General features: G+C 36.9%; 3 protein-coding genes and 1 pseudogene across 3 annotated transcripts; 2 read left to right on the top strand and 2 right to left on the bottom strand.

Moving 5' to 3' along the window:
* Positions 1 to 8,001: 8,001 nt before the first annotated feature.
* Positions 8,002 to 10,823, top strand: LOC140976580 (uncharacterized). Its single transcript, XM_073440815.1, has 3 exons — positions 8,002 to 8,240; positions 8,642 to 10,137; positions 10,306 to 10,823. The coding sequence occupies exons 2-3, from the start codon at positions 8,885 to 8,887 to the stop codon at positions 10,550 to 10,552; spliced, it is 1,500 nt and encodes a 499-aa protein (XP_073296916.1). The 5' UTR covers positions 8,002 to 8,240; positions 8,642 to 8,884; the 3' UTR covers positions 10,553 to 10,823.
* Positions 10,824 to 17,241: 6,418 nt separating this feature from the next.
* Positions 17,242 to 17,838, bottom strand: LOC140977599 (uncharacterized). Its single transcript, XM_073442356.1, has one exon. It carries the CDS (start codon positions 17,836 to 17,838, stop codon positions 17,242 to 17,244), a length of 597 nt encoding a protein of 198 aa, XP_073298457.1.
* A 5,008-nt stretch (positions 17,839 to 22,846) lies between these two features.
* Positions 22,847 to 30,726, top strand: LOC140976579 (uncharacterized; annotated as a pseudogene).
* Positions 30,601 to 37,789, bottom strand: LOC140976578 (cytochrome P450 714A1-like). The gene is made up of 5 exons (XM_073440813.1): positions 37,402 to 37,789; positions 33,424 to 33,653; positions 32,826 to 33,076; positions 31,735 to 32,110; positions 30,601 to 31,014 (listed from the first exon to the last, which is right to left on the bottom strand). Exons 1-5 carry the CDS (start codon positions 37,739 to 37,741, stop codon positions 30,607 to 30,609), a joined length of 1,605 nt encoding a protein of 534 aa, XP_073296914.1. The 5' UTR covers positions 37,742 to 37,789; the 3' UTR covers positions 30,601 to 30,606.
* Between the last annotated feature and the right edge of the window lie 21,578 nt (positions 37,790 to 59,367).

Raw genomic sequence — 59,367 nt, 5'->3', positions numbered from 1 at the left:
GTGTGGAGGTAGTGGTTTTAGCTCAAGTGTTGGTGGGTCCTCGATGCTTGACTTTGGCGGTGTCAAATCCCTTCGCTCTCCTAAATCCTCTAGTCGCATCTTCATTGGTTTTCTCCATGGATGGTTTGCATTAAAGTATGCCACTATTTCAGCTTTTTCTTCATCCAATTCATCTTCGCCCATTTCAGTAGTGAGAGTGGCCTCCAAGGGGTCCCTAAGAGCGTCCTGCACATAGTTAGACACAAGAGAATCAATAGCATCAATTCTATAACAACTATCAGCATGCAATGTGTGCTTAAGTGTATTAAAAACGTAAAAAGTAATCTCCTCTTCCCCCACTCTCAATCTTAACTTCCCTTCCTGTACATCAATCAGAGCCTTGCCAGTTGCAAGGAACGGTCTCCCCAAAATTAGAGGCATCTCCATGTCCTCCTCCATGTCGAGCACCACAAAATCTGCAGGAAAGATAAATTTGTCCACATTAACTAACACATCCTCAATAACTCCTCTTGGATACTTGACGGATCTGTCAGCCAGTTGTAACGACATCCTTGTCAGCTTAGGTTCTCCCAATCCAAGTTTCCTGAACACAGAAAAAGGCATGAGGTTGATACTTGCACCAAGATCACATAACGCTTTATGAAAAACGACATCACCAATCATGCAATGAATAGAAAAACTCCCTGGATCTTTGAGTTTCGGTGGGATCTTGTTTTGCACCAAAGCAGAGCAGTTTTCAGTTAGACTTACCGTCATGTGATCCTCCAATTTTCTCTTGTTCGCTAAGATGTCCTTCAAAAATTTAGCATAACTAGGCATTTGCATCAAAGCATCGGCAAAAGGAATATTGATATGCAACTTTTTAAATACCTCTAGAAACTTACCGAATTGTGCATCTAGTTTTGCTTTTTTCAATGCTGCAGGGAAGGGTGGAGGGATAACAATCTTAGACTGTGCAGTGGGTGCTGGTGTAGAGTTAGAAGACTTACCTTTAGATGTTGCAGTCTGCTCATCCTTCGTTTGACTTTTTTCTTTTTCCCTTGACTCTAGAATCTTTCCACTCTTCAACTCAATGGCCTTCACTTGCTCTTTTGGATTAGTCTCCGTGTTACTAGGCAAGGTGCCCGGCTCTCTACTTGCTATCATTTTGGCTAACTGCCCAATTTGATTCTCGAGTCCTTTTATCGATGCATCTTGGTTTTGGAGTCTAGTTTCAGTGGATGAAATGAACTTCGACATCATTTGCTCCAAGTTTGATTTTTCATCTCGAGTTTCCTGTCGATACATCGGTTGCTTACTATACTGCTGTCCTCCTTGTGGTCGCGTCTGATTGCCTTGGCCACCCCATGAGAAGTTGGGGTGTTGTCTCCATCCAGGATTATATGTATTTGAATAAGGATCATTCCTCGGACGGTTTTGAATCCCCACTTGATTCACTGGTGCCTCCTCATTTACATAGAACGGACCACTGTCTTGACAGTCTTTAACATAGTGTTCCCCTCCGCATTTTTCACAAAATATCTCTTGTAGGCGCATCGCTGTCCCGTTTACGCTCATGCTGTCTATTTTCCTGTTGAGTGCTTCTAATTGTGCAGTGACAGCTGAAAAGTCAGTTACCTGGTGTATTCCTGCAGTTCTTCGCTGAGTGTTCCTTTCTGATTGAGGATGATAGCTGCTAGCAGCCATCTCCTCTAGTAACTCATACCCCTCCTCGGCCGTTTTCCTCAACAGATTTCCGCAGGCCGCAGCATCTATCATGGTTCGGTTAGATGAAATTAAACCATAGTAAAAAGTTTGGACCACTAACCCAAGAGGTAACTCATGATGTGGGCATCTTCGCAATAAGTCTTTGTAGCGCTCCCACGCCTCGTAGAGTGACTCCTGCTCAAATTGAGAGAAGGTGGTTATGTCCGCTCGCAGCTTCATGGTTTTTGATGGGGGAAAGTACTTTAAGAGGAATGCCTTGGCCATATCATCCCAAGTTGTGATTGAACCTGCAGGTAAACAATTCAACCAAGATTTAGCTTTATCACGCAAAGAGAATGGAAATAAACGTAGTCTAACAGCATCATCTGAAACTCCATTAAATTTAAAAGTATCGCAAATTTCTAAGAAGTCGGCGATGTGAGTGTTCGGATCATCCAGCGCATTCCCCCCGAATTGGACAGTGTTCTGGATCATTTGAATTATTGTTGGCTTGATCTCAAACTGGTTTGCCCTGACTGTTGGGCGCACTATGCTTGGACGTGCCCCGTCAAGCGACGGTTGTGCATACTCAAGCATGGGTATGCGCCTTGGCTCTTCGATCCTTAGATCTTCGTGATGCTCCTCCTCACGTTCGTTCCTATTCATTATGTCTCTAAGTCTCTGCTGTTGTCATCGTCTGTGTAAGGTTCTTTCAATCTCGGGATCGAATATCTCTAGTTCAGACTCGAGAGACCTTGGCATGCACTGGACAAGAGATCTGGAATAGAATACGGAGCGTTAGTTCAAAAAGAAAAATAAAAATAAAAAAAATTGCTAAAGAAAATAGCTAAAAATAAAATTGTAGATTAACAGTCCCCGGCAGAGGCGCCAAAAACTTGATCGAGCAAAACTTACACTGTGAAATCCTTAATAAAAATATGGTTTTGTATGCTCAAATTTAATCGCAAGTGCACGATGTCAAGTAATAGTATAATGTACGTGAGTACGAGTATCGTTCCACTGAAGACTGTATTTAACAATTATTATTTTCAGTTATTGAACATTTAGCAACGGAAATTGATTTGATTGATTTACAGTACTGTTCTTAAACAAGAAATGCAAATAAAAAGATTCAATAAATGCTAAACGAAGATAATATCTAAAATGGTTGATTAAGATTCAATGACAAGACGGATTTGTTGGGAATATCGGTTTACCTACCCCTCATTAATTAGTTAATTCGTTCGATATTGGTTTACGCTTCCGACAGGATTTCCTATTCAATTGAACACACTCTCTCGAGCTATGCCAAACTAATTCGACTCAATGAAGTAATTAAATATCTTTAATTATTTATCAAGAGTGAATCGCATTTCGATCTATGAAATCCCCTAGTTTTCGACCCTTTGGACTATGACTATCGACGCGTATCCAATTTCATATATCTATGTAAATTGTAGATCCACGGATTATACTACTCGTTCCTATCACAAGTTATTCTCTCGAACTCACTCGCAATATGAAAACGTTTTTAAAATTAGCTATGTACTAACAACACGAAGAAAACAATAGTATAATCAAGAATAAACCAGAAATCGAAACTGAATTCAATTAATTCAACGTTTTGGGGTAGGATCCCCTCAAATCCCAACAACTATGAAAGTTAGCTACTAGAAATCAAGATTGAAATCAACAAAACAAAGTTTAGAAAATAAAAACCAAGTTAGAAATACTAGAATCGACAAAAAACGCAAAGAACGGTGCCCGAAAAGTGTCGAATATTCAATCCAAGCGCTCAATCCTCTCCAAAGCTTGTCTTGAATCTTCAACAATGTCTGAATAATCCTCAAATCTCGACCCTCTCCTTGCCATATCAGCCACCATCCCAAAATAAGGAAAAAAAATCGGCTGCCAAATCTTGCCAAAATTAAGTGGCGCTCGGACGGTAGAGAATTACCGATCGAGCGCCACACATTCTGTAAAACAAGTGCGGAGTTCATCTTACGGCGCTCGGGCGGTAGAGAATTACCGCTCGAGCGCCACATATTCTGTAGTTTTTGTCTTTTGAGTCGCTTCTCGCGCTCGGGCGGTAGAATTTCACCGCCCGAGCGCCGTCTCTTCTGTCCCGAAACTTCTTGTTGGCACACTTTGCTCCGATTTCCGATTTCCAGCAAGTTTACCTGCCAATTCGATACGCCAAGGTGAGACATGATCAAATGAAAATGTTTACTCTACAATGCACAAAATGTAAACAAAAAGTACGCATGCACAATGTAAACACACACAAACTAATGCCACAAAACACGTAAAAACTACTACTATCACGCGCATATGCGCGAAAGAATGGCGCGCATATGCGCGACACCAACCGGAGCATATGCGCGAGACGTGCAGACCAAAGAATAAGCCATGTGTCCTTGCCATGCATATATAATGTGTTATCTTCATTCCCAGCTTGATATGGACGAGAGAGAAACAAGTAAAGCTTCAGAATTTCCTTCAAGTTGCATCCTAGCTTAGATTGATGGTTTCGCAAGAACCGGCCAACCGAATTTGAATCCGAGTCTATATTTGTGCTCCTCTTATTATTAGATTCAAAAGGATGTAAGTATTAATACATGCAGCATGTTTTGAAGTTGAGATGATTGGGGAATAAGAGTTTGATTGTTATTATTTGTTCTTGTGATTATTGGGAACGTTTATTCGCAACCGGATCGAAGAACGATTATGATATGCGATTTTTGTATAAATTTCAGCATGTCTTGAGTTGAGTTATGTAGATTTTGAGATGATGGAATATAATTGGGATGATTATGAGTTATTGATATTGATTATTGATAATTGAGTTGACCGGTATCGCGAGATTACGCCGTTACGCCGTCGAACTATACCGAGATTGAATATTGATCCATATGTGTGTTCCTTTGAGTTAGAGGTTGATATGGTACATTTACTCATGTCGTTGCAGATCTGTGTTGACATATTTGATATCGAGATTTCAAGACTTCGACTTATTCAACCGAAACTACGACAAAAAAGGTATAATTCATGTTGATTCGGGAAGATACAACTCGAGTTAGATTTGATTCGAGTTTCTCAAAATCACATACTAGATTTCCATACCTTGCTATTCTTGTGCTTTATTTTGATTTATGTACAAGCATTGAGATAGGAGAGTCATTGGCAGAATTGCCAAGCTCTAGACGTTCGGTGGTATCGAAGCACAGGAGAAGATCGACTTCGATTGTAGATATTTGATACAGACAGGGCCGAAGTCTAGGAATAATACGTACCGTCACCACGATTGGGAGGGTAGGTGGGAGACTTGTTACGTCTTATTCACACCGGGATCCCTAGATTTAGATATGAATCGAGTCAAGAATAAGAGTCGAAGATTTGTTATCTGTAGTCATTAATGTGTTACGATTACTGATTCATGTATCATGATTTTGTATTTCCTTGCATAACATGCATGTATACATGTTTTATACTGGGATTTGTTCTTACCGGAGTATCCGGCTGTTGTTGTGTCTGTATGTGTGCATGACAACAGGTGAGACAGGATCAGGGTCACGCAGAGGATGAGAGATCGAGGTTAGAGTGGTGATTACGGGCATAGCAGAGGAACTAGTAGTGTTTACATTTGATATGTAATGTGTAATAAACTTTAGTTGTACGATTTGAATGGAACAAGACGTGTATCTACTTTTGTTAAAATAAAATAAAGATGTCATTTGTGTATGATTTATATACAATCGTTTTTGATATTAAAAGCAAAATTTTGACCCACATTTTCTAGCAAAGATCCTATTAATCCCAAAGAAAATTGAGTCAGAGCCCGGGTCCCCACAGCTGCGGCCCTGCCAGCGCCGCAGCGCGGCAAAGCCCAGTGCCTATGTGCTTGAACATGATTTTTAAACCACTATTTTAGTCTCATGTCTTCTATGTTTTTAGAAATGTTCACACATCATTTTAGGAGTTGTTTCGGGAGTTGATGTCATGATTTAGTACGATGATTAAACGAGGTCAAGTCCCAAGTGATTTAGAACGTCGTAAGTAATTTGTTACCTCGGGTGGTGAGCACAACTTTTACGTCTAAGTTATGAAAATTAAGTGCTTTATAATGCATTAGTATGTACAACAGTAGCCCAGACGAGATCCAACGAATCCCTCAACGCCTTGTAAGTATTTTCGACGTGCAAAAGAAAAATGTTTATGTTTTTGAGGTATGCCAAATGTCTTGTGACCAAATATGAACGGGTTTGGAAGTCAGTGAACGTGGCCGAGGACCTCTCCACCTCGATAAAGTATGACCGAGTTTAGATCAGGATTGGAAAACGGTAAAGTATGACCAGGGACCACTCCACCCGGTAAAGTATGATCAGGGATCTCATGTATGCGGTAGTAGACATCTCTACCAGCCCAGTACTGTGGTTTAGTCTGATCAGGCGCATTTATGTAGGGGTCACTTGTTTTGCACAATGATGAAGTTTTAGCATGTTCAAGTATGTTTATGAAAAGTTTTACGTTATGATGACACGTCTATGTTTATGCAAGTACGTTAAAGTTTCAAATATGTATGCTCCACTTTAAAAATACATGTGGTTTTATTATGTATTACTTGTTATATCCAGTTTATACATGTTAAGTCTTTAGACTCACTAGACTTGATCGATGCAGGTGAGGACGAGTATGAGGAGACGAGGGGTGGGGACCAATGAGCTGGCTCGGTCTGCGCAGGAGGCTAAACCCGAGGACCGCCTACGTTTTAAGAAACTTTTTATGCACGTATCAAATACTCTGATTTTTACAGGAATACTTTACGATGTTTAAACGATTACTTTTCGCAAACTTTGTTTGTAATTGTTTTTATTTCAAACGTTTTTAGACGAGCTGATTATTTTTATCGCAAATTTGAAAGTTAATTATTAATTTAAGAAAATTTTTATTTTTTCGCAAATTTTTAATAGTTCAAAAGTACGGTACGTTATACCTGGTTGGTACAGAGGGTTTGTCACGCTGTACAATTGATTAACATGTTGTTTTGAGCTCCTTACTCTATCAGCATGTGGATATGGATGGACTCTTCCCCTAAGGTCTCTTCTCTCGTGTGATGGTGTATACCTCTCATCTCTAGTTGGTTCGGGAGTGCGAACTCTAGGCGGCGAGGATCGTTAGCCCTTGAATTCCCTATTCTCTGGTCAAATTTATTTAAGTGGTTGCTTCCCTGGTTCTCTTCCTTTTCAATTGTGTTTTGCTCTTCACGAGTTGAATGATTTGTTTTACCCAAGACTGTTTCAAGAATTCAGACATAGCTTTAGACTGGTTGTGAGCATATGCCTTTAGATTATGACATGGATGCAAATCCAACTCTCTAATTAGTTGTTCAATAAAAGATTGTTCTGTTGGTGGAACTTGAATTTTTTTTTGGTTTGGTAAAAACTCCCCCATACTCTTGATTGATGTTTCTTTTCTTCATGACGACATATTTGTGTTTCACCAGGCGTGTCAAAAATTGTTTGCATAATATTTTTGTGATTTTGGCTATATTTTTGAAAAAAATATAGTTTTAACACTTTAAAGTGTATGTTTGAAAAAAAATATACTTAAATTTTTGTTTTCAAAACTCATCTTAAACATTAAAAAAAATGGGATTTTGACCACCATCTTAAGGGTCTCTTACGGATAAACATGGATTTCTTCGTATTTTATTATTATTATTATTATTATTATTATTATTATTATTATTTTAATAAAGTCACATTTGGCCTAAATCAATCATGTGTAAATTTGGTCTTACAAATTACCCAAATTTTAATTATTCAAATTTTAATATTAGTGTAATAATTGTTTTTTTTATTACAATTTTAAACATTTTTCTAAAGTACAAACTAGTCAAGTTAAGTGTGAGTAATTTGAGAGTGGTTCGATTAAAATTCGACTCGAGTTATATCACTCTATCTACTCGGTTACACGTCATATTACAACCAAACTAAGTATATGGACAGAAATCAAATTACTTAGAAAGCCTATGTCTAACAATCACAAGATCCAAATTCTTGATATATAAATCGAAATTCTCTCTTGTTCCTTTGTCAAGCTCGTCGCTCTTCCAGTTCCTGACACAATTTCATACCTGTCTCTTTAAAAACTCAACATAAAAAGCACGTGTCTGTGCGCCGGTCCCATGAAACAGCCACATATTTCCTTGCTAAATGATTTTTTTACTGTTAAATCCCTCCAAAGATAAGGATAAATTCCTCAAATTTATTTGTGAATAAATAACATCCCTTGTGACGTTGGTCTGATCTTCGACTCAGCAGCCCCACCGATCTTAAAAGTGTACTGTTTGTTGGTTTTTGGTGCCTACTAAATATCGTCTTCTCCTTCTATCCTTCTATCCGTTCTTCTCTCACTCCCTTTTTCCTCAAATTATCCCGTTTCTTGTATTAATAAACAGATATTAGAAAAGGTATCATATCCAAGAAACTACACTTGCCTTCATTTTCCTTGCACTTTCAGAGCTTTCCCTTTATGGCAATTGATTAATGTTGGTGAGTTTCTAAAACCCTTTTCCCAAATATTGATTTTCCTATGTTTCTATTTAGAAAGATCTTTTCTTTCTTGCTTCTCGATGAGCCAAGTGTTTCTTGCTTGAGAGTTCGTCGAAGCCTTGTGTTTTGATGTTAACAAGTTGATGGGCTTCTTACACGAGACATGACTTTGGTTAAAATAATGCAATATATAAAATTCGAAATGATGGAAGAATGCGCTCTTTTTTACTTTTCTATGCTAAATATTTTTTAAGGTGTTGGGTTCTTAAAAGTGTGAATTGTGGGAGTAGAGATAATGAATGAAGTGTGAATTTTGCAAGAAAGTAGCAAGATTTTTGCTCTCCTTATGTTTGACCATTCTTGGTTTAATTTATTGTTTTGGTTTCATCTGTATTTCACAGGTTTGATTAGTAAGCAACATGAAAAGAGTAATCTAGACTCAACTCTTCCTATCCGAGATCCAATACTGATTCATAGAAGAGGCCCTTTTACACGGGCTTTCTGTTATGTTGATTTTGACAATTTCTTGTCCATTTTTCTCTATTTTTAGTCATCTCCTTGATTTTAGCTCAGCCTTTGGCCTCTCCTATCCCTTTTTCCTTTGTGATTAATTTACTCACTTGATATTCTGTGATCATCAAGCCATGAAGCTCGAATTGGTTGCATCAAGTGTAGATTTTGCTTCTTTAGTGCCATCGTCTCTTTTCAACTCTTATTGTTCGAAGAAGTACCCCAGCACGGAAAGTGCTGTCTCCCTTGTCGTTCTTTCCACCTCCTTTGTATCCAAGAATTTTGGTAAGTCACAAAGTTTCAAAAGTTCAAGATCTCGACCGGTTCAGCGATCTTGTAGTTTAAATTTGGGTGAAATATATCATGAGGAATCACCCCTGCATGTGCAAGGATTGGGTAAGAACTATGGGCAGACTGGTAGCCAGGAGAATGAAGGAGGTATGAACAAGAATGTGCATTACACGATATCTAAGAGAGACCCGGTTGTTGGGAGCGATAAAGATTCGTTCTCGGGTTCACGGTTTGATTTCTTGGAGCCAATGATGCTTGGCATTAGGCTTGAGTTCACCGATCGGCCAGATCAAGAAACAGCTGTGTGGGCCACTATTGAGCAGAAAGCTAAGAGTTTGGAGATTCCCTTGTCTTTGAGGATTATAAAGAAGAAACTACAACGTGAAGAAGGGTTCACAGAGCCTAAAGAGTCGGACTATTGCTCGATCAAGGCCGTGTTTGCCTCGATGGTTTTCATCATAGTTGAACTTCAGAGCTATGCTCTGCAGATGAGGGAAGCCTTGTGCAATGAAGATTTAGAAGTCATCATATCCAAAGTGCAGAAAGAAATGAATTCTTCATTTGTTTGGCTTTTTCAACAAGTATTTTCAAGGACACCGGCTTTGATGCTTCATGTGATGATTCTTTTGGCAGATTTTGGCGTGTTCTCTGCTTCCCATGATGTTGCTGCCGCCAAAGCCTCTCGGTCGACCAAGGCCTATCAATCGAGGGTGGCCATCTGTGAATCCACAACAGATGCACTGTGGACCGAGGAAAAACAAGTGGTCTTGGCCTCAGGAAATGGCAGAGAAACCCTTGTTGGAAAGGCACCAATCACTGATCATGAGTTGGGGAGTGTAACTGAAATGAATCTATGGAACTCGATGTTGGATGAGGCGACTAAGATGCGAGAAGGGATCGAGGATGAGACGATCGATCAAGAAACAAAGCATAGTTTCATATTACCCTTGTCGGTTGATCTTGAACCTGATGGTTACGAAGAGTACCTAAGGACTGATCTTCTATATCAGATGAACTTGTCTTATGAACCTGACAATGCACTCTTGCTTTGCAACTATGCACAGTTCTTGCACCTTGTTGCTCGTGATTATGACAGGTATAATACTGCTAAATATATTGCCCTGGTATCTATTTAGGTAATTGTAGTACAAAATATGTTTTCCAACTCGTAATATGTAAGAACATCTTAGAGTGGTGACACCTATATTCATATAGATTGGACTTAAAGTTCTTGAGCTCGACGCTAATGCACGATGCTTAACAGAGCCGAGGAATGCTTCAAACGAGCAGTACAGATACCCCCACCAGATGCAGAATGTTTGAGCTTATACGCCAACTTCTTGTGGACGGTCCGTAGGGACATCTGGGGAGCCGAGGAGATATTCTTGCAGGCTTTGGCGGCGGAGCCAGAGAACTCTTACTACGCTTCGAGATATGCCAATTTCTTGTGGAACACCGGTGGCGAAGAAACTTGTTTCCCTTCCAACAGGCCCCATAATCCAAACTTGTAGTGTGTCAATCTCTTGTTATTTAAGAGGAGAATTTTACATTGAACAGTCGATGTGCTCCAAGAATGGGCAAAGTATACATATTTTGTCTAATCAAAACATGATGAAATAGTCTATGTATTTTAAGTAATCATGAATTATGGCCTACAGATTGGAAGCCAAGGGGATAAAAGAACCTAACTCATCTTCTATCTTAAATGATGCATGTTTCCTTAATAAACTTGGAACTTGGTTATTGCACATATATAATTTGCTAAAGTTTATGAAATATAAATCGAATTTCATCAGAAGAATCCGTGTTGGAAAAATTTCCAAAACTCTCGCTCATATTGAAATTTAAAGGATTCTGGCCTTCTAATAAATCAAAATTTGGTATATGTTGAAAATTAATATTTAAAATATGTGTATTGAATATTTGAATGTAGAATATTTAAATGTTGAAAATAAGAGTTGTAAAAATTAGAAATTTGTGTGTGATGATGAATGGTAATGATGTAATTTATTTTTTGGATTATTACCAAAGAAATTCTATAAATAGCATCACCATTTGTGAAGAAATTCACAATTGAGTTGAGAGAAAAATATTATATAAAGTGTGTAGTTTGATAATTTTGAGAATTTTTACTTTTTTACCATAAATTTTTACTTTTCATAACACGTTATCAGCACGAAGATCTAAAAGTCCTCCATATTTTTCCAAGCTCCAAAATAGAAGAAATAGGTGACAAAAGTAATAATATTTATTTTACTGTTTATTTATTTATTGTGTATATATTTAATATATAATATAATATTATTATATAATAAAGATCAGAAATAATAAAATTTTTCAAAAAACTTGTTATAAATCCTGGGAGGATATTAAGACGACATATCACACTCATGACTAATATTATATACATTCCGACCGCCCGGGATGAATGGAACACATTGAGATTCCAAGATTTTAAGAAAGTCAGTGATTACAACTCGGCGAGGTATCGAATAATCTCACAATTAAAATTTTGTAGGCACAAGATTACTGAATTGAAAATGCTTGAAAAAATATTTTTTGACTTTTCACGCATCGCATATAACTCTACAACAACAATATAGATTGCGTGGATTTTCGAGATATTCTGAACCGATCGCCTGTCTCCTTGTGGCGGAAAAGAATAATGAGCTGTTAATGAAAAATCATCAGGCACGACCCACTGGTTCAATGGCATTTCCTGAAGTAAATGTCGTAAGCAAAAATGAATTTAAATCTGGAAACTAAAATCAAAATTATAGACAAGATTTTGGTCGAGGACGAAATCGAGGTCGTGGTCGTGGACGTGGACGTGGTCGTGGTCGTGGTCGTGGTCGTGGTCGTGAACGCGGCCGTGGTTTTGAAAATAATCGAGATAGTTACTTTTATAACTCATCTCAAAAGAGCGTCCCAAACCATCCACTGAAAAGGCATCATGAGAATATGAGTGTTAATGAGAATCACTCAAAAATTTTTGAAAGTTCTTGTTTTAGATGTGGTACTCCAGGATATTGGTCTCGTATTTGTCGAGCCCCTTACCACCTTTGTAAAATTTATAAAGAAACAATAAAGGGGAAAGAAAAGGAGACCAACTTCACTGAACACAGTGAACCTTTGAGTGATTCAACTCATTTTGATGCTGGAGATTTTCTGATTGATTTCTCGAACAATGATCAATTTGCTGGTGGAATAGATATGTAAAATATTTTATTTTTCCATGTACTTGTATGATAATGTTTTATCGTGTGTATTGTATTTTATTTTATTTTTATAAATGTATTCTCAGTAATTTTATTTCATTGCATTTTTTTTTTAAGTTCAAATATGGAAAATGCTATGACCAAAGCTGAAGTTTGCATACCTGAAAGTGGTACAACGCACACTATCCTCCGAGATAAAAGATATTTCATCGAACTAAAACCAGCAAAAAAAAATGGTGAATACAATATCAGGTCCTGTAGACTTGATTAAAGATTGTGGTAAAGCACAATTTTTGTTACCTAATGGTACAAAATTTTTTATCAATGATGCTTTGTCTTCACCACAATCGAAAAGAAATTTGTTGAGTTTTAATGATTTATATTATCATGGGTATGATACTAAAAATGGCTTATATCATTCGTATACATCGAGACTGCAAAAATAACATAAACATGCAGATACGTTTAAAAATTTTGAAAATAGCATATGTCATACATATATTTTAAAACTTCTAAAAAAATATTTAACATGTTATGAAATTGTTTAGAAAGTTGCAAAACGCCCTAGACTTTTCTCGAACCGACCGCTCACGATTCAACGCTATTCGTACTCGGACGCCTCAGACTTTGACTCAACGAGAACGAATCAATTTCAAAATTTTAAAAACACCAAAAATATCCAGTAGCTTGCTGGAAATTCAATCTTAGAACCTACGTTTCAAAAACGACTCAATTCTCTTATCGGGTGACTCGTTTCCCACCGTTTTCGTGTTTTCGGTTAAACAAACGATCAAACTACCCTTCTGACTCGAACCAACCGGAGACCAGACCTTTATTAACATCCTAAGACCCAATTCAAGCTACTGGAACCTCCCAAACTCAAGCCAAAACTGAAACTTGAATCAAAATTTTAACCTAGCTCTTTTCGCCCTTATTTTGACACGTTCGAACAATTTACGGCCTCGAACGGACCACATATTGAAACAATCCCGAACCAGGCCCTAGTCCTCTTCCTTAGACCCTGAACAAGACCATGATCAAGCCTTTTTGGACTCAAACTAGACGCCCAAGGCCCTAGCTCTCTCGCATTGAAGCGCACCAAACGTGCCCTCTCGCGTATAGCAGCTCTCTCGTGCACCAGAGGCTATCCCAAGCCTTGGATCTCCCTTTGGCTTATACCAGCCCCTCACCAGGACCCTAAGGCATGTCCCTAGCCCCTGGTATAGCTCTTAAACCATCCCCTTAGCCCTAGGAACCACACGCACCAAAACAGCCCAACAAGTGCATGTTCGTGGAGTTTCGGTTCCAACGCTAAAGCAGCCCATCCAAGCCCTGATTGAACACTCCCTAGACCTTCCTAGGAACATTATCCTTCCCTCAATACCATGGCTTGGGTCCCATGCAGCCCCATGGTCGATAGAACCCAAGCCGCCACCCCTCACCCTCACGGCCTGCATGCAGGTTGGTGCTGCCCTTGGGGCACCCTATTGCGGCTATTATCCCTTCCAAAACTTACTCTTAACGTTTAACTTGACTCTTAAATCTTTTGGTTTGCATCTCTCCTTCAAAAATTCATAAAACATCAAGAATCTTTAATGAAAACATGAGATGCACTTGTAGGAAATTGAAAACCATCATCTTTATAAATTTTTCACACAAAATCAAATACATGCAATATTATGGATTGGATGGTGCATAAACAAAGGTTTGAAAACATGTCTTGTTCCTTTATTCTTACGAAATACGATCGACGGCGCGACGATAGACGAACTGGACGCAAAACTTCCTTCCTTCCTATCCTCTAGGATTCGGCCTCCCTAGAGTTTGAATGAGTGTGTGTGTGTGTGCGCTGATGGTGAGAGACGTGTGATATGGGTGTAGGATGGCTAGGGTTATTTAACTAAATCAATAAGTTGCTAAATGGGCTTTAGTATAGATTAAAGGCCGTAATTCTTTTAATTAAATCCTTGTTAATCTATGCCCATTAAGGAACTAGTTAAATTCATAATTAATCCACTAGAAGTCCAAACAATATTTATAAATATTTGGTGCTACTCATTTCTAGTATCGTAAACCTGAAACTTCTCATTTTCTAGCAAAAGTTCGTTACCGATTAAGTTCGTTTCTTACTAAAAATAAATTTGCCGCTTTCCTAATTTTGATTACTAAATCTAGAGTTTCCATTTCCTAAACTTCTAAAAATAGGAACCTTATCAGAATCGTCCCCGGTTCTCTCGCCTTTGCCGTACATCGCGTATTTGACTGCGGAAAGTTCATATTCATTACATTTGGATAAATATTCATTCAATCATACCGTTATTTAAACATACCTTTAAACCACTTATTTGAATAAACTTCTAATTAATTTTCATGTATGCATGTGGTTAGTGTGTTCGGGTTTTCTTGCATTACAATTCCTCCCCTCTTAAAATAATTTCGTCCTCGAAATCAGTACTCACCGAAATGATTAGGGTAGCGACTCCTCATATCATTCTCAGTATCCCAAGTAGCTTCCTCATCTGAATGATTCAGCCACTTGACTTTGACCATTTTGATCAGCTTGTTACGCAGCCTCCTCTCCTGCCTACGTAAGATATTTGTCGGTTTCTCCTCGTAGCTAATGTTCGGAGTAAGCTGTAGTGGCTCATATAGTTCAGAACGTGTGATGGATTTGACATGTATTTGTGGAGCATAGAAATGTGAAAGATATTGTGAACTCCAGCTAGATTAGGTGGTAAAGCCACCTTGTATGCCAATGATCTCACCTTTCTAAGATCTCAAATGGTCCAATAAACCTTGGACTGAGCTTGCCCTTCTTCCCGCATCGCATAACTCCCTTCATGGGAGCTGTCTTGACAAAGACGTGATCACCAACGACAAACTCGAGATCTCTCATCCTCTTGTCCGCATAACTCTTCTGTCTACTCTGCGCCGTCCTCATCCTATCACGGATCTTGACTACCAAATCTGCAGTCTGCTGAACAATATCCGATCCAATCTCGGCTCTCTCTCCAACATCATCCCAATGAATCGGTGACCTACACTTCCTTCCATATAGAGCATCGTAGAGAGCCATACCTATAGACGACTGATAGCTATTTTCATAAGTAAACTCCACTAGCAGCAGCTTCGGTTCCCAACTACCTTGGAAGTCGATCACGCAAGCTCGTAGCAAGTCCTCCGAAATTTGGATAACTCTTTCTGATTGGCATTCAGTCTGCGGATGGAAGACCGTACTAAACAACAGCTTTGTCCCCATGGTGGAATGAAGACTCTTCCAGAACGATGAAGTAAAGCGTGGATCTCTGTCTGATGCTATAGACACTAGAATTCCATGCAATCCGACCATCTTTTGAATATACAGCTCAGAATACTGTGACATGGAGTATTGTAGCCCTTCGCTATTTTCGGAAAATCAATCACGAAGTCCAACGTAATATTCACCCACTTCTACTCAGGAATAGTGAGTGGCCTCATCAACCCTGCTGGCCTCTGATGCTCTGCCTTCACCTGCTGACAAGTTAGGCATTCCGATACAAACTTTCGGATATCTCTCTTCATGCCCGGCCACCAATAGAGTAACTGTAGGTCTTTGTACATCTTTGTACTCTCGGGGTGGATAGAGTACGGCGAAGCATGAGCCTCCGTCATAATCTCGACTCTCAATGAGTCAACACTAAGTACCCATAAACAGCCTCTATATTTGACAATGATGTTCTCCACAGAATACAATATACTGCCCTTCGATTCATCCCTCGGCTTCAATTTCTGCAACTGCTCATCAGTAGCCTGCTCAATACAAATGCGGTCTCTCAGAGTGGACTGCACCGTCAAAGTAGATAATCTCGGTGCATGGCCACTAACATAAATCTCAAGGTCGAACCTCTGAATCTCTGTCTGGAGAAGTTTCTATATTGCTAGATGGCCTACTACTGCGGTCTTTCTACTCAATGCATCGGCCACGATATTAGCTTTTCCCGGATGGTAGCTAATGTCACAATCATAGTCTTTAACTAGTTTCAACCATCATCTCTGCCTCATGTTCAGCTCCTTCTGAGTAAACAAATACTTGAGGCTCTTGTGATCGGTGAAAATCTTGCATTTCTCACCATACAAGTAATGTCTCCAGATCTTCAGTACGAAAACAACTGCAGCTAATTCAAGGTCGTGCGTTGGATAGTTCTACTCATGATTCTTCAGCTGTCTCGACGCATAGGCGATCATCTTATCATTCTGCATCAGCAATGCGCCCAAACTGAGCTTCGAAACATCAGTGTATATCACATAATTCCCTTGCTCGGAAGGCATTGGTAGAACTGGTCTACAGTAAGTGCTTACTTCAACTTCTCAAAACTGCTCTGACACTCGGCACTCCACACAAACTTGACATTTTTCTTCGTCAGAGCTGTCAAGGGTACTGCAATAGACAAAATGCCCTTGATAAAATGCGATAATATCCGGACAAGCTCGGATACATTCCTAGGTACTGACCACTCTTTCACAGCTCCGACCTTAGACAGGTCGAACTCTACTCCATCCTTCGAAATAATGTGGCCCAAGTACGCCACCTTCTTCAACAAAAACTCACACTTGCTGAACTTAGCAAATAACTTTCGATCTCGAAGCACCTGCAGTGCCGTCCTCAGATGCTAACTATGGTCCTCATAGCTTCTCGAGTATATCAGAATGTCGTCTATGAAAACGATAATAAACCGATCCAAATACGGCTGAAATATGCGATTCATGAGATCTATGAAGATAGATGGGGCATTTGTCAACCTAAAAGGTGTCACAAGAAATTCGTAGTATTTGTAACAAGTTCTGAAAGTCATCTTATGAACATCCGCTTCTTTGACTTTTAACTGGTGATAACCGGAACAAAGATCTATATTTGAAAATATTGAAGCTCCTTGAAACTTATCAAATAGGTTTTCAATCCTTGGCAACATATACTAGTTCTTCATGGTTACTCTATTCAGCTCTCAGTAATCAATGCAGAGTCTCAAACTGTCATCATTCTTCTTCACAAAAAGAATAGGCGCGCCCCATGGAGATGAACTAGAACGAATGAAACCCTTGTCTAACAACTCTTGACTATGATCTTTCATCTCCGTCGGTGCAAGATGATAAGGTGCCTTAGAAATTGACACGGTACCCAACATCAGCTTGATAGAAAACTCCACATCCCTTGTTGGTGGAACGTCGTCGGGAAAAACATCAGGAAACTCCTTGACAATCTCTACCTCCTCAATAGTCCGACTGGCAATGTCAGGGATCAAGACAACACTAGCCAAGAAAGCTTGACATCCCTTAATCAACAACTTCCTCGCGTGCAAGCAAGAGATAATGCGCGGCACAAGACTGCTCCGAGTTGCCTCAAATAAGAATGACTCCCTACCGATTGGATTAAAAGATACGGTCCTCTGACGGAAGTCGATCAAAGCTCCATTCGCTGCTAACCAATTCATTCTCAAAATAATGTCGAACTCAGGCATAAGTAGAACAATAAGATCAGCTCGATAGAGCTCTACATCACGAATCATACTAAATGATAGCATCTCCTTTCCCGATGGCACCATAACTCTAAATCCCAAACACAACTGCTCGAGCGAGACATTCATATGGCTCGTAAAAGACTCGGAAATAAAGGAATGTGTAGCTCCAGAATCTAACAGAGCATTCTAGGCTACACCCTCAAGACAGATCCTTTGTGAAATTACGTTAACAACCCATCCCTTTAGAAAAATAAGTTGAGTTTTGGAAGTTGGTTATATATAATATATATAAAAAAAAACACATTTATTAACCCATAAATACCCAATATTACAAGTTCCTAGGGTTCACAGTCTAGGATTTACTAATGGTTACTAGATTAATCGACAATCGTGCCTTATACCATAAGCAATACTAGCATGCCACCTAAATATCCAAAATAAATCGGCAAAGTGAAATGCTGATTAAAATACCTGTGATGAGTGTAGTGTCTCGCTTAGCCTCCTCTGCATGCATGACGTACGCCCTACTAGTTGCAGGCGCATGTAGCTTAGGGCAATTGAGGGCGATATGTCCTTGCTCTCCACATTTGAAGAACTTTCCAGATAACCATATACACTTTCCATAATGGTGGTGGTTTCATTGCTTGCACAAAAGGCTTCTCATCACTCTTCGGCGCTCCTGGTTTCTGTGGCTACCTCGGCGCTTTCGGTTTCTGCTGACCCTGTCCCTTGCTAGGCCCCGTGAAAGGCTTCTTATTATGCTAACTCGACTGCTGAGCACGATTTTTCTTGCGCTGCATCTCCCACTCAACATCCTTCAGGGACTGATCAGTTCGAAAAGCTTTAGCAACAGCAGCATTATAGTCGTTCAGGTTTGCCAACAACACATCCCGACGGATCATCGGCCACAAACTATCCCAGAAATGGCGTAACTTCTCTGCAGCATCATTTGCGATCAGGGGCACAAAGTAACAGCCCCGGTCAAACTTCTGGACGAATTCAGCAACAGACGAATCCCACTAGAGGAGACTCATAAACTCTCTTTTCAACCTCGAACGGACATCGACGATGAAATACTTCTCAAAGAATACCCTCTTGAAGCCCTCCCAAGTTAATGTCGCAAGATTCACTCCTCGCTCCGCTCCCTCCCACCATAAGAAAGCGCCGCCCTTCAGCAAATAAATAGTAAAATGAACCCGATCAACGTCCACCATGTCCATATACCTAAAAATCATCTCCAAAGACCTGATTCATCCCTCAGCCACGAATGGATCAGTAGTGCAAGAAAACTCATCGGGGTTCATCCTCCTAAACCGCACTGGTCGGACCCTTACAGTATTCCCAGCATGCTGCAACAATAATCGAGCCATACCAGCCAACACACAAACACTAGATTCCTGATTATGAGGAGGCGGTAGAATCTCCTCCTCCTGCCTATCTCTTCTTCCTATCCTATCCTCACTATCTTTGCGAAGAACTCGTCTAGGAGACATCTCTGTACAAGTCGTCCAACCCAACACGTAACCAACATGCAGTTTTTAAAATAACAAGCATCTAACATTTATCTTTGACAATCATATAAGCAAGTAAATCTAGACAATTAAATTTAAAGCAATAAAACTCACATACTTGATGTGTGACTTCTCGAGCTCCTCGGAAACGGCAGCAGACATAACCTTTTTCAAGAACCACGACTCTTGTACCAACTGAAACGACTCTACTTCTAAATTCATTTAATTTACACTAGTTTTTTTCTAAACTCTGCATAATTAATTCATCATAAATAAACTAGCAAAAAATCAAATAAATAAATTCCATAATATCCAAAATCATTCCCGCGGAATAAGTAAATAAAGCAATAAAAATTTAAAATTCAACTCAATAAATTCTAGCATCTTATCAATTTGTAAATAAAAGCAATAATTCATAAAGTCATCAAAATATTTAACATATGCGGAATTTCTAGGTCGTCGGGTATGAACTGTGCCTCCCGGATGATTCGATAGTCCGCACCTCACGACTTAACATCATCATCACATGCAACCATTCAAACCTAGTGAGTCTAATGTCTCAACTTGCTCAAACGAACTATAACAAGTACATAAATATACAATCACATGCATGTAAATTACGTTTACTGAAAATACATTGTTTTCATGCAACCTCGAAACCTCAAAAAATATGCAACTTTTGAAACCATGCTTCAGTATGAACTTTTCTATGTAAAATAACATTTTTATGTGAAGTCCGATTCTCGATAGTGACAACATTCAGTCGATTGATCAATCTATAAACCATAGTACTAGGCCGTCGGGTTCCACGTCCACTTCTTCGACGATCTCGCTGACTATAAAATAAAATAACTCCACTGTTCACTTCTTCAAGGGATCCATTATTATTGAGATTCCCGCCCCCGTTTTTGACGGTTCACTCCCTTTTCATTGCAAGTTCACCATTTCTGTTTTCAACTGATCTCTTACTAGTTTTACGTCACGATCAATTCACATTCCTCAAAAATATTTTCTTTTAATTTATCATTTCATAAAAAAACATGTATAACTTTCCATATTATTTTAAACTTCCAAAAATGGCTTATATCATTCGTATACGTCGAGACTACTAAAACTAGCATAAATATGCAGATACGTTTAAAACTTTTGAAAATAGCATATGTCATACATATACTTTAAAACTTCTAAAAATAACATTTAACATGATATGGAATTGTTTAGAAAGTTGCAAACCGCCCTAGATTTTTTTATAACTTACCGCACACGATTCAACGCTATAAGTACCCGGACGACCTCAGACTTTGACTCAACGAGAACGACTCGATTTCAAAACTTTAAAAGCACCAAAAATATCCAGTAGCTTGCTTGAAATTCAATCTTAGGACCTACGTTTCAAAAACGACTCAATTCGCTTACCGAGTGACTCGTTTCCCACCGTTTTTGCGTTTTCGGTTAAACAAATGACCAAACTACCCTTCCGACTCGAACCAACGGGAGACAGACCTTTATTAACATTCTAAGACCCAATTTGAGCTGCTAGAACCTCCCAAACTCAAGCCAAAACCGAAACTTGAATCCAAATTTTAACCTAGGCTCTTTTCGTCCTTATTTTGACATATTTGGATAATTTACGACCCCAAACAGACCACGGATCGAAACGCCCCTTGGCTCATACCAGCCCCTCACCAGGAGCCTAAGGCATGCCCCAGCCCCTGGTCTAGACCTTACACCATCCCCTTAGCCCTAGGAACCACACCACCAAAATAGCCCAACAAGTGCATGTTTGTGGAGTTTCGGTTCCAGTGCTAAACCAACCCATCCAAGCCTTGACCGAACCCTCCCTAGACCTTCCTAGGAACCTTATCCTTCCCTCAAGACCACGGCTAGTGTCCCATGCAGCCCCATGACCGATAGAACCCCCCTTGGGGCGCCCTCTTACCGCTATTATGCCTTCCAAAACTTACTCTTAACGTTTAACTTAACTCTTAAATCTTTCGGTTTGCATCCCTCCTTCAACAATTCATAAAACATCAAGAATCTTTATTGAAACACATGAGATGCACATGCGGAAATTGAAAAGCACCATCTTTATAAACTTTTCACAAAAAATCAAATACATGAAATATTATGGATTGGATGGTGCATAAAGAAGAGTTTGAAAACATGTCTTGTTCCTTTATTCTTACAAACTACGAGTGACGTCGCGGCGAGAGACGAACGGTACGCAAAACTTCCTTCCTTCATCTCCTCTAGGATTCGGCCTCCCTAGGGTTTGAATGAGAGTGTGTGTGTTGATGGTGAGAGACGTTTGATATGGGTGTAGGGTGGCTAGGGTTATTTAATTTAATCATTAGTTTGCTAAATGAGCTTTAGGTTAGATTAAAGGCCATAATTCTTTTAATTAAATCTTTGTTAATCTAGGCCCATAAGGAATTAATTAAATCCATAATGAATCCACTAAAAGTCCAAAAAATATTTAAAAAAATTTGGTGCTACTCGTTTCTAGTATTATAAACCCAAAACTTCTCATTTTCTAGCAAAAATTCATTACTGATTAAGTTCGTTCCTTACTAAAAATAAATTTATCGCTTTCCTAATTTAGATTGCTAAATCTAGAGTTTCCATTTCCTAAACTTCTAAAAATAGAAACCTTATCAAAATCATATATGGTTCTCTCGCAATTGCCGCACATCGCATATTAGAATGCAGAAAGTTTACATTCATAACATTTGGATAAATATTCATTCAATCATATCGATATTTAAACATACCTTTAAACTACTTATTTGAATAAACTTCTTATTAATTTTCATATATGTTTAGGTTAGTGTGTTCGAGTTTTCGGGCATTACATAAATTATGTATAATATAATGATAATAAATAAATTGAAATATACGAATAATCAAAGAATATATGAAATAGAACTTGTGTCAAATATATGTGTACACTAAATAATTAATATCAAAAGTAAGTCAAATGTTACATAAACAAAAAGTGTTAAAGTAACAATTATTTCTCCAGAAAATACTCAACAATAAAACATAATTCCACTTATCTGCTTCAATTTCGAAATAAACTCGGTATCTTTTGATACTAATATTATACTTTTGTTTTATTTTTTTTAATTTCAACACACTTTTATTTTTATTTTTTTTATTTCAAAAATTCAAATATCAATTTAGTCTCTCCATAATATGTCAAATTTAACTTTAGTCAATCGATAATTATAAAAAAGACTATACACACGCGATGCCGCGTGTGGAGATTAACTAATATATTTAATAAAACCAATATTAGTTCCAGATATATGTGAACGCACACGCCTGGTGACTAATTCTTTTTTTCCAAGATGGTAATGACTTATGATCCAGAAATTATCAACTTCATCTATAGAAGAATATGTCGACAATTTTTAATTTAAATCCCGAAAAAAGAAAGGCTGTTATTTATTTATTTTATTTTGGTAATTTATGATATGTAAATAAATAAATAAATAAATAAATAATAGATGATAAGTTCATACGAACGAGTGATCCATATTATTTATTTTAGATAAAAAAATCATTCGATTCAAACACAAAATTTATAATTTGTTTATTATTCCTTCCATCAAATCTGATGCTACCATGGTACAGACTGTATCATAATCTCCTGCAATGAGAAGATGCGACGTGGTTTCCGTGATCTATATTGGACGAAAGCCCGCTGAAGAATTTCCAGAACAATAGCATATCCGTTCATTCTTCCGAGACACTTTAATAATCAAAAGACTTTTGGGTATATTTTCCGCATAAATTTTCAAGGATTCTGAGGAAAAACCACAAATGAGTTCAAATGCAGTGTATGGTAATCCTCAGTTTATCATTTTTAAGCTCCCAAAATCTCGAAAAATATCGCTGATCAGAGTAAATTTTGGGGGATATCGGAGATGGCAATCATCTGGTTTTTGTTTTTCTGCGTCTTTTTCCTGCCAAAAACCCAGTTCGAAACTGAAGTTTCTCGCAAAATCCGCGGCCTCTGCTTCTTCTTTTCCTCCGGTCAGCGGCGCCGGCGCCGGATATTGGGGTAACATTTCAATGAAATTTCAATTCCCATTAAGGATTTTCTCTTCTTGAGCTAGAATCCGTGCCGCCGGCGCCGGATAATTCTCATGTGAAATTGATTTGATATGCAAGATTTGTCTTTTAACAAATTATTTATTTTATTAGTTTAGGAAATGGTTGCATAAGTGCTTGCTATAGCTTGGACTTTGAGAATTATGCAAAGGAATAACTGAACTTTGTTGTCCTCATGTTAGCCACATACAAGATTATAAAGGGTGGGTGAAGTTTTGGATTTCGATCTATGAGTAAGAATTCTGTCTCTAAGTGATGAGTATTATTCGATTTTTCCGATGGTTATTCGAGTATCATGTGCTATGATGGGATGATTAGAACTACACGAAACAGAAAATCACTACTTCAGATTATTTGTTTGATGCACATTGACTGGTGTGAATTTTATGCTAAAGGGTGTTTCCTGAATGTTTCTAGAGCAACTGATTGGAGCAAAACCAAATAAAAAAACACAAAGAATAGCTGGCACGGATCAGGAGGAAATAGAAGATCCAACACTTTTAGCTGATCCGGATAGTTGTTTCTGTGAATTTAATGGGGTACAGTTCCATCACAATTTGTGATTTTGAGTCTCCCGCTTTAAAAACATTAGAAGAAGGGACAAGTAGTCTTACTGAAAGGGTCAATTTTCCTTTGATTATGTTACATGGGTTCGGATCCTCGCTTTTTTCTTGGAATCGAGTAATGAAACCTTTAGCCCAGATCATGGGATCGAAGGTTCTTGCCTTTGATAGACCAGCTTTTGGATTGACATCAAGGGTAAATGCTATCAAGCATTCATCTATGTATAACAAAGATGGGACACCTTTAAATCCTTACTCAATGATATTCTCCGTGTTGGCGACACTCTTCTTCATCAATTTCTTAGCTGCTGAGAAGGTCATTCTTGTGGGGTATGTGCTATCGGAAAGTGAACTGGATACTGCTATTTTTATTGATACCAATTAAATATTTAATCAACCTTCCCCTATCCTATCTGAGTGTTTTATTGAGTGAGCGTGCTAAAGATAACATAGCTTTTAGCTTACTGATTTTAAAGCTCTGTTACTTTGTCCAAGACTCCGAGTAAGAAATACATAAATTAAATGTAACAGTACTGTCGGACCAAATTAATAATCTTTAATTTTACATATATTAAGTTGAGATCTCTGGTACTTATTGTATTTACTGGGAGAAGTGCAGGCACTCTGGTGGTTCCCTTGTTGCTGTAGATACATAATTTGAGGCACCAGAGCGTGTAGCTGCTCTAATCCTTGTTGCCCCAGCCATTGTTGCACCATTTTTCAAGAGGAATGTTAGAAAATATGATCAAGCTGGGATAGATAGCCACATGAAGGGAAACAACTCAAATTCAACAACTCCAGTGACTCTATTTCTAATTCTTCGCAATATTTTAGTAAAGTTTACTACATACATTGCTGACACAATTGTGAGCATTGTAAAATGGATGCGAGTCATGGTAAATTTTCTGTATAAGAAAGCTCTTTTAGCATTCCTGCGTTCTTCGGTCGGCGTGATGTTGGTAAGAATTTTTTTTACTCTGGATCGAGTAACAGTAGATTTCCGAATAGTTTTGAAATATGTGCTATTGTGATCATGATAATTTTTTTATATATCTATATCTTTAGTCAAGAGTTCCGTTTCATGATTTCAGATAAGGATCGTAATCGATAAATTTGGAATACCAGCCATTCGATCTTCATGGTGTGATCCAAATCAAGTTTCTGACACTGTTTTACGGGGTTATACAAAGGTGAATACTTACTATTTCTCTCGGCTGGACAACAAAGCTGACCCCTTTTTTCCGAACGTTGAGTAATCAAATGTTTTTCATGGTGAAGCCGCTGGCAATTAAGGGCTGGGACAAGGCTCTGGTGGAATACACATTGGCTGTGCTAACAGATGAGACATCTAATCTAAAGCCGCCACTGGCGGAAAGATTGAAATACATCTCCTGTCCAGGTTTTAAAGTTAAATTTCTTTTTTTTCTTTACTTAGAAAACTTTTCTCTGTCTATTTTGATAATGCAACTACCTGTTGTCTTTTCTTGCTTTGGAAGAGAGCAAATATTGAAGAAACAAAGATATGAAGAAGAAAAATGACATCTTTCAAAAGAAAACCGCTATTTCTTCAAGTATTGAAAAAAAGTTACAGATTTCAACTTTTTGGTCATGTAACTGTGAAGGTGCAACATTTTAGTCCGTAATATATCATCATCATCGTAGCACATTCCCACTAGCTGCAGGGTCAGCAACATGGATAATAGTTCAACAAATCAAACGATTTTCTCACATGGCATCTGTTCAACCAAGATCTAAAATATCATCTTTAACTATCTTTATTCATGTTTTCAATGGCTTACTCGTCATTCTACTCGTTCCATTTATTTGTCAATCTAAGTTATGTTGGATTGAGACCTTGTTTGGTCTCCTCTTCACATGACAAATTATGTTAGACGTCTCACCCTAATATTATCCTCTATGGGGGCACACTTAAATAGTTCGTAATCCTTTCATTTCTAATTCCATCCTTGCGCGTTTTGCCAGACATCCATCTTAATATACGCATTTCTACTAATGTCATCTTATGCATATGTAATCCTGTAGTGACCTAACACTCCGAGCCATAAAGCATAGTTGGTCGAACAATAATCTTATAACATTTTCCTTTTAATCTCGCAGACATCTTTCTATCGCATAAGACTCCTGATGTCATCCTCTATTTCATTCACCTTCATTAATCATATGGTCTATATCCTCTTCAATGTCCTCAGTCTTTTAAATTATAGATCCTATAATTCGCTCCCATAACTTCAACGTGTGACTCATAAGTTTAACTTCTCTGTAGTTTGAGCACTCATGTATATCGTCTTTATTCTTATAAATTGGTATTACAATACTGTTTCCATGATTCTGACATTTTCCTAGTATCTAGAATCCTATTAAATAGCCTAGTCAGCCATTGGATTCCAACTTCCCCCAGACACTTTCATACCTCATTTGGTATCTCATCCAGTCCAACTGCGTTTCTCGGTTTCATCATCTTCAGTGGCTTTGTTACTTCCTTAGCAATAGCTCTATGATGGAACACCGGATGTCTCACTTTCTGCATCTCATGTCTACCCACGCTTAACTCCTCTGTACTTCTCTCATTGAGTAAGTTCATAAAGTAATCCCTCCACCTATCTAGGATAGTTTTATCTTGCATTAAAACTCTATCATCTTCACGGTTGATACACCCGGCATGTCTCAAGTCTTTAGTCTTCCGATCTCTAGCTTTCGCTATCTTAAAAATAGTTTTCTCTCCTTCTGTACCTAGCCTATCGTACAAATCATCATAAGCTCTTTTCTTAGCATGTCCTACTGCTCTATTACTGACTCTCTTGGCTTGTTTATGTAGCTCATATGATCCTTGGTATCTATCTTCTAGCCAGTTCTTGAACCTTATTTTCTTTTCCATAATGACTTATTGCACCTCATTGTTCCACCACCATTGCCCACTCCTAAAAGTTACTAAATAACTCTCCTTCTTCTTAAAGAAAGTGCTTACTATCCCAAGATCAATAGTTAGAACAAAGTCTAGAATAGAAACCCTTGTGTTATTTGAACCCCAAAGCCTTAACCTCCATGGACCCTCTCATACCCAACTCTATCCTTACTTACATAGCCATTTAAATATCTGCCTAAAACGATCTTTTCCTCACGGGGGATTCTACTGACTACATCTCTTAGAGAGTTCCAAAATTCCTTCTTAGTCTCATCATCTTGTCCCACTTGTGGTGTATACGCCCTAATAATATAAACGATCTCTGGTTCTAAGGCTAAAGTGATCTTCATAATTGTATCCCCAAACCTCCTAACCGCAACAATGCATCCTTATCCGCCACTATTCTCACTCCATTTCTAATTTTCTTTGTTCCTGAAAAGAAAAGTTTGAAACATTATCCTAATTCCTTAGTCTTGCTTCTCTTCCACATTGTCTCTTTAAGACAAGCTATGTTTACCTTCTTTGTTCGCATAACATCCACCAACTCTATTGACTTGCCCGTCAACGTTCCTATGTTCCAAGAGGCTAATCTAATCTTTCTAATCCTAGTCTGAACTAGCTTTTTTTCTCGTCCCTGTCCAGTAAGGCGTGATAACCCTTGCCTATTTATCACTGCAACAGGGTGCCGTTGCAGTGCGCCTAGCTCATTTGACAGTAAACCAGAGCATAGGTGAAACACGTCTCTTAAAGCGGGCGACGACCTAGCATTTCGCTTTAATCTGTTTGAACTAGTATCCATGTGAAGTGGTGTACGCAATAGTTGGTTGGCTGTCACAGGCCTAACACCAACTCTGATAATTTTTTTACGGTGCTAGGCTATCACCGACATAGCACCAACACTCTTTTATCCGGGCTTGTGACCGGCTGTCACAACGGACGGAGTTTAGTCCGTGATATATGATATATCAGTTTAGTTTCGTAAACTGTAGGACAATTTATTATTGTACTTGTCATCATTTTCTGATTTCCATAAAAAGAATTCCAGCTTATGGCATTTAGACAGGAATTAATAAATTGATTACTGAAATATATTTATTCGACTTAAAATGATATTCACATATATTTCATATTAAACTTTACAGGAACGATCGAAATATGACGTGTCGTTTCGGTTGTTGCACGTTTTAAAAATATTTGAGTTGTACAGTTACTTGCAGCTATAACTTTTAGTAAAAAAACAAAACATTAGATATAAAATGTCACGCCCCGAACCCGAGATATGACACCAACGTTGCTTTCAAATAAAATTCGAAAACAACAAGTCTCGTAGTATATAATTTAACCAAAACTAGAATATTATTTCATAACAAAATTTGTGTTTACATCCCAAAATGCAAAACATAAATTAAATATATCAGTAGAAGCTAAAATTTATCAATATAACAGCAGCAGAAATCGAATAACAACCGCAATTCTAAATTTCTCATTTTAACCCGTCCTATGACTAGGTATGCTCTTCTTCAAGTTTCTCTTCATTCTTATCTGGGGAGGGAATGTAAAAGGAACATTAAGTTAATTGGGCCAATTGAACATGATATACAACATGATTTATATAATATATGAACATAATTTTCGAAATCAGATCATAAGACTTATCATAGCAGAATGTATCTTTCATGCAGAAAATTTCATAAACCAGACAAACTTATAGCATTTAAATTCCTCTAATTTCTCCCTGGATATTGATATCAGGCCGCAGATGTTACTCCAATAGAGGATGAGTTCATATTATCAGTTATCATCCCATTACATTAGGTCCATAAACATAAAAAATTTGGAAATTTTTTTCCACTTAGATTTCGATTCATAAAGTATTTAAAAACATATTTTTCAATTCAGAAACCGTATATACGGATGAAGACATGTTCAATCGATTTAAAACACATACATACTTTTAAAACGATAAGCCCAATCAAATTCATATAGTGGAAAACTAGCACGGATCATCCTATATCATCGATTTTACGACAAAGCTTAAGAATTATATGTCCGAAGAAACCTTATATATCTACATGTGTAAAATATTATGTGTCTCCACTCGAAAGGCGAGTATTTCCGGTGGTTGTCGATCTTTCTATGGTTTTGCTCTTCGTTGTCCTCAACTACGAGTTTTACAAAATATTCACAATAGAAGTTCCATTGTAACATGGGACAAAACACTAGCGTGATTGCCTATGAAGAAGTAGATGCTAAAATTCAAAGACTTTCAATTTGGAAAAAGAATGTGGTGGTGGATAAAATATGTAACAGAAAATGTGTGTGGATTCTTGATGAATTAGGATGATGACAAGTTATGGTTTATAAGAAATTGGAACAAAATGTTCTATGTATTCTGTTGTGTAAAGTGACCGCATTTATGGTCATAATCTCAATTTCAATCCTGTAACTATAATTCAAGGATCGATTTGGTCATTCCTGCCGAATCAAATGGGAAAATGTTAACCAACTTCCAACGTTTCTGCTGAATAACTTAAGTCGATTGCCTGAGAATAATTACTGAATCAGTTAGTAATCACATTCATATTTAAAATGTCTCATCAAGAAATTGATGAGCTGATCTTGTGCTTCACACATAAACTTAATGCAACAATTATACTTGTTCATGTAAAGCAGAATTATACTTGTCGATGTCCTCCAGAGGTTGGTTCCACATTTTATGATCGAGTCTTGTTCGGTTTAGTTATTTACTTCTTCTGATTCTACTGATTCAAGTTGTAAACGTGCATGGATTCGGATAGTGTATTTGCACTGGCTTCAAACTAATTGATATTATATTCGAATGATAAAAATATGGTTCTTACTGTCTCGATTTACTTAATGAACAACAGTACTGATCATTACTGGTGACACGGATCGACGTGTCCCGGCTTGGAACGCCGAAAGACTCTCACGGGCTATTCCTGGATCATGCCTAGAGATAATCAAGAACTGCGGGCACTTGCCTCAGGAAGAAAAGGCTGAAGAATTTGTATCTATTGTTGATAAGTTCCTCCAAAGAGTATTTGGAGCTGCACAAGCGCCTCGTTTGCAAGTCGTGACTTGATATTCGCCTCCTCGATGATGCAGATGGAAAGGCAAGAATATCGGTTTCTTCATCATTGCTAATGAAACTGAAAGAAGCTCATGTACTAAGGTGTGGTGACATTTTTCAACCAGAAGGGAGTTTTACGGCTGGAGGTAAGTTAGGCAGTGGAATATAAGATATGATAAGGAAAAATTTGATTGTGATTATGAGTGTAAAAGTCTTCATTTTCCCATTACATTATCAGGAGAGGTTTAAGGATATGTTTGGATCGAACTATTTGAAATGGAAGACTTTAATATTTATGTGCAAATCCATCTTCACCTACTTGATAATTTAATTCCATTCTTTTGAAATTCATTACCCTTTATTTTTTGTTTGTGAATCAATATAATAGGTTTCAAATTCTTTCAACACCTTTTCAATCTTGTCTTCAAATCCAATTTACACCATCCAAATACAACCTTAGTGAAATGCTAAGTATGGGCAGTGATTCATTCTCCTTACCAGAATGATTCCAGTTAAAAGATGAGTGCCCCTTCCTCAAAATAGATTACATTGTTCATTCTCAACAAAACAACACTCCCCTGAATATATTATTCTTAACCCAAAATACACAAACTATTCAACCAACTCGGTATTCTACTACACCTTCGTCTAACGCTTTCGAATGCATAAATGAACATCCTGTCCAGGCTCGACAATCATCCTAAAAGCAGGTGAATGCCTATACTTGGGTGACAAGGAGAACGTGAACTTCGAAACGATGAGAAAAACAATGATTTTGAGCTGAACGAGTGCGAAACTCTTGCCCAAGCACAACCTAGGACCTAACCCGAACGGGATATAAGCATTAGAAATCCCATTCGTGAAGCGTTGTGGGTTGAATTCGTTCGCATCGGCTCCCCAAATATCAGGGTCTCGGTGAAGAGTAGGGATTAAGGTCCACAGACACACTCCTTTGGGCACCACAATGTGGGCAATTTTAGTTTCTTGAAGTGCCTCTCTTGATACAAATGCTGCCGGAGGATAGAGCCTTAGCACCTCGTGGATCACCATTGTTGTCTGCATCCATTGGGATGGAGTCAGTTTTTTTATGTTCAAAAAATAGAAAGTAAATGGTAAAAATATAAACACATTTCAAGTTTTGGTCATGGACAGATGATATCTTTTTTCCATCATTATTATTACAAACAACTCTCAAAGGTAATAATAAGTTTCATCGACGATGACTTATAACACCAATGTATCACGTTTGAGATTAGCTCTGAGATTGTAATACCTTCCACTCAAAAAAATAAGTTTAATCGGAATAGAAGAGGAGGAGAGTGAAGTTCTATGAATTTTGGGAAACAACTATAAGATTTACTTTGGAAAATCATCAAAAGAAAATCCATTTTACACGTTCACCATTAAAATTAATATTTTAATTCAATAATTACTGCATTAAGAAAGCAAAGAAAATATAAAAATAAAATATTATATTTTAGCCACATGGAATTTTGATTTTAAGAAATAGGTAAATTTTCTTTTAGTTATGTATGTTAGTTTCTTTATGGTTTTAATACTCTATGTTATCAAATTGGTGTCATGTTAACGTAACGTCGGAAAAAAGATTAAAATTGATTTTAAAAAAAATAGAGTAAGATAAAAATTTGACAACATAGAGGACCAAAATTGCAAAGAAATATAAAGTACCAAAAAATGTAATTTAGAAAAAACTTAGTAAAACGAACTTTTTAGATAATAATTTGATTCAATAAAATAAAAGAACTGCATGCTTACCGTTTTCAACTTATGCAATGAGTCCGCATCCAAGCTTCCCCCATTGGCACGGCAGACCTCGTCGACCTCCGCGCGTATCCGAGCCTGCCACTGTGGGTGCAACGCCAGCAGCATGAGGCACCATGACGCAGCAACGGCGGTGGATTCATGGCCAGCAAAGTAGATGTTCTTGCAGTTGTCCACTATGAATTTCTTGTAATTCGAAACATGATCATCATCATTAACATTGTTCATGGCTCCTTCTAGAATCAGCTGCATCAGATCTTTGTTTCCGCTAAAGCATTCTCCGTCGCGCTCCTTCACGGCGTCCCATATCAGCGACTCTATCTCCTTCTCCAGTTGCTCTATTTTCTTCTGCTGCCCCGTCGAGAAAATTCTGCGATTGCGCAGTTATTTTTCGAGATATGACCTTTGTTTCATTCAACTTCAAGCAAGTCTACTTATCCAGGTGCATTATATTGATATTACTAGCTATCTAGCAGTTTGGTTCTTCAAATAATATAAAGATAATCTCATCGACCCAAAGAAAAATCAAATTGGAAAAGAAATCCATGTGAATTTTATATTATATATGTTATAAAATATCGATCGACCCAATGAAAAGGGGAAAAAAACATAATTGATCATGTAAGTGGACTATTTTGTGTTTTTGTTTTTTAAACAGACGAAGTTTGTTCTTAGTGTAATAATTTTTTTCTTAGACACTCTTATTCTGTCATAATATTGACGTGGTGATGAATATCTCGACAATATTCGACGTTATGTCTGTAATTTTTTACGTCATGACCCTCCAACGAAATAAGACCAGCAACCAAAAAAAAAAAAGGTTACTGCAACCATACAAATCGAAATCCAAAATAAACCAACTTACTTTCATTTTCTATACCACTCGATTATAGATTATAAAACATGAAATTAATATCCAATTAAAATAGTAAATGCTTTTGAATGAATTTTCCAGATTATATATTCCCATATTAAACGTCTCGTTTTTTGTTTTTTAATTTGAAAAGAGGGTTACTTTCTTTCAGTAATTGTACATTTTGTAAATTAAAATAATAAATACAAAATGGGTTAAAAAAAAAACATACCCAAACGTATGGGAACCAAAAAGGAAGTTTTGGCTAGACATGAGTTTTTGAAGTGTCCTAAGCTTTGTGAAAACCCGTTTTCCATTCAGAAACGAACTACCGAAACACGCTTTTGAGATCACATCCGCAGAAACGCATCTCAAATCCTCTTCAACTTGGATTTCTGCCATGTTTCCACCTTGGCCTTCTATATATCCCTCCCATTTGCCAATTAATGATTCCACAGATTCAACCATCAATCCCACCATTCCCTGCAGTATTTAATTTCAAATATATATATATATTTGATATTAATACAATATCTTTTTTTATTTAGTGTGGTACTTGATAATTTAATATATAAACATCTTTATGTTATAAATTTTCCGAGCCCCTCCCAAATTCTGGCCCCGGAGCAGAGGCCTCATGGACCTCGCCTCAGGTCCGCCTCTGCGTGCCGTAAAGTCGCGATACTAGAACCATCAAACATAAAAATAAAAGAGTCATAGTAAAGAGACCGATAGGATCGATATAAATCGGTGTTATGATTTGATCTTTTTTCCTATAATTTGTATCATTATCAGATTTAAGTCTCAGACCAATAGCTTTATAAAATTACCTTGACCTTGTGCATGAAAAATTGAGGTGCGACAATCTTCCTTTGTCGTGCCCATAAGTGCCCATTGGACCTCAAAATCCCATTGCCAAGCATTGGGGCAAGTCTCTTTGTGATGTACGAAGGCTTGCCCAAGTGCGAAGATAGGCTGTGATTGTTCATTTCCTTCACCACTTCTGGGTGGGTCACGTATAAATGTTGCTTGTTCACTGTCGAATATGTGTATATTGGACCTGCAAACAACATTAATTCATCAACTAATTCATTACATGTAATTTTGTAATAGGATCCAAATCACTATATTCTCGTTTACTCGAAATAATGTCTTTCAACTTAAATATCAGTTAATCATGATTCCTAATCGAAGGTGTTCCGGTTCCAATGAAAGTTGAAACTATAACAAAATTAAAAAAATTTAGATTTGGTGCTCAATGTTGTCAAATTTAAGCCTAAATTGTATTCTTTAATGTTGATGTGACACTACACACATAAGCGCACGTCTCGACGGAAAATAGCTAAAATTCTCTCTATTTATATAAACTTTGTAATTTGACTGCAAGAAGTAAGTCATCTATATATAGAGAACTTAAAATCAAATATTAATGCATGATTCCATACGGTTCAGATTCAAGTTTCATATTTTTAGAAACAAGAACCAAACCGCGGTCTTCCGGTTATGAAACATGGGAGACAGTTTCTCTTTTGGTCCAGTAGGGTTTTGATCGACATTATGATGCATGGAGTAAGTAGTACTCAAGTGATAATTAATGTTGTGGGCAGTGGAAGACCTAAACACATGCATAGATTGTACCGGCCTGTCTGCGCGAGTCTTGTGGGAAAACTGGGGGTGGTCCTGCAATGCATGTGCGGTGGTTCTATCATTAGCAAAATTTCAGGATTTTGGGACATCCAATTCCTACGTGTGCCATGCACATGCACCTGTCTGAATATCGTCTCAATAATTTGTCCTTTTTTCCCTATTTTTTCGGGCGTATGTGTGACATTTTTGTACCAAGTGAGCCCTTTTCGACATGGGATTGTCCTAATGTCGATGGTGGTTTTCAAGTCTCTCAAATGAACCAAAAATCATTTAGGTTGTGAGATTTGAAGATATGAATTTCAAATCCATTTGGTTGTTTTGTTGAATTTATGTTGTATGGATTTTAAATTCATTATAGCATTGATTGACTTGTGTAAATCTAATGATGATTATGATCGATTTCAAATCTATCCTTAAAATTTCTCAACAAATCAAATGTTTCCCTCCAAATTAAATTCTTTGATCCAAATACAATCTATATATGTTTTGACTTAGGAAAAGTTTTGTCAAAATGGGGACAAAATTTACTTGATTATATATGAATTAATTTCTCATCAGCATCATGTTGGTACTCTTGTGAAAAAAAATATATAAATAAAAATAACATATTTATTGAACTACGTACTAATCAAAATTTGACTAATTAAAGATCCAAAAACAAAAAAAATAGACCGATTTACATTCTATGATTTTGTTAATTTTCCCTAATTCAAATGTATGTATGTGAGGACTACATGTAGATCTTGACATGATAACGTCTGAAACACACATGTACGGTTATGAAATTTAAATTTTAATTAACAATATTTTTTAAAAGAAAAAAACAATTTTAAATCTTTTTTAATACTTAAGTTTAAAACTCTAAATGCCAATCTTTCATGACCATGGCAAAAGAATAACAAGTGGTGTACATCGTATCATACAAAAAATTTCGATATATAGATTTTGGGTATATCGAAAATTTCATTACATATACCTAGCATATCGATTATATCGAAATTATACGATATATCGAGATTTCGGTATGGTATCGGTATATATCATTTTATACCGAAAAATCTTACATCTTTAAAATTTTATAAATTTATTGTTTTAAAATATTATATATTTTAAAAATTTTATATATTTTATCGGTATTTCGGTATCCCAATATACACCGAAATTTTACCCAATATACACCGAAATTTTAAAATTTCATATCATTATCGTACAAAAAAATTAGGTATCTTTACTGTAATTTCATATCATTATCGTACAAAAAAATTAGGTATCTTTACTGTACCATATCGAAATCTTCGATATACCGAAAATTCGATAAATTCAACATTTTTTTGATATGAGAATATCAATATACCGAAAATTCGATATGTTTTTCCACCTTAATATTAACTAATGCCCCTACCGCATTGAATTAGGGCCAGATTGATCCAAAAATGTGAATCCTACGGCCCTAATTCACCGTTGCTTCGGGTTCGAATTTTCCGATCTTTATGCATCATTGACATTACTGTACAAAAAAATTAAGTATCGTTATCGTACTATATCGAAATCTTCAATATACCGAAAATTCGATATGTTTTCATCTCTTAAAATTAACTAATTCCCCTACCGCTTTGAATTGGGGCCCGCTTGATCAAAAAATGTGAATCCAACGGCCCTAATTCATGCATGGGGTTCGAATTTTCCGATCTTTATGCATCATTGACATTCCACGTGTCAGTGTTTTAAGAAGTCAATTATTGAGTTTATCGAAATAATTTAGGCAATATTTTTTTGATCTTTTAAAATGATGGAGAAATTTAATTTTTGGTCATCTTTGCCTTTTTTATAATTTTAATTATTTTTCATGTGACTTTGACGTGTCACTGATATAACTCGGAATGAAATTTGACAAATTAGAAAATCGATCACAAAAAGACAAATATACAATATCAAAATTACTATCAATGAAACTTTCAAATCACCCACGTAGCAAAAAGTGTAATAGCTAGATCAATCCAAGAAAGGTGTTTAGTGCAATGTATTTTGGGTGTTCTTTTTCCAAGAAAGGTTCCCAACAATATATACATACTAGCACAAGACGGAACTTTGAAGAAATGAAACTTAGTTTAGGAAGTGGCTGTCGTTTTCGGAGGCCAAGACTTGGCCTTGAACGTTCAAAAAAAAAATCACTTTAATTAGATCAATAATATTCGGATCTTATCTTAGACTTGTAGCCATCATGATCTTGTGCATGTTTATTTTTATCTTTCCTCTTGATTGTGACTTTTGAATCTAATGCAACCATATTGACTCAATAAGTTAAGTTGTATTTGGATCGATAGAAACATGAGTAGCTCTCTTGTAAACGGTCTCATGAATCTTTATCTAAAAGACGGGTCAATTTTATCGATAATCATAATAAAAAAAAATACTGTTAGCATAAAAAAAATAATACTTTTTCATGGATAACCCAAATAAGAGATTCGACCCACGAAATTGATTCTGAAACCGTCTCACAAAAGTTTTTGTGTAGAAACATATATATTATCGTATCAATTTGACTCAAACTTAGAGATAATGATTTAAAATCTCTTGCGTTGTCGCTCTTCAATCTAGTCACTTTAAATCTATAATCTACCCTAAATCTAAATGAGTGGGTCTCATGTGAGACCGTCTCACGGATCTTAATCTGTGAGACGGGTCAATCTTACCCATATTCACAATAAAAAGTAATACTCTTAGCATAAAAAGTAATACTTTTTCATGGATGACCCAAATAAGAGATCCGTCTCACAAATACGACCCGTGAGACCGTCTCACACAAGTTTTTGCCAATCTAAATTTCTAGATCAAACGCAAATTTTATTTAATTTTTGTTATTCATGGTATTTTAAATTCATTTACATAAGATGAAACTTTAACATCGATGAGATCATATATTCGTTATCCTACATATTAAATAGTTCTAAAATTTTTTGGTTCTGATTTCATGCAGACATGAATCATTTCAACTAAATTTGTTTTCCACGATTAAATTTACCAAGAAAAATCATAAATAACTCAAACAAATATATATATATATATATATATACACACATGCAAATATCAACTAATAAATGGCATAAATATTAATATTAAAATCAAGGTAAACAAATAAAAAAAAAAAAAAAAAACTTTACCATATTCTTTCCTCCATTGCTCAAAGTATGGGAAGAGTGTGGAAGTATAATCATGAGCCACAAATTCTCCATCAGTTTCACTCTTCTTCGCATCCGAATTCACTTGAATTCTCTGCATCTCCCTAACATTTCCATATAGAAAACGAGGCTTAGGCCCTCTGATACCTTGTAGCTCGAGCTTCCTTCGAATCCTCCATGGATCAAACCACGCGATCTTCACGAAACACGACGATGCTACGGATACGATTACGACAAGAATGTGGAGACCGTGCTTGGTTATTGCGACGGGAACAAGAGAAAAGAAGAGAATAAGAAGAATGGAGAGAAAAGGGAGTTTCATTTCTCGATCTTATTTTCTTGGTTTTAATGTGGAGTCTTGAAGGGATTTTATAGAGTACTAGGTCTGGTAATCTTTTCATTTATTAACAATATATTATATATATTGGATTTTCAATAAATTCACGTGGGGTCAAGATACATTGAATAATTTTAGCTATTTAATGTGTATGAGATGTGATCACATATCTATTATAATAATATAATTAATGTTCGTATATATGATTCCTTATTACTTGGTCAATTTTGAAATTTTGACGGCACTACTGGAAGACGGTTGATACATACATCTCATTTGGGGGCCATACTATGATGTCTTAGATGTGTTTTGTTCTCTTTTATTCGTATTCCTTTCAAATTCTGAGCAACAATGATAGTCGACATAAGAATTGTATTCCTTTTTCGTAAGACGAATTTGTCCCGTATCAATGTGTTTATAGTTTGAAGACAATAATTTATAAGATACAATGGCTAGCTAGGATATAGATAATGCAACACACCTCCAAATATCGACAAACAAAATATATATCAAGAGCTCTCAAGTCAAGGAAGGGAATAGAGACAATATGAGTGCGGGATAATTATTTCTTATCAATCAAATGAATATCGACATATTATTTACACTCAATCTTTTGAAGAAGCCTTGGCCAATAGACATGTCCATTCTTCATTGGGGTGTCTCTTGAGTCTCCAAGCAGCCTTAGGAGCGCTAGGGAGGCCAAAAATTGCTGCCTCAACGCGAACCTTGTTGCCTGTAACTTTCCAGGTAGCACTTGGGGAGCAGGGGTTCCACAAAATGAGCGCCCCAACGTCTCCTATGCCCATTTGGAGCTCGGGTTTAGCCTCCGGAGCTATCGTTTCAATTTTCCTTAACTTCCTTGCTTAACTTCTTATTCATTAAGCTTATAATACCAACAATCTCTTACATGAATAAAATTAATGCATGTATGCATATTTGCTTGAAAGTTCTTGTGAATTTTTATTTCATTAGGATATGTATCTTGTGACCATGAACTTCCTTAGTATGATATCATTGGATTTATTATTTGCTCAGTGACACGATGTCTTGAACTATTCAGCAGTTTGTGTAAACCAATTCAACAATATCTATACAATAATAATTCTGACAATTTTTTCTTATGTTGTGTCCATTTTGATCTTGGATCATATCTTAAATTCATAAGTGTTCTTATTGAAACGATCATTACTTCACACTTACATAGATTGTGAAGACCCAAAATTTAACTGTACAAAGAGACAAATCACCAAGTTGATTTTTGCTTTAAATTGAAGATGAATTATGGCATGGAGGAGAATAAATTATATTCAACCTTTGGTATGGAGGAGGAATACCTAAAGTCACATTAGTGATTAATGCCATTAACCATACAACCTTTGGTATGGAGGGGGATGGCCTAAAGTCACATTGATGTCTATAAATAGCGGCAAAAGAATGAGTAAAATCACACAAAAACAACATCAAAAGTTTTCTCCAAAAGTTGCAATTTTCGAGTACCAAAAATTCTGCCCAATTTCAGAAAGTTTTACTCATTGTTTTATACATCCAAATCCGGTCTCCACCATTCAGAATATACCTACACATGTTTAGAGTAATATCCAAAATTCAGATCGATCCAACGGTTCAATCAGACGCAAAAATTTTACAATGTGACTGGTTTTTCAGTGTCAAGCTCCAACTTGTTCATTCCAAGTTTTTTGGAACAATCTTTCAGGTAAGTGGGTTTATATGTTATAAAGATTATGTATGTTTTAAAATTCGATCGTCTACTGTATAATGTGAATAAGTGTGGATTTCAAAAATCACTAAATTACTTCAAATCGTTTCGTTTCATTCCATCTGTTTGTTCGTTTATGCTTCTTCGTTTCGTTCTATGTTGGTGTCATTCTGTTCGAACCATTTTGTCTTCGAATGATAAGTTATTTGTTTGAATCTAATAATCATGCATCGGGAAAGCCTGTGAGGGAAAAGTCCCTAAAGGGAGCTTGTATATGAGAGAAGGCCCCAGAGGGAGCCCAAATGAGGGAAAAGACCCCAGAGGGAGTCCATTTACAGGAGAAGGTCCCAGAGGGAGCCTAAGATCAAGGATAGCCCATGATCATTATAATCTGTTTGTCTGATAAGTTCTGTTCTGAAATGTTCTGATTCGAAGTTCTGATTGTTCTAAATCTGATTTATGTTCATCCAACTCTGAAGCTCTGATTTGTTCAATGATTAACTTATGTTCATCCAACTATGATATACTATGCTATGTAAAAGTAGAAGATTTTAAAAGTATTATGTATCAAATGTTTTCTGGTATTCGATCGGCCCCACTTGCTGAGTGTTTCTCAAAACGCTCACCCCCTTACGTCTCTCTTCATATGAGATTGAAGAACATGTAGAACAAATGGAGCATGAGCAGTTCTGGGGCTGGTAAAAAATTAGAAGGAAGGAATTCAAGTTCTGGATATTCAAGTCCATTAGTATTCTGTTGTCTTTCTTAGTAATGTTTATACTTTTCGCTTCCGCAACCTCTGTATTTTTCCTTTCATGTAAAGACAATGAAATTTTATGAAATAGACTGGTATTTGGCTATTTGCTACGAGGCTTATTGTTATTTGATTAACAATACCGGATGTCACCAACGCATCGGTCTCGGGGCGTGACATTTATCAGAGCTACCAGGTTCATAATCCGGCTGGGAGTTTAATACACAAAATTTGACGAAAGTCAAATTTTGGCAAAAGTCCATGCCTTCCTATCCAAATCATTCTGATACATCACACTCATGTCCATTTGTTAAAATCCTCAAATTCAAGTTGTCACCATAGTTGGATGGCTTATTCTTTCGCATAGAGTCTCGAAACTCAATTTCGTCAACTACTTTCAATATGTGCGAAATTACTCCTTCTTTCCACTTGAGAAATATCCAACAAAAGATTTTGTTCAATATAATTATTTTACTTGTCTGATGCGGTAATTTTTATTTTTTGTCAATACTTTAGTTCTAAACCTTTTTCATTCTATTTCTCTAAGAAATGGCTACCCCTCGCACTCGTGCTGAAGCCGCTATTCACATGCGTCAACTTACCATCGACAACCAAACTCGTGAGATTTCTATCCTAAAGGCTCAGCTAGCTAGGGAGAAACAAGAGAAATAGGAGCTCATGGAAGCCAAAATCCTACTTCAAACTGATATACAGCATCTCAACCATCATCTTGATCGAGCAGAGAGCCAGCTCGCCCTCACCCTACGTAACCCATCTCACGTGGTACGACTAGTTTTCTCTAAATGAAAGATGATAGTGAGGATTGAAACTGAGAAGGATCTTGCTAACCGCTCTCGTCATCAACATGAAGACTTTGTTAGCAAGCAAGAACATTATATCGCCAAGTTTCATGGCGCTATGGATAGACTGCAAGAATGAAATAACTATATGCACCTTATCGTGGAAAACGTGAAAGAAGAAGAAGAATTCCCTATAGATATAGTGGAAAAAGAATAGTGATGATGGAGAGATGATAAGGTAGGCTAGACTGGTATTATGGTTATATGATACGAAAAGAAAGAAGTGTAACATTCTTTGAGAATGTACAAAGATAAGTTGAATTATATTGGGAATGTACTTATCAGATATAAGTTGACTTATATTTTTGAGAATATACATATCTGATATAAGTTAACTTACATTTTTGAGAATTTACCTATCGAAGATAAGCTTCTGACTTATATAAGACGAAATGTTTGACTCGTGGATAATAAATTATTTATGAAAATATGAGATAAGAATTATATGAGCTTTGATATTCAGATGTAGAAGTTAATTTTTGTGTCATTAATTAACGGTATGTACATTAAATTTGGAATGCTAAGTACTAAATTTAAATATGCGGTAGTTTGTAATATCTTATGAAGGTAAGAAATAATATATGTTAAGAAATTTATATTATTTTTAGGTCATTACCTTACGAAAATAAAGTTAGATATTGATGAACATCGAGGAAAGTGTAGCATACATAATAAGTTCTGACTCTTCTTATAGTACCAAAAAAAGGAAAGATTTGAGGAAAAAAGACATCCAACAAAACTTGTTTATGTTAAAGCATGATAGGCTCATAGTCTTGATTAAAAAAACGATTTAGTAAAAGAAGAATTGTTTAAGGAATTACTTTATTCCTGTTTATCACGAAAATTGCGGGCGTGCCAAGCACGTGTTCATGCCAAAAATTGTAGAATAACCTGACTCTTTTATCAAATGTTGCGACTCTCGATTTGATCGTTCGTTCTAATTCCCTCGAAATGGCTCCAAAAATATGAACACGGAATGAGGAATATAATGAAATTAAAGGGAGAATCCATAAACAACATCAACATTCATTATGCTGTTATAAATTCGAACAAAGCTTTTACATGAAACGTGGATGGACATACTAAAAATCTATAGAAGAAGATAGATGGAAATAGAAGTAAACAACAGACAAATGACAGAAATTCTGCAGAGAGTTGCTATGGATTTTTTGTGTTGATTTGTCGGGGGGTTCTCTGATTATTCTTTATGTTTTTTGTCACACTCCACGGAGAAGTTTCAACCATATTCCACGATCAGTCACGTTGGGTCGTGGCTCAACTCCTCACATCGTGGTCCTCAACTGATACCTCTTAGGCTTGTTCATTGGGCCTACTCACACTCTGCAGGTTTTTTAAAATTATTGGGCTTTTAGGATTTGGGCTAAACAATTGCCCCCCGTAGCCAATTTGGCCCATGGGCCAATTTGGCTATATTAATAATTCTAATGTATTAACCCATTTATAAGTTTGGCTCAAGTGCTAATACGATATATAGGATGGGGCAGGGGAGAGAAAAAAACAAGAAAGAAAAGAGAAAGGAAAAAAAAAAAGTGTGTTTGCTCCCACACTTCTTCCCTGTCTTCTTACCCCAAAAATCCTCAAACTCTTCACTGTTTTCACAACCGATCCTCCTTCGCATCAAGCCACACTTTCTAAGGTAGGCATATTTCTCCATTTTTCTCAATCCTCCATCACAAAACATTGTAGAATATGTCACATCTTCAAGTTGCACTCAAGGTATTTGTGAATATGTTTGATTGAGTTTTTGATGAGCAACACCTTGCAACACCCACGACATGATATCTTAAATAATCTGCTTTCAATGTTTTCAACTTTTCAGGATTCAAGCCTCACTTGTTCGGAGACGTTGATTCAAGTGGGAGATTTCAAAGCACAGAAAGAAAGGTTGGACAGTATGCTCTCTGAAAGAAAGGTTATCCTAACAACTCTCCAATAGAAGAATGCGAACTTTGACTCCAAGGAAGAGCTGGTAAAGAAATTGGAGGCCGAAATTGCTCAGCATAAAACCGACATGATGGCCCTTCTGCATGACAATCAAGCCTTGAAAGTTTCCTCCGATAAGCTCAAGGCCAATATTCAGCACTTGGGTGATGATCTGGTGCAACAAAGCATGCTTATCAGCAGTGGGAGCATACCTTGCAAACAGCTGAGAAGACTCGGGCAGAGTGCCTATCCAAGTGGGAAAAATTACGTCGTCTTAACCTTTCTTGAGCGCTCATGCATCACCATTAACATTTCATTTTGGTATTTTGTTCGATGTTCGGACCACTCTCTGGTAGATCTTTTGATTGGTTGTATTTCTTTGCCATGATTTGGCGTAATGTTGAATTTTGGATGTTGGATAATGCCTGAAAATCGAACTTTGTTGATGGAATTATGTTATATCTGTTGCTTGGGTTTTTCCACATATGTTTACACATATTTGTATTTCAGGGATGTCACGATTACAGGGGAAACTCTGCCCCGGATTTCTGTAAAATAAATTAACAACAACGGCTAAATAGCCTGTTTTCTTCAATATTATCACAACATGCTATTGCCATTGCTCATTATCACTCATACTTTCCAAACACCATCAAAGTATCAAAATATGTAATAAACGTACTCTTCACGTCATCAATTCGGCTATCAAGACAACACATTATTCTCTTAAAAACACATCAGCTGCAAAGGATTCCATGAGCAAATTTTCTTTTTATTTATTCACAGATGCTCCACCAACTATTTGCAAACAAGTTCAGCAAAGAATGGCTTAAAAGCGTATTCCTCACATATTTACATAAATTTCTTATAGGCCAATATGACAAAATTAACCAAAGGGGCCATCCAGCCTACTTTGCACAATACTTCTCATCTATTCCAGCTTTATGAAACATATGTCTCCGGTTGTCGATCTTTCATCAGAGCCGGAGCTAAGATTAAATCCTCTATTTGTAACTATTCTTCCTCGCTACTTCCACATTCCTCCTCAAATATTACTTCGTTCACCAGCTGCTGCATTTTAGCTTTCCATTCAGAAGTTGCAGCCACTTCCATCTCTTCTTTAGTGAACTTAATCATCGACCTCCTCGATAATAGGCCGAACTATGGGTCTAGGGGAGACCATGGCGGTGGGTTTGAGAATTTTTTCAACTGCTTCTCCCACTTTTTTAGTATCCATGTTGACTGCTCCTTACTGTCCATTCACCTTGTAGTCACGAATTCTAATAGGACCGAAGACTCCATCATAATATCTAGCCTCTACTGCGTTGGAATTAGATTGATACGGCTGCGAATCAGCCTGTACCACTTCCACCTCATCCCTTTTCCACATCAACAGTAACTGGTGCATGGATGATGGTACACAGTGGTTGGTGTGAATCCAATCTCTCTCTAACAAAGTATGGAAGCTGGCACTGAAATTGACCACAAAAAAGGCTGACAGCGAGGATCGGGATCCTACAGTAACATTCGCTGGCAATACTCCCAAAATTTTTGTAGATTCCCCGGTAAAAGCTGCTATAGAGACTTCGGTAGGGATCAAGTCTTCCACATTCTTTCCCAACTTCTGAAGGATTCTATGTGGCAAAATATTCACAGCAGACCCATTATCTATCAGCACTCTAGACAACGGCTTTCCATTTACGTGTGCTACAATGTAGAGTGGTTTGATATTTTTAGTCATCTCACTGGTAGGTCGCTTCATCAACACTCTTTTCTCTTCGTCCACAAAAACACCAACACAATTATTCAAAATGTCGGCCTGAATGGATTCCGTAACACTTTTGTTTCCAGTGGATACATCAGACTCAAACACCCTTTTGCGCTTAAATTCTTCTGGCAGCATTAACGACCCAGTGGTACACTCAAATGAAACGACAATCTGCCCCACCTTGAAAGTAGCCCTCTTGACTGGTTCACTGTCTTCCTCAGATAACAAGTCATCGTCTTCTTCCTCATTATCTTCAGTAGCCTTCCACCAAATTTTTTCTTTTCTTTGAATGACTCCTCCATCTTAGATCTACGCTCAGCAGCTTTTTCTCTCAACAAACGTCGTTTTTGGGTCTTAGAAAGAGGTTTTGGGAACTTTGGATGTTCTACCCGCTTCCATACGCCATTGGGGATTGTTCTGGGAGGAACAATAAAACGAGGTTTCCTTTCATATTTTCTATCAAAGCCTAGAGGTGCTGGCCTCTGGATTATCTTCTGGACCAACTGTGGGTCATTTCTTATCTCGCCATTCACCGACCAAGAACGTGGGCTCCTTCTGAGGTATTGGTTCTCCGGCCTTTTGGCCATGGATTCCCTGTCATACCTCATATTCCTCCCAGTATAACGCAGACCACCCCCACTGTAATAGCGGTCTTTTCCATGAGCAGCTTCTGTCTTCTTCTCTTTAACCTCAAATATCATTTTTCGAGGCACCCAACACTTCTTTATGGTAAGTCTTGGTTTAACAGACATGTCGCCACTCCCATTCCTTCTTTTCTCATTGATTAAAAAACGCAAGTCAGTACTGCTCATGTTCACATTGGCTACCGGGGGAAATGAATCTTCATCCACTATCATTGCTTCTTTTTTCTCGGGAAATTTCAAGACTCCCTTGTTGATTCTTTCCTGCAAGACATTTTTGAAAGCCCAACAAGCATTAGTATTATGGTTGAAGGAATTGTGATACTTACAGTAGTCTCTTCCTTTCACCTCCTCTCTAGTGAGCAGCTTGTGATCTGGGAGAAATGTTATAAACTTTTCCTTCACTAAATGATCGAAAATCTCTCCCGTATTTGATGCATCGAAAGTATATGGTGTTTGCACTGGAGGAATGTTTTTCTTGGAGAGTTCTTCACTCTTGCGTTTCAAGAAAGGGATAGTGCGTGATCTGGAATTTGCTACTTCTGCCAATGCAACTTCCTCCACTTCCTGAAAATAAGTGCCCACTGTAGACTTTCTTTTAGGACTCTCTTCCCGCAACAATTCCTCATACTCTGATACTTTGGCAGCGAGTTCATAAAAATCGCGGAATTTCATCCCTTGGAATTTCTTTCTAAGCTCAAAATTGAGCCTTCGTTGTGCCATCTTCACATATTCTGATTCGGGGAGGAAAACTCGGCATCTGCTTCTCACCTTATTGAATTTACAAATGAAATCATTAGCAGATTCCCCCGGTTTTTGGACCACCCTTGACAATTCCGCTATAATGATCTCAGGCACTGTTCGGAAGAATTGTGTATGGAATTGACGTTCCATATCATGCCAAGTCATAATAGAGTTTCAAGGTAGCGTCGCATACCACGTGAAAGCAGTGCTAGTCAAAGAATTTGGGAACAGACGTAGCTTTTAATTGGAAAAATTCTCCAGATTTGCTAATTCCCCACACTGGACTGTGAACATTGCTACATGTTCCACACTTGACTGACCGTCTTCCCCAGAGTATAAAGTGAAGTCTGGAATGCGATATCCTCGGGGATAAGGATTGTCACGATCAACAATATCAGGATACGGTTTATGGAATTCTGGTCGGTTGATTGGCCTCACTCTTGGGCCATACAACTCTTGAATAACATCACGTACCATCTCAAAATCCAACACTGGAGTTTGTCGTAACTGGTGAGGAGAATAGATTGCCCCCCAAGTGTTATTCCCCGAACCTGGCATTGAATATCCACGCATTCCTCCATCGCCATACATCCCTGGATGTAAGTTAGGAGACGTCACAGAGAACATATTCCTAGCCACTTGTTTACTGTTACTGCAATTTTGGAATTTTAACCTCAATTCCTCATCCTTTTTGTGCGGAGGAGTGTACCTTCCTTCCCTGGCAGATTCAGGAATCAGTGCTTCTCCCAAGCGGCGATTTTCACCTGCTTGAGGAATCCCTGATCCTTGGCCTTGATCTTTCAGCAGTTTAACGCCGGTTTCTTGAAAGTTCTCATTTTTTGGGGTAACAGCCTCTTCTTTTGCAGACTTCCTCCATTCCTTCACTTCTGCCACAAATTCCATCATAATAGTAGCGAAAGCTTGGGTCATTTCTCGAGGTCATTGCGGATATTCTTTTCCATGTTCAACATGAAGTTGGTTGAAGGTCCATCGCCACCAGAAACGACAACTCCTTCCTTCATAGTCTCCTCTTCGAACTGGTGTACGAGTCTCTCAACAGTCCTTCCATGTGCATCAGTTTCCTGAAAATCTTCTTGTGAGAGATGACTTTTCCTCTGTGATGGAGGAATTCCTTCACTCTTCTCAGTACGTTTTGGAGGCATTGGATCCCACCGGACGTGCCAATTTGTTTATCACGAAAATTGCGGGCGTGCCAGGCACGTGTTCGTGCCAAAATTGTAGAATAACCTGACTTCTTTATCAAACGTTGCGACTCTCGATTTGATCGTTCGTTCTAATTCCCTCGAAATGGCTCCAAAAATATGAACACGGAATGAGGAATATAATGAAATTAAAGGGAGAATCCATAAACAACATCAACATTCATTATGCTGTTATAAATTCGAACAAAGCTTTTACATGAAACGTGGATGGACATACTAAAAATCTATAGAAGAAGATAGCTGGAAATAGAAGTAAACAACAGACAAATGAGAGAAACTCTGCAGAGAGTTGCTATGGATTTTTTGTGTTGATTTGTCGGGGGGTTATCTGATTATTCCTTCTTCTTTTTGTCACACTCCACGGAGAAGTTTCAACCATATTCCACGATCAGTCACGTTGGGTCGTGGCTCAACACCTCACATCGTGGTCCTCAACTGATACCTCTTGGGCTTGTTCATTGGGCCTACTCACAGTCTGCAGGTTTTTTACAATTATTGGGCTTGTAGGATTTGGGCTAAACACTTCCGTACAAGGTTGAGAGAAATTTTAACTAGGTTATAATTATTGAGACTTGAGTCAATAGATTGATAAGGAGTTATGTTCTAAGATTCTATATTGGTTTTAAGTTTTGAGATAGTAATCGTGATAATTTTAAGAAAGAATAAAATAATTATGGATACACATATATTCAGTGCCGATTTTATTCAGTGCACTCTGGGAATTGATTGGTTGGACAAGATTCATGTAATGGTAGATTGTCGGGGTAAGAATGCCAAACTTCAATCCAAGAATAAATCGTATTTCATGGCAAGGATAGGAAAAAATAGATCATTCCTTTCTGCTTCTCAGACCTAGAAAGCCATGGAGTATGGCGAAAAAGTCTAACTAACAATGATCAGCGAGGTAAATGACAAATTATTCTAAAGATAGAGGATATTCCAGTATTCGAGAATTTCCGGACGTCTTCCCTGAAGAAATGTCTGGCACAGTTCCTGATCGTGAAGTGGAGTTGAGATCAACCTCATCCCAAGGGCGACACCGATCTCAAAGGCATCATACCGGATGGCCCCAGCAGAGCTAAAAGAGCTAAAGGACCAACTCCAAGAGTTGTTGGATAAAAATCAGATCCGACCCAGTGCATCTCCGTGGGGAGCCCCTGTACTATTTGTGAAAAAGAAAGACGGGAGTATGATGTTATGTATCAACTATAGAGAGTTGAACAAGATCACGATTAAGAATAAATATCCACTCCCGAGAATATATTACCTTTTCGACCAATTGAAAGGAGCCAAGGTCTTTTCAAAACTCGATCTGAGGTCAGTATACCATCAACTGAAGGTCAAAGCAGAAGATATTCCCGAAACAGCCTTCAGGACAAAGTACGGACATTACGAGTTTACAATAATACCGTTTGGACTGACCAACGATCCAGCAGCATTCATGGACCTCATAAATAGAGTCTTTAAACCATACCTCGATAGATTTGTGGTAGTATTCATAGATGACATCCATGTGTACTCCCAAAGTAAGGAAGATCACGAGGAAAATCTTCGCCTCACTCTAGAGACACTCAGAGAAAAAAAAAATGTATGTCAAATTTAAGAAATGTGAATTTTGGCTAACAAGCGTCGCCTTCTTGGCTCACATAATATCTGAACTAGGTGTTTCAGTAGACCCCAAGAAAGTATAGGCAATTGTGGACTGGCCTCGTCCAAAGACCGTAACTGAGATTCGAATCTTTTTGGGTTTAGCTGGTTACTATAGGAAATTTGTTGAAGGATTTTCTTCAATAGTTATACCACTCACTAAACTCAGACAGAAAAACTCCAGATTCATTTGAAACGAAGAATGCGAGAACAGTTTCCAGATTCTTAAAAAGAAACTCGCATCTACACCAGTACTAGTACTCCCCAAAGATGGCAAGAACTTCACAATATATAGTGATGCATAAAAGGGAGGATGGGGGTGTGTTCTTATGCAGAAAGGTCAGGTAATTGCCTATGCATCAAGACAATTAAAACCTTATGAGCAAAATTACCCAATTCATGATCTTGAGTTAGCAGCCATCGTATTTGCACTAAAGATATGGAGACATTATCTATATGGTGCTAAATGTGAGATATTCACCGATCATCAAAGCCTCAAATAATTATTTACTCAAAAAGAATTAAACATGAGGCAGAAACGGTGGATTGAACTCTTGAAGCATTATGATCTAATAATCAACTATCATCCGGGTAAAGCCAACAAGGTAGCAGATGCCTTCAGCCGAAGAGACGTAGGAAAAGTAAATTTATCGCCTCTTTCAGCTTAACCATGCCTTCAAGAAACCATCAAGCTAAAGCAAAATCTCGATCCTTTCATAAGAAAGATTATGGAACAACTTCAAGAAGAAAAGTCCAAGAATTTCAAATTGATGAGAGAGGTGTCCTATGGATGAAAAGACGCTTATGTGTACCAGTCCTCGATGAGGTTCAACGAGAAGTAATGTCTGAGGTACACAAGTCAAAATTATCAGTTCATCTTGGAAGCACCAAAATGTACCGAGACTTGAAAAAGAATGACTGGTGGAATGGAATGAAAAAGGATGTAGCTGACTTTGTCGCTTAAATGCCAAATCTGTCAACAGGTCAAAACCGAACATCAGCGACCTGGAGGACTCCTGCAACCGCTAGAGATCCCAACATGGAAGTGGGAGAACATTTCCATGGACTTTGTGGTAGGATTACCAAAGTCAAGACAAAATCATGATGGGATCTTGGTTATCATCGATCGACTGACCAAATCGGCACACTTTTTACCGGTGCGAATGAACTACAACCTAGATAAACTAGCTACCTTGTACATGGACAACATAGTAAGATTACACGGAATTCCATCAAGTATAATATCTGATAGGGATCCAAGATTTGTGTCTCGATTTTGGAAAAGTTTCCAAGAAGCCATGGGAACCAAAGTCACCCTCAGCACAGCCTATCACCCGCAAACAGATGGCCAAACCGAAAGAACAATTCAAATCTTAGAGGACATGTTAAGGGCGTGTGCTCTAGATTTCAAAGGAAATTGGAGTGAGTATCTACCTCTAATAGAGTTCGCTTACAATAACAGCTACCACAATAGCATAGAAATGGCCCCTTATGAAGCGCTCTACGGTAAAAAATGTAGATTCCCGCTATATTGGGACGAAATCAGGGAAAAAGCTATCATCGGACTAGAACTGGTTCAGGCCACGGTTGAAAAAGTAGCCATTATCAGGAAGAAACTCAAAGCAACACATAATCGACAAAAGAGCTGGCCTGACTTGAAGAGAAGACCGTTGGAGTTTGAAGTCGGAGAGAAGAACTATGTCAAGGTTTCACCTATGAAGGGAGTGGTCCGCTTCAGCAAATTGGGAAAATGGAACCCAAGATACGTTGGACCCTTCGAAATTCTGGAAAGAATCGGAACCCTAGCTTATCGGCTAGCCTTGCCACCTGACATGTCAAGAATCCATAACGTCTTCCACGTTTCACAAATAAGAAGATACATTCCCGACTCGAGTCATATTCTCGAGGTTGCACCACTGCTACTCGACGGTAACCTGAATGAATAATTGAAATATGAAGAATTCCTTATCCGTATAGTGGACACCAAAGAACAAGTGCTACGTCACCGCACTATCCCGTACGTAAAAATACAACGGTCAAATTATAATGAACGGGAATCAACATGGGAGCTAAAAGAGAAGATGCGCACCCTTTATCCGTACCTTTTCAAAGAACAAGCTAATTCAAGTTTCGAGAACGAAACTTTAAACAAGGAGGGAAGGATGTGAAGACCCAAAATTTTACTATGCAAAGAGACAAAGTACCAAGTTGATTTTTGCTTTGAATTGAAGATGAATTATGGCATGGAAAAGAATAAATTACATGCAACCTTTGGTATGGAGGGAGAATGCCTAAAGTCACAATGGTGATTGATGCCATTAACCATGCAACCTTTGGTATGGAGGAGGAAGGCTTAAAGTCACATTGGTGCTTATAAATAATGGTAAAATAATGAGTGAAATCACACCAAAACAACATCAAAAGTTTTCTCCAAAAGTTGCAATTTTCGAATACCAAAAATTATGCCCGATTTCAGAAAGTTTTGCTCATCGTTTTACACATCCAAATCCAATCTCCACCGTTCAAAATATACCTACACGTGTTTGGAGTAACATATCCAAAATTCAAATCGATCCAATGGTTCAATTAGGCGCAAACATTTTTGCAAAGTGACTGATTTTTCAGTGTCAAACTCTAACTTGTTCATTCCAAGATTTTTGGAACAATCTTTCAAGTAAGTGGGTTTATATGTTTTAAAGATTATGTATGTTTTAAAATTCGATCGTTTACTGCATAATGTGAATAAGTGTGGATTTCGAAAATCACTAAGTTACTTCAAATCGTTTCATTTCGTTCCGTCTGTTTGTTCGTTTATGCGTCTCCGTTTCGTTCTATGTTGGTGTCATTCTGTTCGAACCAATTTGTCTTCGAATGATAAGTTATTTGTTTGAATCTGATAATGATGCATCGGAAAAGCATGTGAGGGAAAAGGCCTTAAAGGGAGCTTGTCTATGAGAGAAGGCCCCAGAGAGAGCCCATTTACATGAGAAGGTCCCAGAGGGAGCCCAAGATCAAGGATAGCCTATGATCATTATAATCTGTTTGTCTGATAAGTTCTGTTCTGAAATGTTCTGATTCGAAGTTCAGATTGTTCTAAATCTTATTTCTGTTCATCCAACTCTGAAGCTCTGATTTGTTCAATGATTAACTTTTGTTCATCCAACTCTGATATACTATGCTATGTAAAAAAAGAAGGTTTTAAAAGTTTTATGTATCAAATATTTTCTGGTATTCGATCGGCCCCACTTGCTGATTGTTTCCTAAAACGCTCACCCCCTTTACGTCTCTTTCCATATGAGAATGAAGAACAGGTAGAACAAATGGAGCATGAGCAGTTCTGAGGCTGGTAAAGAATTAGAAGGAAGGATGGAGCATGAGCAGTTCTGAGGCTGATTTTTTCCTAAAATACAGTGCTGATTGTTTCCTAAAACGCTCACCCTATTTATGTCTTTCTCATTAATGTTTATACTTTTCGCTTCCGCAACCTCTATATTTTTCCTTTCATGTAAAGACAATGGAATTTTATGAAATAGACTGGTATTTGGCTATTTGCTACGAGGCTTATTGTTATTTGATTAACAATGCCGAATGTCACCAACGCCTCGGTCTCGGGGCGTGACATAGATGATCTCCTATTTAGAATCTCCTGTAATACTCTACCTTTGGGCACATGAATCATTAAAAGATAACTTATCATCACCACATATTGTTGGTTTTGCATACTTGGATATTCTAGGAATGAGCAGATGCAAGTTACAAGTACTCAACTCAATATTTATAACTTAGTTTTATCATTGAACCAAAGTTTCGAGAGCTCCAATTCTCAATATTGGGTCACCGCTGTAAACATTTTATTTTGTGGGTTTTAGGCTCATTCCTCTTAACAACTTGTACATTTGATCTCGATTTATTCATTTAATAAACAGATTCACTAGGTTTTCCTATGACTTCACATATTCAATAGAAATAACATCATTTAAGATCAATTGTCATATGGTATTATATATTAGATGAATATGTACTCTTCATATGGCATATTTACAATCTCAGTGAATCATAATAGAAGACATAGGTTTATTCGAACATGGAATATCTTTCAAGAAATTTCTAAGCCACTTGGCCTCTTCTGCAGCTTTGTCTAAAACAATAAACTCGGACTCCATAGTGGATCGAGCTATACACGTTTGTTTAGAATATGTCCATAACACTGCTCCTCCACCTATTTGAAATACATATTCGGTAGTGGACTCAGAGTCTTTTGTGTCAGATATCTAGTTTGCATTGCACTATCCTTTTAATACAGTTGGATATTTAGTATAAAATAACTCGTATGTCATTGTGTATTTTAAATATCTAAACAATCTTGTTAATGCCTTCCAGTGATCCTAACTAGGATTACTTTTGAACCTACTTAGTTTACTTACTGAATATTCAAGGTTTGGATGCGTACAGTTAGTCAAATCCATTATACTACCAATTATCCTTGCATATTCTAGCTGAGAAACTGGTCTCCGCGATTTTTTCCAAAAGGGAGATGTGGCTTATAAATAGGAAGATGAGGAGATAACGGTCCAAAGATATTCCTATTAGGTTGGATTTTTTGTTGTTCTTTCGCTCTGCCCGCTGAGTGGCATACCGAAAACAGAAAGAAGAAAAATCTTTATTCGGATTCTGGATGCCCAATTACATAGGTGTACTTGCAAGAAGACTGTCTAAGGCATTAAATCTTTTAAGAACATTTTCAATATACTAAGTTTGTGAATGGACAATTCTCTCATATGTTCTTGAGATTTTTATTCCAAGTAGTATAACACACAACCTTTTATCTTTCATATCAAAATGCTTTTTCAACATTTTCTTTGTATTCACGATTAAGTCATGATTACTTCTCGTAATTAACATGTCATCAACAAAAAGACAAACAATTACGTAATTATTAATTGTGCATTTTTCGTAGACACATTTGTCACATTCATTTATTTTTAAACCATTTGACACCATTGTAATGTCAAACTTTTCATGCCATTGTTTACGTGCTTATTTGAGTCCGTACAAGACTTGACAAGTTTGCACACCTTCTTCCCTTGTCCGGGTGCAACAAATTCCTCTGGTTGTTCTATGTATATTTCTTCTTCTAATTCTACATTCAAAAAATATTTTTTTTTATATCCATTTGGTGAATCTTAAGGTTGTGAAAAACAACAATAGCTATGAGAACACGTGTGCATGTAATCCTAGTGGCTGAAGAATAAGTGTCAAAAAAATCAGGTCCTTCTCTCTGTTTGAATCCTTTAGCTATCAAGTGAGCTTTGTATTTATCAACATATCCATATTTTTATATTTTATTTGAACGATTCACTTGCATCCTAAAGATTTGCAACCTAGACCGAGTTCAACCAACTCCTAAGTATTATTATACATGATGAAGTTTATTTCATTGTCGATAGCTTCTTTCCATAAGGAGCTTCAAGACTAGATAGAGCTTCTTGAAAAGTTCTTGTTTCATTATCTAATATGTATATTAGAAAATCAGGACCAAAAGAGCTCTCCACTTTTGCCCCTTTACTACGCCTTGGTTCTTCATTGATTTGATATGAATCAATTGCAGTCTCACTATTCAACTTTTTGTGTAAACCAAGTCAATAGTAGCTACACTATAATAATTCTGACATTTTTCCTTATTTTGTGTGCATTTCGACCCTCGACAGTTTATATTCATAAGTGTGAATTAAAGTTATTGAAGCAGTCATTAATTCACAATTACATAGGTGATATCCTATTTAGAGTATCATGTCTTACTCTAACTTTGGGTATAAGAATAATTACAAGATACTTATCATCACCACATGTTGCAGGTTTTGCATACATGTATGTTATAGGAATGAGCCGGTGTAAGTTCCAAGTACTCAACTCAAAATTTATAACTTAATTTTCTCATTGGATAAGGGCCTTGAGATTTCCAATTCTCAAGGTTTGGTTACAGCTGTAAACATTTTATTTTGTGGATTTTAGGTTGATTCCTCTTAAAAACTTATACATTTGAACTCGATTTATTCTTTTAGTAAACGGATCCACTAGGTTTTCCTGTGACTTCACATATTAACAAAAATAACATCATTTGAGATCAATTATCATATGGTATTATGTCTCCAACGAATATGTCGAGACTTTCCATTGTACATACTACTTTGTACTCTTCCTGTGGCATATTTACTATCACGGTGAATCATAATAGAAGACATAGGTTTATTCCAACAAGGAATATCTTCCAAGAAATTTCTAAGCCACTTGGCCTTTTCTCCATCTTTGCCTAAAGCAATAAACTCAGACTCCATAGTGGATCAAGCTATACACCTTTGCTTAGAATATTTCTAGGACACTGGTCCCCCACCCATTTTAAATACAAATCCGGTAGTGAACTTGGAGTCTTTTGTGTCAGATATCCAGTTTGCATTGCAGTATCCTTTTATTGCAGTTGGATATTTAGTATAAAATAACTTGTATGTCATTGTGTATTTTAAATATCTAAACAATCTTGTTAATGCCTTCCAGTGATCCTAACTAGGATTACTTGTGAACTACTTAGTTTACTTACTGAATATACAATGTCTGGACGCATACAATTAGTCGGATACATTATACTAGCTATTATCCTTGCATATTCCAGCTGAGAAACCGGTTCTCTTCGGTTCTTAACCAAAAGTGATTTGTGTCTTATAAATAGGAAGATAAGGAGATAACGGTCGAATGATATTCATATTAGGTTGGATTTTTTGTTGTTCAATCGCTCCGCTAGCAAGCGGCATATCGAAAAAAGAAAAAGGAAAAATCCTTTATTCGGATTCTGGAATCCTAAGTCTATCGGTGTTCTAGTAGGAGGACTGTCTAAGGCACTAAATCTTTTAAGAACATTTTCGATAAACTAAGTTTGTGAAAGGACAATTCTATCATATGTTCTTGATATTTTGATTCCAAGTATCACAACACACAACCCTATATCTTTCATATTAAAATGTTTTTTCAACATTTTTTTCGTATTTATGATTAAATCATGATTACTTTTCATAATTAACATATAATCTACGTAAAGACAAACAATTACATAATTATTAATTGTTTTTTTTGTAGACACACTTGTCGCATTCATTTATTTTGAAACCATTTGACACCATTGTAATGTCAAACTTTTCATGCTATTGTTTAGGTGCTTATTTGAGTATGTACAGTGACTTGACAAGTCGACACACATTTTTCTCTTGTCTGGTTGCAAAAAATCCCTCAGATTGTTCCATGTATATTTCTTCATCTAATTCAAAACTGTTTTTACATCCATTTGGCGAATCTCAAGGTTATGAAAGGTAACAATATCTATGAGAACACGAATGAAAATAATCCTAGTGATTGAGAATAAGTGTCAAAGAAATCATGTTCTTTTCTCTGTTTGAATCCTTTAACTATCAAACGAGCTTTGTATTTATCAACATATCCATCTTTTTCATTATTTATTTTAAGGATCCATTCAAAAAAAAAAAGAAATGACATTTATTGTCATATCCAATCTCTATATAAGGCCAATTCACGACTCAAAATCTCCTCTACACTCCATGAACCGCCTACGTCATTTATCTCATGTTTACATGAAATATCATGCTCTATTGGTATTTACAAGCACACGTTGTGACGTCTTATGTTGAAAAAGGCAGGGAATGCTCGCCCGTGCCAAGAGATTGCACGGACAATGAGCGGCTCTTGGCAAGCTTCTAGACGAAGGGGAATATGAATGAACCGATAACATACTGGAATGAAAAGGATTTTAAGACTGTGCATGTATGAGGCTGTATAGTTCAGATAACTTAAAATATTTGATAGTAGCTACTAATATCACAAGATGCATATTATTTTTGAGGACTCATCACTTAAAAACTATAAAGTTAAACATGTTTGACTTGGGAAATTCTAGGATAGATGACCCCATAGAAGTTTCTCAGGGTGTGTATGAGTGAAGATATAAGCACGCTAAAAAGATCAGCGTTGGTACAGTGAGAAAAGTCGTTGAATCTGGTCGTTACACACTCATAAATATTATATCTTATCTATTTTTTATGATCATATGTGCTAAGATTTCTGCTCACAAAGTGTATCAAAACTTTAGTGATTTTTGTGTGAGTATTTGTAACTGATAGAAATAATCTTTCTATACAGATTTGTTTAAGTTGTGTTTAAGTTGTATACTAAGAGTTTCAATAAGACAATTGGTAAGTTCTGCTGAAGTAGGTAGTTGCATTTTTTGTAACTAACAAAGTTTTTTAGTTGATTTTTCTGGAAACAGAAGAAGGGAATACATAAAATGGTTGTGTCATTCAAACTTCCATAAACAAATCTCTGTGTTATTACTTTTCTGCATTTCATTCACTTCAACTGTTTACCGGTTTAATCAATTGATTTCGAGAATCTTTATTTCACTAAGTTCAGTTGGAATTAATTTTTCCACACTGATTATTCAAGTTTTCTGTTGCACGTAGATGATCGAGATTTGATCTTGACTGTTAACACCAATTGAGTTCTCCTTAGTTCAAGAAAAAAAATTTGTCAAGTGCTTATTCATCATCTCCCTTTAAACACATCCACTGATCATAATACAAATGTTAATATATTAATTATATAGTTTGCTTTCACCATTTTTTTCCTTGTGATTAAGTGAAAAACATAGCCTTTTAATTATGTCATGATGTTATTGATTTATATTCATCTTCTTTCAAATGAGAGGACATATAAAAAAATATAGGCCGACACTTATTCTACCCCCAACTTACAGTACAAGAAATTCTGCATACAACAACGCACATATGACAACGGTTTTCGTGAAAAACCGTTGTCGTATGTGTTTTAACAACGGTTTTAGCGAGAACCGTTATCTTTTGGGGGCCAAAGACAACGGTTTTCTTTGGGGGGTCAATACATTCCGTCGCTACTTTTAGCGACGGTTCATAATCATGATTTCCGTCGCTAATTTGTTTCGAAAAAAAAAACTTTTTATAATTTAATAAATCTAAAAAAAAACTAACAATCGAAACTAAAATCGTGTAAAAGAGAAAAATTTTAAGTGTTGTGAAGTAGTAAAATCGTTTAAGAGAGAAAAATTTTAAATTTTGTGAAGTGATGAGAATAATTTTAAGTATTGTGAAGTAGTAAAATCGTGTACGAGAGAAAAATTTTAAGCGTTGTGAAGTGGTGAGAAAAATTTTAAGTGTTATGTGAAGTGATAAATTCATATAAGGAAGAAAAATTTAAGTGTTGTGGAGGGAAATGGACCGAGTATGGTGATATTTATAGACAGCTTGCGACGGGTTTTGTTTAAACTGTCGCTATTGGCGACGGTAATTGAAAAACCGTCGCAGTTTTTAATTTTGCGACTGTTTGAATATAAAATGTCGCTAAATTTAGCGACGGTTTTAACAAAACAGTCGCTATATTTAGCGACGGGTTTTGTACAACCGTCGCTAATTTTAAACATGCGACGGGTTTACGTAAAATCGTTGCTAAATTTAGCGACGATTTAGATAAAACCGTCGCTAATTTAAAATTAACGACGGTTTACATTTAACCGTCGCTATATTTAGCGACGATTTTATAAAATCTGTCGCTAAATATTACAACGTTCTCAAAAATCGTTGTTGTTTGTCTAAAAACCACGCTAATCGACAACGGTTTCTTAAAACCGTTGTCGATTGTCCAAAAAAGCACGCTAATAGACAACAGTTCATTGAACCGTTGTCATTGACCCTAAAAAAACGCTCAAAGACAACGGCATTGACCCTAAAAACCGTTGTCTTTGGCCCCCAAAAGACAACGGTTTTCGCTAAAACCGTTGTTAAAACACATACGACAACGGTTTTTCACAAAAACCGTTGTTGTATGCAGAATTTCTTGTAGTGACTATAGAATTTTTAAAATTAGAATTAAGTTCATAAAATTGGAAGTTAGAAATAGATGTAAAATGAACCTAATAAATGATACAATTGATTTTATTAGAACGTATGTTCCTTTCTTTATTTTATTTTTTTTATAGAAAGGTTAAAATTACTGGACATCAAAGTCATGAAATAAAGTGAAAGTTATCAATGAAACTACCACAAATTACTGGGGTATATATGTTCATTCACAGTTTTTCATAAATATATAGATATAAATATAAATTATTGAAATCAAGTATTTATTCTTACATAACTGGACCATGTATTCAAGATTCTTTGCTTTCATGTCTTGTCAATGTCCTGAATAAAAATAAAAATAAAAATAAAAATAAAAATAAT

This window comes from Primulina huaijiensis, chromosome 5 (assembly GCF_012295235.1).
Source record: "Primulina huaijiensis isolate GDHJ02 chromosome 5, ASM1229523v2, whole genome shotgun sequence".
Taxonomy (NCBI): domain Eukaryota; kingdom Viridiplantae; phylum Streptophyta; class Magnoliopsida; order Lamiales; family Gesneriaceae; genus Primulina; species Primulina huaijiensis.
The sequence above is the reverse complement of the archived record's forward strand: the minus strand, read 5'-3'. Positions and strand labels throughout refer to the sequence as shown.

Coding starts and splice junctions, on each gene's coding strand:
- LOC140976578 (XM_073440813.1), bottom strand. CDS start 37,741: ATGAAACTCCCTTTTCTCTCCATTCTTCTTATTCTCTTCTTTTCTCTT. Junction 33,654..37,401: donor GCAATGGAGGAAAGAATATG/GTAAAGTTTTTT, acceptor TGTTGTTTGCAG/GTCCAATATACACATATTCG. Junction 31,015..31,734: donor CATTGCATAAGTTGAAAACG/GTAAGCATGCAG, acceptor CAATGGATGCAG/ACAACAATGGTGATCCACGA.
- LOC140976580 (XM_073440815.1), top strand. CDS start 8,885: ATGAAGCTCGAATTGGTTGCATCAAGTGTAGATTTTGCTTCTTTAGTG. Junction 10,138..10,305: donor GTTGCTCGTGATTATGACAG/GTATAATACTGC, acceptor GATGCTTAACAG/AGCCGAGGAATGCTTCAAAC.
- LOC140977599 (XM_073442356.1), bottom strand. CDS start 17,838: ATGGTGCCATCGGGAAAGGAGATGCTATCATTTAGTATGATTCGTGAT.